The 72,089-nt window shown below is 37.2% G+C and overlaps 1 protein-coding gene across 1 annotated transcript; it reads left to right on the top strand.

Annotated features, from left to right (window-relative positions):
* The first annotated feature begins 16,116 nt into the window (after window positions 1-16,116).
* Window positions 16,117-53,780, top strand: APOB (apolipoprotein B). Its single transcript, XM_026074617.1, has 29 exons — window positions 16,117-16,249; window positions 18,002-18,037; window positions 20,418-20,533; window positions 21,378-21,523; window positions 22,590-22,743; window positions 22,929-23,084; window positions 24,518-24,642; window positions 24,825-24,910; window positions 25,312-25,531; window positions 26,594-26,821; window positions 27,012-27,129; window positions 27,252-27,398; window positions 28,524-28,735; window positions 29,132-29,369; window positions 29,922-30,098; window positions 30,411-30,602; window positions 31,412-31,579; window positions 32,754-32,965; window positions 33,532-33,714; window positions 33,928-34,049; window positions 34,664-34,874; window positions 36,076-36,251; window positions 36,390-36,577; window positions 36,894-37,039; window positions 39,532-39,908; window positions 40,860-48,440; window positions 49,255-49,369; window positions 50,209-50,392; window positions 51,483-53,780. Exons 1-29 carry the CDS (start codon window positions 16,195-16,197, stop codon window positions 53,307-53,309), a joined length of 13,896 nt encoding a protein of 4,631 aa, XP_025930402.1. The 5' UTR covers window positions 16,117-16,194; the 3' UTR covers window positions 53,310-53,780.
* The last annotated feature ends 18,309 nt before the right edge of the window (window positions 53,781-72,089 follow it).

The raw sequence follows: 72,089 nt of genomic DNA on the forward strand, positions 1-72,089 counted from the left end.
AAGCCAAAATTGACTTTAAGGATTTTGAGAGAGAAAATCTCTCTTAAAATGTGTCCAGTTGTAGGTCATTTCTTACAGGTTTCTATATTCGTGTTGCAAAAGTTTAATTGTCCTTGTATAGCCAGATTAAAAGGTACTTATTTTTATGTAATGGAAAATACCTGTATATTAGTAATCCAAACAAAAACAAAGTGGAGGCAGAATGGTTCAACGCTACCACAGTTGCTCTGGCAGAACTCCTAGATTTATTACTGTGATTATATGCATTTTGCATAATACTGGTAGCCTTATATGCCACATTAATTGCAGAGATTGTGGAATCTATTTACAGAGGTATAGTACCCCTCAGGCACCTAATTTCCATTGATTAACTAACTGTTCTTGGTACCTTTGAAAATAGTGCTTTTTGTCTTCCTCGGTATTTATACATTCCCTGACATAATCATGCATCTAATAATAAAACATACGTGCAAGACTGAGCCTGAATATTTGAATATCGTATCAATCGAATAATCTGTGTTTTTCTGCATAGCTGTCAGTCTTTGAAATTAGACACAGTTCTTATTTTAGACACAACATTCCTGAAATCTTTGGTGTAGGTTTTTAGTGGGATTTTTTGTCATTTTGTTTTTAAAGACCCATTACTGTTTGAGGAAAAATACCATGTGATGTTGCAATGAGGGGCTTCACCTTTCAGGCTAATATTTAACCTTAGTAAAGGTACACTAGTAACTAGTCAAACAGAAAGGTCTCCCTGCAAGAGCTCTGCAGAACTCATCTACTGATGTAGTCAAAGAAATAACCACTGTGTAGTATCATCAGTCTCTTAATTCATTTCTACTTAGCGAAGTTCTGCATATCTGCCCACATTTTTGGAGCATAAAACTGGAAAGGACCATTGACTTCATCAGGACCAGAGTCCTACCATCACAAGCAACTATTTTCATATGCCATTCATAAATGTATTAAACTATGCTCTAGAAGTAGTTTGGTTTTGACCCCTTAGATCCCACCATTCTTCTTCAGAGGCTAGTATTCTGATGCATAATTTTCAGTCTTCAGCCTAGATGTACCTTTGACTGCTTTATTTTGGGCCTGTAACAACATTATGCTTTAGCTTATAAGGTTCTTCTCTCTTCCTGGGAATTTAGAGGGATCAATCATAGCCCTCTCAGATTTCCCTGGGATAAAAGTGCCAGGCTGCTTTGTCCCCTGTTGAAAAAAAAAAAAGTTTTTTATTTCCTTATTGATTCRAATAGTCCTTCCATGCTTGTCTAGTTTGAACTCATGTTTGCTGAATATGACTAAAAAGAAGTGCTTATTACATTCTACGTGAGGTCTCAGCAGTACAGTGGAAAATAATTGGTCATTACAGTTATGAACTAATAATACATCCCTATCACTAGTGCAAATGCTTTCACTGATAAAGCCTAAGGTTGCAGCTACTCTCCACAGTTACGCCACAGCTGGCTGTTCACATTTAACCTACACATAACTAATATATCTAAATCCTTCTCTTCCTCTCTTTTTCCCAATATACAGTTTTCTAGCTTAAACCAGAAACTCCTCCTATCTGTTCTTAAATGAATGACCCTTCACTTTGTCCTGCAGAATTTCATGCCATTCATGCCATTGTTCTAGTTCTGAAGATCATTTAGTTCCTTCCTGGGTAATCTTCTAATCTCTTATGTGTTGACTGTAGACTAGATCCAAGGAAAGATATAGCAGGATTTAGTCAGGTTTTTAGGTCAGCGATTTTTGCTCAGTAGCTCACTAACTCTGGTGGCATTGTCATTGCTGAAGTATCTCCCTTCTTCACTAGAAAGTTCCATAAATATCTTCAGTTGTGTTCCTGTGCCTCTCCCAAGCTTGTTTATTGAGAATTGAGGTTGATGTCAAATTAATATTTAGACAAAACCTACAGTATCTTTATATCAGCCCTTTTCTTCCTACCTAGTGGCCTCACCTCTTTTTCTTTGCTTGCTTTTTTTACAGTGGTCATACTTTCCTTCTGGAGTTTTGGCAGTTCTCCCTTAACCCTTCCAAGATCTAACTTTTTTTTTGCTGATCTGCTTTTTCTTATTCATTGTTAATGTTCTGCTTATTTTAATAGTATTTTCTGACAAGGTTATTTATTCATTTAGGCTTGGAGTTCTTCCTTACAAGCTTTTTCCCCGTGTTTAATATGGAAATTCCAAAGTGGTGTTGCACTAAAGAAATTAGAGTCTTCCTCTGCATACTTAAGATCATGCTCTTGGGCTGAGTATCTCCCCTGAGAACAATTCTCTTTTCATAAATGCTTGTCAGTGGTTGAACATTTCTACATTTTCCTCACAGTACTAATCAGTAATCTACCTACTTCACTTCTCTTGTCAAATCTTCATCTTCCTTTTTGGGGAAAAAAAAAAAAAAACCTCTGAAATTCCACTGGAAGAATCACTGGAAATAACATCACTTCCTTGAGTGTTCTCCCCAAACTGACTGACCTAGATCTGTTCCAGTAGGAAAATAGCAGTATCATTGCTTCCCAGCACACCTAACAATGAGCAGAGATTTTCTCATTCTTCCTCAGATCTCTCCACATCTCATATCCTTGCTTTTGGCAAACGCTGCATCCTTCTGTTCTCTGGTTTTCCTTTGATGACAGGCTTATCACATACTTCCTGGTAAGATATTTCCCAGTTTTTTAGACCTCACTTGTCCAGGAGTTAATATGAATCCCAGGGTTTCTCCTTTGTACTTTTATTCTATTTTCAGATCTTTGCATTCTATTTAATCTTGCAGTTCTTTGTATATTATCTTCATGTCTCCTTGGACTCTAGTCTCTCAGACTATACCTATACTAGTAAACTAAACAGAGCCAGGGCAATGGACCTTACTTTTTCTTACAGCTAAAAAGCACAGTCCATGACACATTTTTAGCTCAGTCCAGTAAGCCCAGATAATGACCAGGCACAGCTTCAGACTTAGCTCAAGTCAGTAACCATTCCCAATAAGCAGTTTGAATGTTATCACCTTGTTTGGGGACATAGGAGAAATTAATCTGAGGGACAGGCCGTATACCATGCCCTTTGGCGTTAGAGCCAGAGTGTGATCCTTGGCCCATTTTAAATTATTAGTATCAACAAACCTGATTGTCTCCATCAKCCTTTTCCCCTGGAACTAATTTCCTCTGTTCTTCTTTGCCAACCATTTTCTGTCTGCTTCTCTTTCTTATTCTCCACTACAGCAAGTCTGTTTCTCAAACCAGTCTTACTCTAGTAAGGGGTTTCTTCTTTTCCTTTTTCTTGATGATAGTTGCAATCTGCATTTCTGGGCCTCTTGTTTAGGTGTCAAAATATTTGAGTTGCCTGTTCTTTCTACTGACTTCTCTCTTCCATCCCTGTCTGAAARCTGCCTTTCCTAGTCCTGAGATTTTTTTTCCATATATTCTGTTTTTTAAGTATATAGCTTCATTCAGATCCCCATCCAAAGATAATATACATTCTAGTTTTCTGGACGTACTCCTCTCTACTAATCATCATCATCTTCTGTCTCTGGACTCTAACTAAAGAAATAGGGAAAAAATCCTATCCAAAGTCTCCTGTTTATGGTCTATTTGACTGCTACCCATTTGGTGTTTCARTCTATTGCCTGATTAAACCCTCCTTCTGTGCTGTGGGTGAGTTAAATGTCCATCAGCAGTGATCAAAGGCAGAAAGCTTCCAAAACAGGCTCAGCTAAGCTCAGGTGAAAATGTTAAGCCCATGTGTAATTTCATTTCAGAATAATTTTCTACCAAACTGTAAAGTCATGGGAAAACTTCAGCAAACACTTTCCCAACATATAGCTACAATAACTACAATTCAAAATTAGGCTTAATATGAATCCCATGAAAATGCATAATTAAAATGCTAATAACTGAATTTCTAAGCACAACTGCTATTCCAAAGGATTGGAGAAGCTTTTTACATTCTCAGCTATACCTGTTTCTGACTCTATCATCCTTCACCAAAAGAGCTGATTCTACACTCTTACTGCGATGTATCAGGAATAATTTAAGATACTGGAAAACAAATATCTGTCTGGTGTAACAACGTGCCTGGTGAGAACAATTTTTATGTGAGAACATAACTGAATCACTGAAGAATATTTTGTATTTACTCCAGTAAACAAACAAGAAAACTCAAACCCTACTAGAATCATGCCTCATGAACTAGTTATTCAGACTGAAAGATATATATTAATAGAGTATAAAGCAGGTGTACAGAACAGTGATGCTCTGTCCCCACAATGCCAGATGATTCACAGAGAAATGCTGGAACCTGTCAGAAGGAGTTATAGAATTGCTTTTCTCTGAAGGAAAATACTTAGTAATGCTCGTGTGCTTAAACATGAAGGTTAGAATCATTTCAAAACTATGTTGTCTATAATGTAGGTGTTTGCAGGTAACCTAAATACTAAAGCTCCTATTACAGTCAGTGGAGATCTACAACTTTTTTCTACAACTGTGTTCAGTTGTCTAAACATGGGCATATGGTGCTTTTGAGATTCCCTATGTTACTGAAGGCCTCCCATCAGTAATGTCAGGTGTGATACCTAAGATGTTCATGCCCTTTTGGAGAGGCAACTGAAGACCAAACAAGATACTCTAGGGTATGAAGAGACATTAGATGCCATTAGACATTAGACATTAGATGCGCAATTGACATGCATTAGACATTGACATTAGATGCACAAGTATGGCAAATACAGCAATTACATCCTTCGCGTATCCTTGTACTGTCCTGTCTGCCTGATTCAGTTTCTTGGGCTTATATTAAGAGCACCAGTTCAGTGGAGGAAAGAAGTATCCTTTTTTGTATTTGTAAAATGCCTACTGTGATAAGGTCCCAGTCCAGCCAGAAGGAAATATCCAGTAGATATACTAAACCAAGGGATTGTAAATGAATAGACTTAAGACAGAGGTTTCCAAAGCTACCTGTGGATTGTGTTTAGTTGTTGATTTTATTTATTTAATTTAGGTTTTGCATTCAGATTTATTGTCAACTTTCAAATGCACTGAAAGCAAAATTAAGTGAACACGGGCATCCTGCATCATTTTTGACCCAGTGGAATCTCCTCTCTGATCTTCAGTAGCTAACCAAGAAGGCTATGAAAATCCTGTAAGGTCTATGTCATATCTCCAAGCATCATACAGATGTCCTGAATATCGTAGAGAAAATAAAATTGGATGGCTATGTTTTAGCAGCTGATTCCCCACACACACACTCACACACACTCCAAATGTCTTCTTGTACTATGAGAAAAGGAGAAACACAGTGCTTCTCCTCTTTCTTAATTGTTTTGCATGCCTTTATCTTATCTCTTCTTATCTCCTCTTCAAAGCAAACAATTACAGTCTCTTCAGTCTATTCAGAATATTTTCCAAGGCTCTCATCTACCTGTCTCTTACCCTTCTCAATTTCTGCTATATGTTCTTTGAACTGGAACCACAGGAACTAAATAATAGCTCTGCTTGCTTCTATTACTATTATTGTTCCTGTTGAGAACAAACCATTGTATATATTATTATGATACTGTTAAAATATTTTGACACTGTTTTCCATTCTCTTCCTTAGTTATGTTACTGGTTTGCTTTTTTGCCTGCCTCTACATGTTGACCACAATTCTGAACTGCTGACAGCTATGTGCATACTTTTGCCCAGAATCTGGGTAATGGAATTCTTCTCACCCAAACTTACCATCTGAACACTGTAGGCCTGAAGTCTACACTGACACTCAAAATGGTGCTAGAATAGGAAACAGTGCATATACCTGCTGGATATAATGCCATTGCACAAGCATTTCATCATAAGCTTAGGAAATGGGCAGCAGGTTATAGCAGGAAGCCACACAGTAAAACACTTTGAGGTTATGCATATTTTCATGCAAGAAAAGTAGGCATTTTAAGGAGCTGAAGTGGTATGTGATGAGAATCTGCTAGGCTGTTCTCGCAGAGGAATTCTGGATAGGGTAGTGAATTACAAGGCCTTAGTAAACAGGAAGATAAAGAGGAGATTTCAGCAATCTGATACCAAAGCAAGAGTTAGCAAAATGCAAACTACAAGGAGGGCAAAATAGAAGGGCCACTGAGATAGGGTGATGGGGTATGGGTGATGTGCTGAAACAGAGAAAAATAATAGGAAAAGAAATGAAAGAGCGTATAACATTAGAAGATAAAACTCTAATTTTAACGCAACTATGTCACTGAAAAAATCAGAGATACCAGATGGAAGGGTGAAGATGGTGAAGGGTCAAGGAATAGAAAGGTAAATTTTGGAGCTGTCAGCAGAGAAGGGCTGCTGAGACCACAGGATCAAATAAGAACAGTCRAAGAGGCAGTTTAAAAATTGAGCCAAATCCTCATATCAGATAGAGTAACGTAACTCCATCATTACCAGCCAATTCATTCCTGCAGATAAAATGACTCTTAGTGTTACATTCCTCTAAAAATCCTCTTTTTTCAAAAAATTATGTCATAATTGGTAAGACACATCCTGATTTGATTTTTTTTTCCAAAATTCAAATGCCAAAAAGCATAATTCACAAATATTCATTCTTGCCTGCTGAATAAATATTTAGATGTTTTATTTAACTTGATTAAACATGTTTTCAAAGAACTTAAAAAAAATTAACTTCTGGAAGTTTTCCTCTTGTTACTAAATAACATCTGAACTAAATAACAKCTGAACAACAGGATGTTCCCTTTTCTTTTCTGAGCCCCAGCTGCTATTGAAAGATGAACTTTAACCTATTTTTGCACTTTATCTCAGTGTTAAATAAAGATTGGTTCATTTGAATGATCAGCATAATGAATCACTATCTTGGTGATAGCAGAGAGAATTGGATAAAGTAATACACAAACATAAAACCTAATGCTACATCTTCACTGAAGCCTTTAYGTAAAGAAGTTTTAGCTTAAATGGCAACTGATTGCAATCCATTATGATCCAGAAAGGAACACATCTTCCAAAGACTTTCTGGACAGGTTTTCAAGCCCTCAGACCCCAAAACAGAAGCCAGATACAGAAAGAACTCAGTGCCCAATGTAGGAATCTGGCCACATACTTTGATCCTTAAACTGTAATCATGGTTTGTAGTCAATCTAGCCCATTAAATATGTAGTCAAAGCCAGTAGGGGACAGCCTGGTTATTGCTATCATCATTCTTTCAGACTGTATGATGGAGTTAATAAAAATAGCATGTTTTTACTAATAAGAATGTACTAATATTGGAAATAGGTTTCAAACAAAACTTCCTGTTTGGAAACCCCTCAATTTTGGTGGCAGTCTATATTCATAAGTACATGCATGTACCTACAGTCAAGTGAGAAAATAACAATTCCAGATGCAAGATGTAGAATATACACAGCAGAACACAGTAGAGCACAGCAGAATTCCAGAAATGGTTTCTATGTGAAATAGTAGGGATAAGTTTTAGTATTCTGAGTAAATATACTTTTCTTATGCTGATTTATATTCCATCAAGGCCATATTCCATACAAAACTGAATTTCAATTGCAATGATATAACTCTTACTAATGTTGATTTTAAGAGACACATTTCCTTCTTCTGCATTCCAAATAATTAAAAAAAAATTGGCTCATCTTAATTAGAAGACTGCTACTTTTTCCTTTTTTGATTCAAACTGATTCTTCCATGTATCCAGTGCAGGACGTTGAACTCATTCTTCTGAGAACAGTGAATTTGTTTTGATTATAGCCCCTGGCAAGGGTGAATTTAGGAATGTAGACTTCACTTGACCCACCACAGACCCACAACAGAAAGTGAAGATAATAAAAATAGCCTGCCTTCCTTTCTTCCTTTCTTCTTTGTTTTGCTTATTGATACTGTATTTCTATCATTACTTGTATTAGTGGCTTATTATCAAGTAGAGAAGTATCTAGTATTGAATAGCAGCATTCTTGAATGAATGAAAAGAATGRAGGAGAACTCAGAAAGAAATAAGAGCTCATGTATAAGCTGAAAGTATTCTATAAGGACTTAAAATCYTTAAGAAGAGAATATAGTAGAACTGACCATAAAGTGGCTTCAACTAGGTCTTGCTGGAAGAAAAACAATATATGAAAAGGATAACATTTGCCACCACAATTTATCTAGACATAAGACAAGTATTAAGAGATTTAAGAACAGAAAAGAGGATATTTGCTAGTAAACTGAAAGATAAATGAAGACAAATGCTTTACTTAAAAAAATACATGAAAAATGTCTAAGATTTGGCAGCACATTTTAGTTGAGTTGTCTCTGTGAAGAGTGAGTGTGCAGTAATTTCCTTCTCCACAATTTTGACCAGATAAGAAAGAATATAAATATTTTAATGTAATAATTAAATATATCTCAATATCTGTCATTAAAATATGAATGTGGTTCTTGCTGATTGTGTATTGTCTAAGTTGCTGTATCAAGTTTAGAAAAGAACCCATGCAGACCTTTCTTTTCAAAGCACTTTTTAAAAAATCAATAATTTTGGTTACCATGTGTAGAACTGTGCTCTTTAATCAGCAAAATGTTTAAGTGTGTGGGCAACCCTAAGCCATTTCCATGGTACAATACATATGTATTAAGTCTCTTTTGGGGGTAAAAGGCAGGTTTTTTTCTCAAATCTCTGTGACTCTTGGTCTGCCCCAGAGTTTAAAATCACAACCACTACAATAAGATTTCCAATTCTGAAAACATTTTTATCCTAGGAAGGAAACTGAGCCTGCTGCTCATTAAAGCTGTATTTACAAAGGTGATCAGAAAGTGAAAAGCCTTTGATGTCAGTACCAATAAGCTGAGTGACGKGTCCCCTTCCTTTCTAACTTTTCAGAGCCTCAAACCTAGCAGGCACACTTCATCATCCACTAATGAAATTTATAGCCTGGTCCATATATAGATTAAAACTCAGTCCCCACCTGGCAGCCATATCTGCTGTCATTCTCATTGTTTCATAAATTTTGTTGTCGTTTCTGGCAATATCATGCAGAAAGCACTGACTCACTTTCTCTTCTTCCTTGTAAAGCATCACCACCTTAGCAAAATGAAAAAAAGTTTTCTCATACTTCCTCAGATGAGACACTAGGTAAATCTAGCTACAATCAAGTGTGAGCTTAGTCCACAAAGCCTTCCTTGTGGACTATCTAGCCTATCTAGCAGAAAGTATGTCATAGGGTGCAACTTATGCAGTACAGGCATACCTCGCTTTATTGCGCTTTGCTTTATTGCGCTTCGCAGATACTGCTTTTGTTACAAATTGAAGGTTTGTGGCAACCCTGCGTCAAGCCAGTCTATCAGCGCCATTTTTCCAACAGCATGTGCTCACTTTGTGTCTCTGTGTCACATTTTGTACATTGGTTTTTTTTAGATATAATGCTATTGCACACTTAATAGACTACAGTATAGCATAAACATAACTTTTATATGCACTGGGAAACCAAAAAATTTGTGTGACTCGCTTTATTGCGATATTCACTTTATGGCAGTGGTCTGGAACCAAACCTGTGATCTCTCCAGGGTATGCCTGTATTAATTATCTAATGTTAGGAGAAGGCTAGTAGTTATGGCCTCCTATGCAATGCTAGGCAAGTTAGTTAGTCCCTTTGGGCTTCTATTCCCCATCTATAATGTGAAAAGAGAATTTTTTCCATACCTGAGGAGAACAGTCCCTTGAAAAGGTTCTGGAATGATCTCAGTAAAATTAAACGTGGTGTTTTGTAGAAATTCATGTTGCACAATACCAATCAGTTAAAACAGCCRAACTGATGTATCAGCTCAGACACTGAATGAAGCCAACCTGTCAGACCCTCTGACTTTGAGTGATTATTGAACTGCTCACAGAGCACAGAGAAAAGTGAACCGCTCAGAGTGGTGGAAAAATGAACTCCCAAGAGAGCAGAAACTCTCTGGAAATGTGTAAGACAACTGGAAAAGATTTAAACATTATTCCTCAGTGTATTTGTGAGCAATMGAAGCCAGTAAAAAGAAAAACAGTGAGGCAGTACTTCTATAACTGATAATTTTTACATTTGAAAACATTCATTTAATTCAAGTGCAGAAGGCTAAACATTAAGCTGTAGTGTGCATATTTGAGGGACATGAYACTCTGTGTAAAATTGACATGTGTGACAGATAAATATTTGAAAGAAAGAATAAAAAAAGTAAAGGAGCTGTTTCTATGTTGATTAACTCAACTTGTAATTTTGGAGAATGAATTGAGTCTCTGAGAAGCGGCCAGATGAAGAGTTGAGAAAAAGCTTCATAGAAGGCACTGTGATGGTGTGAATTCATTTTGGGAAAACAGAATTTTGAAAGCAGAGACGTCTTCCTGTCTACATAAAAGCCTGTGGAGACAGCATGAACTCTGACAATATGAATATGATGGAGGACTGAGACCATGAGAGAGATGAAGCAAAAAGGTACACAGAACTTCAGGTTGGAGTTCTCAGAAAACCCTGGTTGCCTGAACCACGCATGTCATGACACAGCAGTGGAATATCACATTTTGGCAGAGCTGGCAATACTGGAATATTACAACCTGGACAAAAAGGATGAAAATAGTGCTACTGGTTGAAAGAAGTTATTACAACACCAGTATGTAATTTTGCTACAGGAGATCCCTGGATTGTCATACTAAAAGTAAATGGGTTATTTCCTAGTTTTAACTTTTTTGCAGATGCACTAACAAGTTGTACCAGAAACACTATTAATACTAAAATATACAGTAGATCAGACTTCCAGTGGTGAGATTGGAAGGAAACATTTGAATGGAAATTATAGATAGAGAAAAAATTGGGGAAAAACTGTAATAAAACTGTGGAAAAAATGCTGTTTTAGAAATCCATTAAACACTTTACCATGTCACCTTGTTGGTGAGACAGAATAAAGTAGAGGTTTGCAACATCTTTCAAGGCATCTGTCAGCAGAATTCATAACTGAATTTAGAGAGCCAAACCAACACACAGTTCAAAAGTACATTTCTTTGCCTATGGAAAAAAAACAAAATGAAGGAACTGGGAAGCTTTAATACTTTGAAAGGAAAGTGTGAATAAGAGGTTCAACAGAATTGGTACATTTTCTTGTTAGTGCAAAAAGAAGACAGACCCTTTGCTGAGGAATATACTCAAAAGAACTAAATAAATATGTAAAACGGAAACATTTTCCACTACCTACAAGGAGAGAAATTCTGAAGGAGATGGCTTATGCCAAATATTTTTCTACTCTTGATGCCTCAGCAGGCTTCTGGCAGCTATTCTTAGACAAACAGAGTAGATGTTTATGCACCTCCAACACCTCCTTTGGGAGACAGGGTTTCCTCCAATTGCCATTGGGTTATAGTTAGCACCATAGGTGTTTTGCCAGAAAATACAATTTTTCTGTGATGAGGGACATGCTAAGACCTGAACAGATGACACTGTGATTTGGGAAATGCAGTAGAAGAGTAAGGCCAATGTTTCCAAGGAGCTCCCAAAGAACCAGAAGTACTGGCCTTGACCTGAATGAATAAAAAAAAATGTGAACACCATGTAGTGGGTACTTCTCAGAAAAAGAAGTTTGCACATAAAGGTACACAGAAGGATCTCAGTAAGAGTGAGACAATTACCAGCATATTTGTTCTGGAAGAAAAGAAGAGGAAGGCAAGGCAAGGCAAGACAAGGCAAGGAAGGAGGAGGGAGGAGAAAGAGAAAGAAAAAAAGAAAGAGACAGAAAGAAAGAGAGACAGACAGAAAGAAGAAGGAAGGAAAGAAGGAAGGAAGAGAAGGGAGGAATGTAAAGGAAGGTCCACAAGGATTCTTTGGAATATAAGAAATTCAGTACTTAGTCTAATTGCTTTCATAAGCGGTCTATATTGCTACCTGGCAAAAGACATGGAGTGAAAAGGAGATGCAAAATTCGATAAAGAATCTGAATGAGTTGATTAAAGAGTCTCTTGTCCTGAAACAGTGCAACAATAAGCACCAGACTAAATTGCTGGTAGATGTGTCCAGTGAAGGTGTTATCACATCCCTYTCTTAACAGTACTGTGGAAACATTTGACCAGTCTCCAGTGACAGAAAAAGGAAATGTCAATATCATCAAAGGCCATGGTATTAATACGTAATTAAAGAAAGCTTAATGATTTTTTTTTATTTGTATTTGTATCACCATTAGCAAAACTGAATATAAGCCATTGTTGGCATTGCCAAAACAGGCCCGATAAAACCAGTACCCTCTCTGGAAGTGAACAGTATAGGAAGGAGGGGGTTCAGTTTCAAGTGTGTGATTTAGTATTGCAGACTTCCTACATGGGGCATTGGACAAAAGTAGAGTGAAACAAAGTCTGAAGACAGATTACAGATTGATAAAATAACTTGTTCCTAGACTGTGAAAGCTGTTAAGAATAAGCCCTTACAAAAAATAATGTGTTAATGCACGATATGGCTAACAAACAAATGCCAAGCCTAAATCCTTTTATCGGTTTAAGAGGCTCACTTTAATTTTCAGTGTTAGGTGGTTTTTCTGTTTAAAGGTACTCAAATGACCATCCCTAAATACAACAGAAAAAACATTACACACAAAAAACACACAAAGGAGATATATACTGAAAAGAAAAAGGGATCAATAAGTATTAATACTATGGAGGCCATCAAGACCTGCCATATACACCATTAATACAGGCCAYGTTAAACAAGATAGCCAGTGTTATGGAATAGGACTTACAACTTTTGTTCATGCATGTGTGAGGAAGCTGTATCCTGTTAATACTGCAGCTAGACTGAAGTCCATGAAGGACAGAATATCAAAGGCTCGTGCCTTCAGCATTTGGTTGGACTCCACTGGACAAGGTCCTGAGTGACCTGATCTAATTAGATCTGTTCCGAGCACAGGGTTGGACAAGATGACCTCTGGAGGTCCCTTCTAACCTAAATTATTCCGTGATTCTATGATTTTATGATTGCTTAGGCTTCCACATCATGTCAAGGATTTTCCATATTCATGACACCTATGCCCAAATCTGTCCATACAAAATTAATTCAGCATATCTGAAGCATTCTCATACTTTCTACATTTCATAAGACCATTGATTCAGTCCATACACAGTATTTCTGATGAATGCAGGAAGTACTGGACCCTGTGAGTATCTGATCCATGCATGTGCATGTGACACCTTCAGTTTATCAGTCTTTCTTTATGTATATGAACTGCACTTACTCTTTGTACTAAACAAGGAGTCTGTAAGTGTCCTATGTCCTACATTTTTAGATGGTCCCAAAGTATGGACATGCAGAACTTCCTAAACTGATGACAAGATTTTCAAGAAAAAAGGCTGACAGCTGTGAAAATGCATTATATATATATGACAGGTCCAGAAAGCACTAACTGGATTTTTTTCTTATTTCATCAGCATTAATAAATGCCCTTCATGTTCCACAGTGAGCCATGAAACTTCATTTCAATAACAGTTAATTACCAGATGCTGATGACTTTTTTACTTCCTTTAGGGAATTCTCCCCTTACTGGGTTCTCCTAAGAAAAAAGAAGGGAAATGTCCAGGACCACTTCCTTTCTAAATATAATGTCATCATTTTTTTGGATCGTTTTTAACRTTAATAGTTAAGCTTTTTGAAGGGAATGGTGAACAAACTTACTGGTATCTAGCAGTACCTAGTGCTTCAGTATTGCTACCTTACTGTAGTGGGCACCAAGGCCTAAACTGGCCCTCTTTCCAAGTCTTGTGGACTAAAGAAAAAAAGATATTTTCTTAATGGAAAAGAATCAGTGAGTGCAGCACTCACTTCAGATGGCTTGATCCAAAGGCAGTTGGAGAAACCCCACTGAGGTAAATGGATTTTAGATCAGATCTGTACAGAGTAGAGACATACAGTATATATTCAAGACTGAAACTAGTCTCAGTGTAGGGCACCAGGGAATAGTTTCCATTTTGAGGATGATGTAACATCTATGTTGTCATCAAACTCTTTTTTCTTAAGTTTGATGTGTCTGTCGTCCTTTCTCTTTTCAGATCTGCATGAATATCCATCCGCCTTTCTTTGTCATATAGAGTACAAAAGATGCAAGTAGAGGAGAAAAGATAAAAGGTGTGGCACCCAGTCACTAGCTTTCAGAATGGCTCCACTGCCAAACTCTTGTTTCATTTGCAAAAGATGAACTCAGAGGATGGTGTGACTTGGCCAAAAAGTAAGTGGAGAAACACAAAGAATGACACTGAGATATGATTTAAAACATACTGATCTGGAAGATGAATTGTGTTCTGAGGTCAATACTGACAATTTCACAGAAATAGCTGAAATACAAACTTTATATTGTCTAGCTCCATGATGACATGTTCCAGTGAACTGAGAGAATGAGAATTCCTTGGTGATTGAATAGATAAAGCAGCGTGTGGCATTTTGTGGCACCTGTTGTGAAGAAAACTACTGGCCCTTGACTAGGTAATACAGCGATAGAAATCTGTCACAATAATATAATGCACCCCTGTTACTTGTATGCTTTTGGCCTGAGTCATGATTTCTATAATCTATTTATGTCTATGCAATGCCATATTAATGCAGAGTCAGCCTCAGCTTGAGCCTGGATAATCACCTGAAGGAAGTGAGGGAACACAGGCAAAATTTAGAAATAACTAACAAAACTCTGAATGCTGGGCACTCCAGAGCTTTATATATCTGCAGTGCATAAATAAATAAATAAATAGATTTTAAATAATAGTCAAAACCTCTTGATATCTGAATGCAGAGAGAGTTCAAATGCCATGAGCAAAAATAGGACATTATTGTACTGTCTTTTATTGGGTAGAATCACATTACAAAGTAAGATCACTATTACATATCACAACACATATTGAGGCAGTTGTGGACATAAATGTTAAAAACTATATTGCTTTTTGAAAGTAAAAAATAATAATCTCCTATTAATTGATTTATCATATCTGCGATTGGTGTCAGCCAAGGACAGAAACAGAAATGGAAAAATGTAAGAAATGCTTTTTTCACGGTGCCCCCAATGTTGATGCATCCAGGAAAGAGAAAAAAAATTCTATAAGAAATCTCTCTGAAGTGGAATACTCTTATTAATGCCATCAGACAAGATCTTAACTACAGTGAAGGAGATATGTCCCATGCTACACCAATGCTTTCCATTTGGTTGAACTGATGCTGTACTACTTAGAAGTTACATGGTCGTAGTGCATCCTGGGAAGTGTAACCTGGCCATGAAATCCAAGAGAGAAAGGGTAATGAAGAAATAAGATACTTTAAAGATAGCTCCAAGGATGCATGCTGACATCTCAAAGGAACACAAATTACTGCTTAGCTATGCCAAAATTTAATGTTTGGTTCAATAAGCTAAGCAGAAGTGCTTTGATTTGGGAATGTCATAACATTTCATTTTGATCAGATATGTGAAAATTAAATTTATTGAAAAAAAGTTCTTAACTATTTCCATAGTCAATATTTGTACTGCAATTACCATTGATAGATATGAGTTGAGAGAGAATTCAAACTACTGGAATTTTTCATGACATAAAATCAGCCTTTTTTACCAATTTACATATTCATAAAAAGATTTTTCATTTGTTCATTAAGTTTGTCTTCATTTCTTCAGATAAATTTTATCATCTCACTTTCATTATTTCTGCTGTTATTAACAAGCAAGAAAATGGAATCTAAAAATATCATTTTCTCAGGTATTTATACCCTTCAAGCCTCTCAACCTCTAAACTGTCAGCATGCTGCAATGATAATTTCTTCCAGTCATAATTTATAATTTATACATTGTAAATTTTCCTATGGAAGCGTGGGAAATTTATTTGAATAGATTGTTAGACTCTAACTGAGGCATTTTGTTTTTAAAAACTCTGTTAAATTTTAAAAAATGAACTGGAAGAATAACTTATCTTTGGTATATGATGTTCAGTCTTTTGCCTTCAGGGACTCCCAGCAACCAAAGCAGAGCACAGTCTGGAACACAGTGAGGATCTGGGACTCTCACCTTTGGACCTTTGGCAATTTGCTCTGAGCTTTCTAAACCGTTTGCCTCAGCTGCTTGCTATAGACTATATAAGTGGAGGTCCAAGTCAGAAGGTTCATTCTGCCTCTGAGGCATTAGCAAAGAGGTGAATAAGGGAGGGAAGGAAAAGCAGAGGAGAGGAGAGCAGCAAGAGGGTTCGGGGCTCACCATGGGCCCTGTGCAGCTCTTGCTGCTCTTGCTGCTGCTCAGCAGTGTTCTCACACGTAAGTACCAGCTTTTATGTCAGTGCTTGTTGATGCTTTGTTTACTGAACCCATTAAAACAATAAGAATGCAAAAATGAGCAGGACAATGGACTATACAATCAGAGAGGATAAATGTGAGAAAGATGTCATCTCTTCTCTTTATAGGACTGGGCAATCATAGGAGGATCCCAATGCAGGAAAAGTCGCAAGTGTTGTCTGGTGTCTTTGGGTTAGATTTAATGTATTTTGCAATTTATAAGGCATTCTCATGATTTATTTTTGCCTGATTGTTTTTCCATAATGTTATCCTTTTCACCTCCATGAAGATATTGTGGCTTACAAGTCAGACTTACCTCAGCTGTTGCCAATCTATTTTGTTGCAACTGTAAAAAAATGGAAGTGGTAAAATAAAAATTATTTGGCAGGTGGTACTGACATTTGAAATACAACCGTGTATTAAAGGGAGATAGTCATCAGTAGTAGTAGAAGTAGTAGGCCAGTAGAGATTTTTTTTTAAGATCAGAAAAGATGTAGCCTGGATCAATATGATTTAGTGGATTGTGAGCTATCTTCTTGCTTTCCAGGAAGTGTCTTTTTAGAATACAACATTACAGTGTTATGTAAGGAACCTTAAGGGGGAAAGTTGTTCTAGGGCCAATTATGCAGGTTTGAATCAATGTCTGGTTTTATATGCAGATCAAATTCATCATAAATACACCTTTGTTGAACTAATGTACTTTTATTGAGTGAACTGACATTACACTATTTTATGGCATGCATTTATTTCTAACCTTTTTTATTAGTGTTGTTATATTGAGGGTCAGCCTTAAAATTCCTAGTATGGAAACTTAGAAAGTCTGCAGGGAACAGTTTGAAAAGTGCTGGCATTCATGTATGATGTTCCAAGGAATGACATACCATCAGATGAGTGCAACATATTGACTAGATTATTATTATATTTTATTTAAAATAGAAAATCACGTGGGACCTAAGACCTGTTGGAGCAAATGATTCCTCTTAACTGGAATGAGCTTCCAAACAGTGTTCTTTTCCTCAAGAGTATAACTTCTCAGTATTCAAACTGATTGCCAGAAATAGCATATTGATTATTTTAAACAAAAGATTCAACAAATAAATATTTGTCTTGATGAATGTTTTTTATCTGTCTCTTGCCAATTCCCATTTCTTCTATTTTGTCTACCTGAAAAAAGTCTCAGAGAAGATTTAATAGCAGAGAACTGTCTTATTACTCATCAAAGATGTCATTTTACCAATGCACAGAAAGCAAAATATAGCCATTCATCCATTATGCAGTATTTCTGTGTTTTCAAATAGATTAAAACTTTTAAAGTAAGCCAGCTGTGTTGTACAGTGTATTCCATCTGTCTACCCCTACATTTTGTGCCCATCATTTATAAACTTTCTATTTCACACATCACAGGGTTTTTRAAAATATTTGTTAACCCAGAAACTGATCCTTCTCAATTTGAATCAAAGTAGTTTAATTCCATGATCTCAAGATCCTATTCTGAGCTGTTAGTTCACAATATCAAGGCAATTACAGTAACTCCCTTTAGTCTTGACTCTGTACCATCAATGTTAATAGGAGCTTCATCATTTACGTCAGTGTGACAAACTGCATCRAAAGCTGGTACGAATTAGCAAGGGCTTACACTGAAAATGTAGTATTCACATTTGTATTTTCTTAGTCCTTGCTTTATAGCTATAAACTGCTTATCCAGTTTTTAATTCTTGTTTTTATTCTTTACAGAAGAAATACCTGAAAGTGGAAGCCTAGGCTGTTCAAGTAAGTGATTTGTTGCATATGCTTTTGCTATCTATGTTTATATATTAACTGAATACATGTTTCAAAGCTTGATTTTTCCTATTCCATAAACCTCTTCCTCTAAAATAGCCAAAACAAAAGTGATGACAGTATTCTGAAGTCTTTATTGCCATTTATTTCAGATATTTAATAATATATAAGGCATGGCATAGAATTTCAGGAACTTCTTCAGATTTGAAAAGTTGAGATTGTGTTGGAAACTTCTAAAAAGCTCCCTTTAAGAAACTTTGCATTTTATTGTTTTATTGATTTCTTTATGTGCTCTCTCAGGTGCAAATTCCTTACTGCAGAAATCCCTATTTATCAGATATGAAGCTTGAGCAATGAGGTTATGTACATTTCACTTTACCTTGGGCTGAGTCTCACTTTTGTTTTAGCCTTTACAGTGGCTGCTGAACCCACAGAATTGCACTTGGATATCTAAATATCTGTAGAATAAATGATCAACTCAACAGCAATTTATTAAAACAAGTCGAGACTCGGGAAATGCTGACATTATACCCTGCCTTTATAATAAACTGCCCCTGACTTGCTTGGTTAGACACATAATGTTCTACATAAGGGTCAAAGTATTGGATGAGTTGTTTTGTTCTTTGGCCCTTAAGATCTTCAGAGTTTTTTTCCTTGTTGGATACTTTAGCACCATCTCCAGGCAATCAAGTTTATTTCAACTGTCTGAACCAACTCAGAAGACTTTTCTGGGTTTCTCTGCCAATTTCTTGTGTATTTTTAATATAATAAATTCTTTGGTATTTGCATTTCTAATTTTACCATTTCCCTATTCCTTTTCCATTGATTTCTGCTAAAAAGCAAGAAATCAATCAATAATTAACCTTTTAGTTTTAGTATAGTAGATACTGGTGTTGCAAAAATTTCTGAGAATGTGCAGTTAAATAATGGTATAGTCCAGGATAGCAGAAAGTTAAGAGGACGAGTAAGCTGCATTCATGGCAGGTATAGGCAAACAAAACTTTACAGATTTGATGGTAGCCACGTTGGTTTACACCAAGATGATTTTACCTTTGTTTTCTGTAAAAGTGGATCAGGATTCAAATATGTTCAGACAGTCACAAATAACTGCACAGGAGCAACTTAAGAAAGTGATTGTTCACTCAGCATCACAGTAGCATCACAATCCCAGAGAGTTGCCCAGTCTGGACAGAGAGGGCAGTAACTTCCAGTTGCAAAACAGCTAAACTGCTCTAACACAATCACCTAAAATGCCTGATCTTGTTTTTAGTTTAAAATGATGCCTGCAAATATAATGGGAGTGAATTGTACCTGAGAACATTGTTTGCTCTACATTATACGTTCCAGACACCAAAAGAAGATCTTACATTCCTGTATTTGATATTGAGCCAAAATATTTTTCTTTGTGTCTCTGTTACCACATTCATTCATGCTTGTATGATTTACTATTATAGCTGAATTGCCTCTGAAGGCAACAGAAACAGATTAAGCATAGGTGAAATTCATTCCTTTGAGAACACCCATTTTGGGTTTTGAAGCTTCCTTTGATCTTAAGAGAGACACCTCCACAAATACCTCCTCCTGGCTCATTCTTACTCTAGAACTTAGTGATTTTACCTTGTTCTGGATGCTCTTTGTATATGTAAAATTTCTCTCCACTAAAAAGTCAGCTCTAGTGAAATTCACTGATGTAATGAGTGAATTAATTAGAGTAGATGATATTTCAGGAAAGTCAGGAGCAGGTTGATATTCTGTAGATTTGGGTGACATGGTAAAGAGGAATGCTAGTTTTGATGTTCTGTCCCTTTCTGTGCTTATTTGCTTTCAGTTTTAGCCATGTGACTTAGATAAATCATCTCCTTGCATTTTGTTTGAATTATGATGCAATAGTGTGAATGGAAGTGAATCATTTTATTTGCAATTTAAAAACTAACATTTGCTTGGCTTAATTGAGAAGCAATGTGGTCATTTTGAACACAGTTCTACTGATTATCCACATCTTATGTTTCCTCATTTATGTTTTTGTCACTGATTTTAATGAGGCATGATTTTAAGGCCAGATGGGGTCATATTGTCAGATCTTCTCCTAATACAGAGCACCGAACCCAAAAATTTCTGTTTCAGCCCACAAACTTCTGTCTGAGCTATAACTTACACTTCAGAAAGTATCCAGTGGACATGAAGACATTACTTCTTTGTCTGAAAATTCTTTTATAGCAAATATAAAAAGAAACAGTTGAATAGTCCTCACACTTCCTTTATATGTGGCATTCATTTTAATCTCACAACACTAGCTAAGTATGTATTGTGAGGATCTACACAGGCATATCCTACAGAAGTCATTAAAACACACTTGTTTTTCTAATCGCAGAAGATGCAACCAGGTTTAAACACCTCAAGAAATATATTTACTTATATGAAGCAGAAACATCAAATGGAATCACTGGAACAGCAGATTCTCGAAGTGGTTCAAAGATCACCTGCAAGGTAAGGAAAGAGGAGTAAATACAACCCATTGGGATTGTTTACCTAATAATGTTGGAGCTGGCAAGTGGGGAGCATTCTTCAGTTTTTTCCCCAACAGGGCCATTCTTTGGAATTTTGAGAAGCCTGAAGACTAAGTCCTTCCTTTTGTAAACAGGAGACRCTGAAGATGGCAGAAGTCCTTCATACCACTGCATGAATAAATGCATTTAATACTTATCTGGCTTTTAAGGGAGAGAGAGAGGGAAGACCTGGTGTTTCAGCTTCACTTGGCTCCCAGACTGAGTCTACCAAATAGCAATGTCCATCAAACAATTCTAGAGATTGAACTGAGACAGCTCATTGATTCCATGAAGACCTCTTGATAGGCTGTTGGTGATGACAGTCAAGCCAGGATCAGGGCTGTCTGTTGCATACCTATCACAATCTCCTTCCAACTTCCCCAAAACTTTCCTTTCACCATTTTTTTTCTGAAATGGAGTAACTAGGGAAATTATTTTTTTATTTAGCACACACTATTCTGACAGAGTCTAAACATCAATCAGCATAATAACTTAAGTTTTCATACAGGGTTTGTAGCACTATGAAGATCCAGAACCTAGGTTCCTTGTTTGCAGTGTATATAGTATACTCCATACCCTTAGCCAAGCAAATAACTGTTTTCCTGCTGTCTCCCTCAAGTTACCTTAAGCTGCTTAGAGAACTTTGGAATCTTTCCCAAGAGCTGGTGTCAGCATGGCTCTGACACTTAACAAACTCAGGGAAGACTGTTTTTAAGACAGGAACTGAATGATCCTGGAAACATGATAATGAGAAAAGAATAAACACATCATATTTCTGTTTTCAGGTTGAACTGGAGGTACCACAGCTATGCCACTTCATCCTGAGGACAATACATTGCTCCCTAAGGGAGACATTTGGTGTTGACACTGAGGGAAGGACCATGCTAAAAAAGTCAAAGAACTCTGAGGACTTTGCAAATGCCATGTCCAAGTAAGCAACACAGCCTTCATCGATACCTGTAGCCTTAACTTTAAGCAGGTTGTAATGTTGCATTCTACCCTGCCTATGTTGTCCCAGACTTAGAACACATTTTGATGTTAACATGGCAGGTTTATAAGCCGGTTCCACAGCAGAGCTCTCCCTAATATATTTTAGGCCTGACATGGCACTGCTATCAATTACTACCAAGGAAATTTTTTTCCATCCAGACTTTTCACCTGTTAAATTTCTTTGTCATTTATATCATTTATATCAGGAGACTGTTGTATAGTCCCCTGAAAGACTATTGCATATAGAATGTTCCTTCATGTAAGCAAATTCTCAAATGACTATCTGTGGCCATTTTAAGATTATTTTCCATTGCTGACATGGTACAAAGACTGTGCAATAGAAAGGCATTTGAGACTGAAGTCCAGATTTCCTATCATGATCTTTAATGACCTATACAACTTATCTTTTCCTTACTTATCTGCTTTCGTAACTTACTGCCACTACTCCCTCCACCCAACTAGTCCCCCACCTTGTCTGTGCATGTTTTACTCATGCACCTTTATACTTGTTTCAGTGCCTCCCTATCCACTCCCTCTTGTGTTTCACAAGCCATAAAATCTCAAAATAATTTGAGACAGTATTAATATATGTTTTTCAGAAAACAATCAAGGTTTTATTTAAAGATTTCCACCAGACAAGAATCTTCCCATCCTTTTGTAGTCTATTGCAGTAGTTAATAATTACCTCTTTCTAAAAATTTACTTATCTTCTCTCTGAATTTGTGCAACTCCAACTTCCAGCCATTGCTCTTGATATTTACTTGCCCTAGATGACATAGTCCGGTGGTATCAGAATGTCCTTGGCTAGGATTTTGCAGGACCTACTTTATAGAAGAACTACTCGATAGTAGTGATACTTAATAATAGTAATAACAATGAATAGTAAATAATGACAGACCAAGATAAACATGATGCTTTAGCTATAGCCCAGCAGTTTATTGATATCATGTTCTTCACTGGTGACTTTAACATGGTTTCATACTAATGCTGGGGCTTTTTTTGGACAGGCATGAGCTAAAATTTAGCATTCAGGATGGAACCAAAGTCAAGCTGTATCCTGAAAAGGATGAACCTCTGAATGTCCTGAATCTCAAGAGAGGGATCATTTCAGCTCTCCTTGTGCCAACAGAAACAGTAGAAAATGTAAAAACAATATCCATGGTAAGTGTTTTTAAAAGCATTCACCTTCTTTCATTAGCAAATGGAACAAACCTTACCTAGTAGACCTACTCCCAAACATCATATTCAAAAGACTTAGAAATTCAAATGAGAGAGGGTGCATTTCAGCTAGATCAGAAAATGCTTGACAGCATGAACAAAGATACTAATTTCTTCCTCCTTTCCAGGACACTGTATATGGAAAGTGCGATAGTGAGGTTGAATTCAAATCTAGAAAAGGAAATGTTGCAGAAGATATTTCAATTAACAGGGACCTAAAAGCCTGTGACAACTTCAGTCCCATCAGAGACTATGTCAGTCCCATCGCCATTGTAAAGGGACTAGTAAGTATACCTGTAAAAATTCTATGATATAACATTCTTTACAGCATCCACTTAAAATGATAAACAATTACTAATTTTGTGTTTATCTTGTAAAAGCTTCAATAGGTTTTCTGCACCCTTATGTAAGAACGGAATGTAGTCTTGATGCCAGTCAATAGAGAAAAACAGATGCAGAGAAAAAGAGTATACCTTCTTTCATGTTCTTTTCATGGATTTCAATAAGTTATTTTTGGAGGAGAGCTTTTCATAGACAGTTTTCTATATCAGAGTTGGTACTATTGATTGTGCAATACTGTATTAGATTACGTACAATTTTTTTGTTTTATGGGTCAAAATTTTCAACATTCCCATTTTATGTAAACCATTTAGTCCACCAGAACCCTGATATGTATGCAATGTACAGGAAGGGGCTCTAAATGCCCTGAAATAAATGGTTTGACAAGTCCCAGTTTCTGAGGCATGTTCAGGCTACCTGTGCATCTACACTGATCACATGCAGTTGCTTGCATGGATGTTTGTAGATTTGTTCCTGGTATCATGGCATCTGCGCTTTTGAGTGTTTTCCCTGGAAAAAAAAAAATCAAGATTTTGAATCATGCTGTAGTTATGTGCCCATGCCTGTAGGTGGACTGTTGTGAGTGATGTGTGAGATTCACCTCCACTCTGCAACTTTTGAGTGCACACATCTTTTTTGGCCACATTTCTAGAAGTCTAATAGAAGAATATTTATTTGATGCAAGTTTTATGAAAATAGGCAGATAAATGGAGGGCTGAGGCAATGTGCTTCACATTTATTGGACACCAAAGAACTCACAGAGAAGAACCTTGATTCCATGGATCAATAGATCTCTGGCATCTAGTAAGCTGTAGATTTCAAATGATGCTTTTGCTACAGTTAAGGCATGTGCATCTTCCATGTGGATCTCTAATATCGAGTAAGAGCTAAGCACAAGCTGCAGCCTTAGTTTACCCCAGTTCAAAGTCAATGAATCACAAGACACAAATCCATTGGAAACCACACTTTGTAATTTCTTCTGCTTTTACAGCTTGTTGTAGAAATATTTAGAATGTCTGTAATCAGAGTGAAACTATAAAGAACATCAGCTATTATGAGGGGCCTGAACTACTAAAAATTACAGATTAGTTTAAATGACTGAATTCTTTCCTGTAGACAGCAAGGGATCAATCATGAAGTAACTACTAAGGCAAACACCTCACTGAAGACAGGGAAAGTTTCAGCGGGATTTTTGCCTCTGAAGAGAGTTAAGAATAAAGATTGGCACAATTTTATTTGGATATGAGAATGATTCCAGTTGTGCACTATCATTTTCAACATGCTATAATTGTTAATATTAAAGTAAAACTATGACAGTCTTTAGAAATGTTTGTTTCGTGTACTCAGCAAAATGACTGCCAAACTATTTATTTCATAGAACATCCCACTATCTACCCTTCTGAGGAGCACTCAGTTCTGTCATTACAATATTGATGCAAAGAGGAGGCATATAAGAGATGCCGTCTGCAGTGAAAAACACCTGTTTTTGCCTTCCTCATACAAGTAGGTTGCATGCTACTTAGCATTACCCTTTCTTTGTACATATTCATTTTGAATAGTGATATGTCAAATTCTGACTTAATTCCCAAATATTCCCTTTGTTCTTAAGGAGGCAACAGGCATGACGAGATCCCTCAAAACTATTTAGACTCAACTAAAGCATTGTATTTTTCTTTGTTTACTAGAAATCGCTATGGAGTGATGACAGAAGTCAACCAGACACTGAAGCTTGAAGATACCCCCAAGATCAATAACAGAAATTTTGATGGAGGTACATCTGCAGTTCTGAATAAATGTCAAATGAAAATACAGGGACAACATTTTTTTGAACAATTAATCCATTAAAAATGTATATGAGGGGAACAAAAAAATTCACATTTTTAAGGAAATTTGATAACTATAGTCAGAAGATATTGGGGGGAAATTGGGAAAAAAATTAAAAGTTTTGTAATACTTCATTTTTAATTAAATTAGTCTTTTCATGTTATTTTTTCATTTAATCTTTATAATTAAAATATTTTATATATCTTGAAAATTAACTTTAATCTGTTTGGAAGTGGGTTTGTTAAAACAAACAATGGGTTTATATTTATAGTAAGTGTATGTCAGAAAGTAAACATAAGCATACCTCCTTGATAAAGAGATATCAAATGTAATTTTTCTAATTGCTAGATGAACTGGAAGAGAAAGGACTTGCGCTGGAAAGTACAGATGCAAAATTTCCCAGGCAGGAGGATGCTGTTCTGAAAATTCTTCAGGAATTGCAAAAACTTTCAGCCTCCCAGCAGAACCAGCAGAGAGCAAGACTCTTTTACAGATTTGTTTCTGGACTTAGAAGTTTACACAATGCCACTCTTGGGTCTCTTGTACCAAAGATGATGGAAACTTCAAGGTATGCTACAACAGTGCATTGTGCAAATCCAGCATGTCCGTGTCATAGCAAATCAATTCTGAAGCTGATGATTTGCTGCAAATGGTTTTAAAATATAGGCTAATTAGGTGTAAACATTGGCTTTTCAGAAAGGTAAAAATCATACTAATTTTCTAAAGAGAAACAAGGAAAGGACGAGAAAAAAACCTTGAATTTAATATTTTTCTGTCAGAAATGCTCAGATGGTAATAACAACATGAACATTAAATATATGTAAATAATATAAGAATTTAAATAGGTCTGAAAGTTCTAGACTTCTATGAAGAGCTAGTCTTTTTTGATCATTAGTTGCTTAAATCTTTCTATTTAATTGGAGAAGCTGAACAACATAAGTAAATGTAGTTGAATATAGCACAGGCTTAAAACCCAAGACAGTAGTGGATTTTTCTTCCCCCACCCCAACTGAGGGTGTATGCCTGATACAATCCTGAAAAGATGTTAGTACAACCAAATGCCTGCAGAAAATTCATCGTTTTGTTGAAGGACAACGATGTTAATTCCAAACTCCAAGTCTGACTTATACTGAAGAATGCAGCTGTGAAAGTGAGATTTCTGGAGATACGGGAGGGCATATTTCTTTCATCTTCCCCCGTCCTCCACCTCCCAGTGCTTGCTGTTCCTGTCCTAGCTGGGCTTAATTCAGTTTACACATAATTTGTGTCTTCAGTCTGTAGAGACACTAAAGCCTCAGTCTGGTTCATTATGTTATAATAGTTAAGGGTGTGGGAAAGTGTGAGGTGGCTGGAGAAAAAAGATGTCTGTGTAGTGATAGTACTGTTAATACTTTCTTATTGTCCATAGCTAGTCACGTTATTAGCATWACTTGTAAAACTAAGAAGCTTCTTTTTGATAAACAGTTGTGTGATTTGCTTCCAAGCATACATAAACATACATCACTTACATTAACACACCTTAATAAATGCATTGAATRCTTCTTTCAAACATTCAGCTTCTTTCAGATGTGCAGCACGTAGGGATAACTGCAAACAGGGAATTGATCTAAGCCATCTCTTTTCTTTTCAGTTCCCTCACAGTCCAGGCCCTGACTCAGTGCGGGACTCCAGAGTGCTATAGTGCAGTCCTTCAGATACTGAGAACTGGAGATGTGAATCCCCTTGTGGTAGACTTGGTCACATATACCCTTGGACTACTGCCTTCTCCAACTGCTGAAAGAATACGGGAAATTCTCAACATGGCCCAGTATCAGCCAAGCAGAGCTTCTTTTTATGGCTTGAGTCATTCTGTTACTAAGTGAGTAAAGAGAGCACCTAATTTTACAAAATAATCTCAACAAGGTACTAAAATCCCCAGAATAAGCACTAAGAGTAGTTGCTTTTGGAGATTTTTTGTCATTCTTATGAGTTTGCTCTTTTGGAATTAAAAAAAAAAAAAAATTGTTTCCAAAGCACTTTGTTTCCAAATTGTTTCTCTCTTTGCTTAGATTTTACAATGAGAAGATGACTGTGACAGAGGAAATAACAGATGTTGCAGACTTCATGGTATCACTGCTTGGCACTGATTGCTCTGGGGATGACGAGCTCACATACCTCACACTTAGGGTATTTTTATTTGTTTCTTTCCTTATGCATGCTATTATTATAGATTATTGCTCATATATTACTGTGTTCCTGTTGGTGGAGAAAAAATGTTTATCACCTTTTTGTGTTTTCCTCACTGACAGGCTATTGGAAACATGGGCACAGTAATGGAGAAAGCTAAACCCAACCTGAAATCTTTCCTTAAGACATGTATCAGAAATGAAGCTGCATCACCTTCAGTTCAGAAAGCAGCCATCCAGGCATTCAGGAAAATGACTATTACTGAAGAGGTAAATTAGATCACAAAAATTGGCAGAAACTGTTTACAATTCACTTTAACTTAACTGTTCACCTAAATAAGTGAATAAATATGAAATAAATATGAATAAATATGAAAATAATGTTCCCATTAATTCTTATTTTTGCTATCTCCTGTTTAGCTATCCCCAGCTTTTCTAGAATGCCTTTAATAAGTTTATTTAATTTCCATCCATACATCTGAGAAGTTCTACAGGCTTGTGACTTAGTGGATACTGCTCCTTTGAGATGTAGCTGCTTTACATAGCTTCAGTTTAAATGGGAAGTTTGGATCTGTTCTTGTCAAGGAGTGTCTTAAATGGAGTTCTGCCTGTTTAAAGGTGTTTTTAACTAAGGAATTACTCCAGATTTATATGGATTTAATTAAATAGAGAGAAAAAAAAATCAGTTCCCTATTTTAGATTGGCAGTTGATTGTTGTTATTGTACTACTTAGATTTAGGTTTACATTACAGTAACATAAAAATACTTTGTAGAGAATGAGTGTCATTACACAGAACACTTCAGCTTTAGTATAGTAAATGGCAGTTTCAACATCAACAAGTTCCTACTTTAAAAGACAAGGGAGACTTGGGGAACCTGGGAGCCTTCAAACACTTGGAGTTCAGGTCATCAGATTCAGTTTCATTCAAAAGCCTTTTAAAATTAAATATTTTTATCATTTTCACACTGTGTTTTTCATTTTTCTTCAGCAGAAAATTTTGATCTATTTATTTCCATAAATTGAATGATATTTTTTCCAAAATTTGAGAATTTTTCTGCAGACCAGAACACTTCTTATTCCCAACAATCAAAATGCAGCTTTTTTAAAAAAAAAATTAACCTGCAGATACAGGACGTAGATACAGGATGAAAAAATCAGTTTCAATAAAACCATAATTTCTATGAAAATTCGTCTCAAAAAAAGCTTTATCAAAATAGAATCAACAAAACACTTTTAGTCAGTTACAGAAATAAAGGCCTGTGGTTATGCAATCCTGAAAATTTTGCATGAATATCATTCTGGAAATTATTCCAATATAATCCAAAAAGATTTTGGCAATATCATCTACTAGCCAGCTCATCAGTGCAAAATGTACCTTCCTCTGTTTAATATAGGACCGTTCAGCACTTCTGAAAGCATTCAATGAAGGGGATGCACCTGCTGACAAACGTCTGGCAGCTTATCTCATACTGATGAAAAATCCTTCTCAAAGTGATCTCACCAAGATTGTAAGAGTCCTCACGAAGGAGAAGAATGAACAAGTGAAAAGCTTTGTCGCCTCACACATTGCCAACATCCTAGACTCTGAAGAAGTAGGCATTGAAGAGTAAGTAAAATTAAATGATATACTGGTCACATAGGAAGAACAAAATTCTGATCCTAATTGCAGTGGTAGTGCATTTTTTTGTCTAGCAGTGCATTTTTTTTCTTTTTTATGTTTGTTTCCATGCTTATTTTCATTGTTTGAACAAAGATTAACAGAAGTAACCTGACTAAAAAAAAAACCATCAGTTGGGTAAATCTGTGACTTTGTCAGAGCAGTGAACACTTACAGTCTTGCCTTTACTCTTATTTTTACTGTCAGGATGTGTAGAGAGCTAGCCATTTGTGATCATCTCAGTTGTATGAATATCTACAAGTGACACAAGATATCTCAGAACTAGGGCTAAATGTTTTTTGGCATGTATACTAATCCTATTTGCTTTACCRCCTTCTTTCATAGTCTGAAAAGCAGAGTAGAAGAAGCCCTGAAAGGAAACCAGGTTCCAACAGCCAAAGATTTCAGAAAATTCTCACAAAATTATCAGATTTCCAAAAAAGTTTCTGTACCTGGACTTGATCCCATCTCTGCCAAAGTAGAAGGAAATGTGATATTTGATCCAAACACTTATGTTCCTAAGGAGACCATGCTAAAAACCACCCTGAATGTGTATGGATTTCACCCAAGTGATATCTTTGAGGTATAACAAAAACTTTTGCTATTATTCATCTGTTGCCTTTCTCATTTCTGTTCACTTATAACAACTTTTTCTAAATAACATATTATTTTTGCAAGATTTGGAGAAAAATCTAATGATCACTATGCTTACAAGGATACTTTCATTTGATCTTCAATGGGATTTAGAGCAAGCCATCCATTATGTGATGTCGGTTGCTGCTGGATGGATGGACCACCTTGTTGGAGTCACTAAAGACCTCAGCTAGGGTAGGGCTGAACCCACCTGTAACAAATCGACTTCATGCTAATGAATCATTACTGGCCCACTGAAGTACTCATAGTAGATTCTAAGTGAGATCCAGCTTATATTTAGGTTTTATGTTGGACATCTCCAGAGAGATAAAATTAATCATAAAACCTAGCATTCTGTTCTGTTGCATATCTTCCATCAAGAATCATAGAACCGTAGTATATGCTTTAAATGCATTGTTTGTTCCCAGCAAGTCTTTTTGTTGTAAAGTCCTAAAGAAGTGGAGAAGCTGTCTGAGTTACGATATTGCTTTATACATTTCAGCTTGGCTTGGATGGAAAGGGTTTTGAACCAACACTGGAAGCTTTATTCGGAGAGAAGGGATTTTTCCCAGACACCGCAAGCAAGGCTTTGTACTGGGTTGACGGCAGAGTTCCAGAACAGGTTTCCAAGGCACTCTTTGACTATTTTGGTTATTCTCAGGATGGCAAACAGGATCAGGTACAGCTTGAAAATATTCTCTGCACAGCACTGCATTATTGTCTGTACACACTAATTACAGCACTTGCAATGTTTATTGTATCTGAACCTTCTCCTCTTCTAGTAAGTTAAAMCAGAAGTTCTTAATGATTTTTAACCATACAATGATTTGTAACCATATTTGGGAAGGGCCTTTGTCTGAGGGAGTCAAGTCTGCAAGAAGTGCATGTGTGGATTAGCTTACATTCTCTAAGTAACAGTTCTTGATGTATGATCACACAAATTTCTCATAAATCTGTTTCATTTTATGCTACTTTTTGACTGAATTTTCAGGATATCGTGAAAGGAATAATGCTTAACCTTGAAAAACTGATAAAAGAATTGAGCAACAAGGAAGTTCCTGAAGGAAGAGCATATCTGAGAATCCTGGGAGAAGAACTTGGATACATGAAACTCAATGATTTCAAATTGCTGGGAAGCATGATTTTGAAGAGCATTAAAACTGTTCAGGGTATTCCAGAAATGGTATGTTTCTGATGTACCAATGAATATTTTGTTTTGTTTTGTTTTCTATCAGACTTTTTTAAAGTTTAGGTTGCATTTATCTACTATTTAAAGAGCAGATATTTGATGGTGGTGCTGGTCACATGAAAATAAAATTATTTAAAATGAAAAATCAAAATTTAGTCTGAGGGACTCTAAGAAACCCATTGAGACCCCTGCATAATCAAAATGGAATTCTTCCAGAACATGGGTGAGGGGAAGGGAAAAGGAAAGGTTTGGATCCTCTTGCATGATTGAGATATCTACTATAACAATGCCCAAAATCTCAGTTTTTGTTAGTGTGCTATATTACTATAATTTTAAATATGAAAATATCATATATTAATGTTAAGCAATAACTTATCATGTTAAAAAGAAAAGGAGATGTAGTACATTTTAGGAGCGTTTAGAAAAACTCTGCTTCCACTGAAGTCAAAAAGTGTTTTGCCATTGACTTTGGGAAAGCCAGAAGGTCACATGTCATCTAATCCAATTCACTTTGGTATGTTATTATATGTGTGTATCAAGGTAGATGATAAAGTGTAGTATTCATTTAATGCTGAGATTTTGATAGTCTTTAATAACTTGCTTTTTCTGTATTTTTGAAGTAAAAAATCTGTAGAAATTAACTTCTGTACTCTGTATAAAATTAATTATTGGATTATACAGTTACAACTGAAAGAAAATTTCCAAAAAAAGATTCTTCATATCAAGATCAATTTTTAAAGTACAAAATGTACATATTTCAATGTGTAGATTTGTTAATGTCCATTTCCTTTTTTGATTCACAGATTGCACAAGCCATCTCAAAAGGTGCTGACAGGGACTTATTTGTCCACTACATGTTTATGGACAATGAGTTTGAGCTCCCAACTGGAGCAGGTTTGCAACTGAAGTTTGCTTTGTCTGGAATAGTGACACCTGGGGCCAAATTAGCTGTGAAGCTTCATCAAAAAAGCGTAAGTCTCAATAGTGCTCCTGCTAATAATCTACAAACTTATTTAGGAACAAAACTGTAACACCAGCAGAATTTTAAAGACTGTGAAATACTCCTGAAATGAAAAAAAAAAAACACTTATTAAACATCACCAGATAATTTGTGGATGACATTCACATTAAAGTAAGAAGTAATGCATGTATTAAGTATRAGATTATTAAATTTATGAAATAAATGTAACAATGATTTTTTAAAAATAATCTTTGTGTATTTCTCACTCTCACTATTCTCAAATGAGAATAGTGCAAGAGCTACAGCATGTGAATTTGCCATTCAAACCAGTTAATAAAAAATATTGATGTGGTCAACTCAAAATGAAAATACTAATTTTCAGTTAAAAGAAACATTGAAAATTAAATTAAATGAAAATATTTTGCATCTGAAATGAAACATCTTTATTTTAAAACTCAAAAAATTAAAGAGTATGTGAAATTAAATGAATTCTCAGGTTAAAATGAACATTTATAAATAAAATATTTTCATTTGTTTTTAAATTATTAATGACTATTTTGAGCTAATTTATTCAATATTTAACATAAATTTCTCAATAGTTTCAGCTGACCTAACCTTTTCTTTTCCAGTAAAAATTAAAAAAAAAATGTGCACAGATTTAGTTTTGGCTGCCTTTTAATTATTTTGGATTCTTTTCCAGAATTTAGCATTCTGTCCCCTCTTTCTATAATGTCCAAACCAAAAGCTTGAAAATAAGCTGTTTTCTGTTTAGGGAAATTCAAATCTTGGATCTGTTTCTATTTTGTCAAATAGTTTAGTCATTGTTTTTGAATATTACTATCATTTTTCTACAATGGAAAACTGGCTCTTGTCTTCAGCTTTAAAAATAGATGCAAATAGTTCCATGTACAAAATCTTTCTGCAGTAGAAGTACTTCTACAATAAAGTAGGTAAGATTTCTCAGGGTTATCAGCTTGCTGTATTTGCTACATTACAGTTATCGCTTTTGTGTCCCCTCAATTTATATAGTGTGACTTAGGAATCAAATATATTGAATAGCAATATCAATTACACAAAACCCAGCTCTAGGTGAAGAAGAATGAAAACATTGCTTTTATATTTGTTATAAAATTAATAGAAAAGTACAGGGCAAATAAATTTATCATTTTGTTTTTACCAAACAGATGCAAGCAGAACTCATTGCTAAACCTTCAGTAGCAATAGAGTTTGTAACGCACCTGGGAATAAACATGCCTGAATTTGCTAAAAGTGGCGTGGAGATGAATTCCAATATATTCCATGAGTCTGGAATTGAAGCACATGTTAGTATGAAAGCTGGACAGCTGAAGTTCAGCATTCCTGCTCCAAAGACTCCAACAAAGCTCCTCAGTATCAGGTAATGCATCTGAAAGAGAACTTCCAAGCCTCTGTCCTCCCCTTCTCCTCTTGATTCTTATTGTGATGGAATTGAGGGATGGGGGCAGGCATAGAGAGATTTTCAGTTCAGAAAAATCCCAGACATTGTAAAACAAAGATAGCTTCTTTTGTAGGATAAGTGAATGGCCCAATAGGGGTGACTGAGAGTCAGGGTTTACAGATTATTTAATTTATCATTCATTCCTGTAAATTTCATCAAGACATTTACCATTTCTGCATCTTTATTTTCTCTCGCATAAAACGATTGTCATAGCAATAGATATTTTGAATTTAAATGAACTGCTTACATTAATTTCAGAGAGGATGAATGTCTCAATACACAGAATTATAATTTTCTATCTATAATAGTACTTATAATAATAATACACAATTTGATCATTTAAGCCCTAAAGGTTATTTTATTAAGCCCCTACCAGAGTAAATTTTTTTTTTTTCAGAAAGTAACCTCATTAATAGGACTTACCAAGTTATGTGTAGTATCTAAATACCTGTCCTGGGAATAATAGGTTCACTTTCCTATTCCAGCAACACACTACATTTGGTGTCTCCAACAAAAACTGAAGAGATTCCACCTCTGATTGAGAACAGAGAGTCATGGACTTCTTGCAAGCCTTTCATTACTGGTCTAAGTTTCTGCACCAGCTTATTGTACTCTAATGCCAGTGCCACAGAGTCAGCTCCATATTATCCCCTGACCGGAGAAACCAGGTAAGTCATACCAGCTTCGACCATGTCTATTTTGTGTTAAGAAACCTACTATGCCCTTTAAGGCTTAGTATCTACAGTACCCTCTCACATACTCTAGTAATAGATTAGCAGGAGCAGCTCAGAAAGAGAACTAGTGAGAACTGTATGATTTCTCCTGTTTGTAGTCATAACCAAATTAATTATTTACATGAGATCTCTTTATTCCTTCTCTAGATTTGAAGTTGAAATAGTTTCCACAGGGGAAGTGAAGGAATACTCTGCAAGTGCTAACTATGACCTGCAGAGAGAGGGAAATGACCTGATAGACACCTTAAAGCTTGCTCTCCAGGCAGAAGGTAAGAATCTGAAAAAGCAATATGGTTTAGCTCAGTTTTGAATTATGACATTGAAGTGGAAAAAGTTTTTTTTAATGAATAAATCATAATAGAATTATTTATAATATAAAATAGAATACCATTTCACCCAAATCTGCCAACACTTTCACTCATTTCATATATGCAATTCCAGTGCAAGGTCTTCATGACCAGATGCAGATTTTATATCCCAAAAATGCTTTCCCATGTTTTAAACAAAACAGTGATATCAGTGAATGAAATCAATAAAGAGGAGAAATTAATGGGTTCTGTATAAGCAAGAGAAAAATGGTGTTTCTGATGAAATATGGTAATACTGTATACCAACAGAGAAGAATGACATCAACAGCAAGATTTTCAAAGGGAGAATCTGTGGGAGAGCAAGTTTATATAACAAAAGTAGTGAGGGAATTGGTGGATCAGTCCATGATGATTTAGAAAATGAAGAGAGAAAAGATAAGCCAGCTTGTGATTCAGACTCATCACAGGCTGCTTGATATCTTCAGGATGATATTGATTTGGTTTTTTTAGTTTCTTTTTTAGAAAAGTCCAAAAAGACACCATAGTTGTGAATAAAATTTTTTTTTTTTTTCCAGGTGTGAAGCAGCATGAGGCCACATTGACCTTCAGGTACAACAGAGTCAGGAAAATTTTGACCAGTGATGTCCGTATTCCAGATATTGATGTTGACTTTGGTGCAAACTTCAGAATTACTGATGAATCTGTTTCTGGGAAGAAAGCATATACCTTAATCTTAGACTTTAACAACAAGAAGATTTCTGAAGTTACTCTTACTGGCCAAATAAGGTAACCCAGAAAACCACTTAATATACATACACATATAAACTTGTCATTCAAATCCTCTTTCAAAAACACTTGAAGCATTCTATTTGTAATCTGCCAAGGATACATATAATGATTAATTCTAAAGTAAATATATGTAATATATAACAATTGAGCCTCCCTACTATATGTGTATGTATAATTTGTATTACAAGTTCCTTTAGGTAGCTCTTCCATGTTTGTACATAGATAACTGCAAGAATTACATTGTAGTAGTGTTATTGCAGGTGTGATATTCCAAGGATATAAACAAAGCATGGTTTATTCAGAGAGGCATTATCTTTTATTGGATATATTCAGCTCTAAAAAAGTTATTACATCTCCCCATGAAGAAATCTAGTGACACTCAGTAAACAACAAAACAAAAAAAATAACTGAGAGCTTCCTGTAAAAGTTCCCACGCTTCATGATGAGAATATTTCCGGGAACATCTACAGGGGAGCTAACAAAAATGTTCAGCCTGCCAGGGTTTCTAAAACTGTCTGCCTCACAAGCCCATGGTGAAATGAGCTGATCACATTCTTTAATAAACCTCAATCTTCCATGGAATTCTGTGATCCTGATGGTGCCCCAGGGAGTCTTTGTCTTTGCTGTTCATGCAGAATTGCCTCTGATATCAGTGGGAGCTTTTGGACAGATGTCAGGGACCTCGATTCCCTTTCATTTACACTAACATAATATTAGAATTTTGCTCAAGTCAACAAAGTTAGAGATATAAAATAAATGTGAATAAAGGAAAATGAGGCCCAATGGCATAGTATGTTTTGTCAAGTGTTTTGTTTCTATTTGATTCGTGGTCGTGCTTTGTATTCTTAGTAGAGAATGCGGTTCGAGTAAGGAGATCAGGATTTGATTCAGGTACAACTGTACTAAGACAGGTAGATATTTCCATCTGTTTAAGTGTTATAGAATTAATACTGGATTATTCCTGTATTATTCTGCACAGCAGCATTATAATAATTTACCTTAGATTTCCCAAAGTAACCAGCAGGATCTGAAAGCATTCACTGAATCAGAAGGAATCCTATAAGTTTGATTAATTCCATTTTTTTATACCGCCTATTATGCCCTTACTTTGGATTTAAATGTTGAAATTACTCCTGAAACATAAATAAAAGGGTAAAATGAAATGCTTTATATGCACATTGACTTTTCACATTCACAGATATGCTGGAATGGAAGAGGCAATGCTAAGAGGCACCATTTCTATTCCTCGCCTGCAAACTGAACTTAGAACTGAAGCACTGGTTGATTATTCACCAACCAAAGGATATCTTCAGATGAGCTCAGCTGCCACGTCTCATGGGAACTCAGTTTCAGGAAGGGTTATTTTCAGATACGGTAGGGGCAAAAACATGATCCATGTGTAAAACCTATAAATTTAAACAGCTTGTTACATTAGTTTATGTTATATCTCTAAGTAGAACAAGAATATTTCTAATTTTTACCATTTTCTTCTTTTAAATTCATGATTTTCAGATTCTGAGAAAGTTGAGCTAGAGTGGAATTCAGGAACAAGTGCTGCCGTGAAAAAAATGTCTTCTGGCTTCACAGTTGATTTTTCAGACTACCCCAAAACTTTAGAGAAGCATGCCAATGAACTGCTGGATCGGAAAGTAGCTCATACAGATATGACACTGCGACATATTGTATCACAATTTATCRTGGTATGTTTCAACTTACAGTAGATATTACAGCTTGACCACATAGCCCTGATGAATTCTTTTCTCCCCCAAAGGATGCCAAAATGAACTTTATGGGGTTGATGTGTGAAAGCAGTGAGATTTAATATGGTTTATATTTTCAACTTTGATGCAGCCAGCCACTTTACCAGATGCCTAGTGTTCTGTATATGGATAGTTGAACTAGCTTTCAGATAACTGCTACATAACTGAAAAACTGTTGGAAAGTCCTAAAACTTGTCATTTAACTTTTGCTTGTTATTTGTCCTTTCGCTTTGAAAAACTTACCTCTTCATTGCAGGCAACCAACACCTGGCTGCAAAAGGCATCAAAAGATGTCCCCTATGCTCAGACTCTACAAGACAAACTAAGTGGACTACAGGAACTGAACATTCAGAAAATGAACCTGCCTGTTATCACCATTCCCGAAGAACTTTTCCTGAAAAGGTAGGGAGAGAAATGAGCATAGTCACACAGGGAACTGAAAATAGATATACATTCATGTGCTTGTATTATTTTATTTGACTTTGGTTTATAAAATAGCCTAAAATTGTTGTAAACAGTTCCATAAAATTAGAATCATAGCAAAGAATTTTAAGAGCAGAGAGAGGAATTATGTAGTGGAAATTACGTATGATACTAGATAAGAACTGATTCTACAGAAATCACTCCTGAAGCATATGAATGTATCTTGAAGTACTGCATTATACAATGAGAAGTGAAGAAAAATACAGCATTCAACAATCTTTCCATGAGCTACAGAACTAATGAAGCTTAATTTCCTGTAGATTTGAGTCCTGCATCCATACAGACCCCTTTTTATTTGGCCATAACCCTAACCGCTTTTCCACTTTTTCTTGTACCATGCTACTGGACAGTTCTTCCCGTTCCTCTCCACACACTGGTTAACCTCCATCAATACAGCAGACTTTCAGTACTCCATTCTCTTCCTTCTCCAGCTGTCATTTGGTCAGAGGCATCACATGTCATGCTTGGCTCACAAGTTGTATGCATATGGACCAGACACTTGCATTAGTTTGAGTCAATCTCCTCTAACCTCTACAAAGTTTCACAGAACTTGTATGAATGTAATTACCTTTGAGACTCTTACCCTTCTGTCAAATTTGGTAGAAATCATCCAATATGTTAAAAATATATAAGGAATAAGGTTTGACCAAGAAAAAGAGAAACAGAGGCAGATAAATAGTATATTCCTTCTGTCTCCAGGAAATTAAACTATAAATGAGCCAAAGTGGATCTATACTTTAAAATGCTCTAGCACCTGCCTAGAAGTTGCTCTTGTTACAGGTCCTAGCTTAGTGCTCTTGCTAACTAGTGTTCTTATCACATTGCTGCTCTGCCTAAGCATACGGATTCAAGAAAAGCTATTGCTCAGTAATATCTTTAGAGTACACCCCCAGCTACCATGGTAGTATACAGAAACATGTTTGTATAGTTTTCCCATGAACTAGGGGAATATTGATGACTGAAATAAATGTAAATGAAAGGAGTAAAGAAGCTTGTAAAGATTGGATTATAAAAACAGATGGAAAAGAGTCTGGTATTTTTTCTCTCCTAGCACTGTTTTTCCATGTACTGCCTTTCACTGTGGTAATATGAAACAGTATGTTAATGACACACATCTCCTTTACTTTTGTCATGTTCTTGAGCTAAGTATAAGCAGGGAAACAACTGTTTCTTTCTCCTGTGTTCTTATCAACAGTGCACATTAGAATAATAATAATAACTTCTACTATTCTGGGTTTTTTTAAACCATTTGATGGAATGGAACAGATTTTTTAAATCTATTTACTTAATTTTCATCTTAAAATGTAACTCTAAGTGTAAAAAAGATTTTGTATTATACAGACCAGTTAGGCAAACAACAAAAGCATCTTGCCAGCGTATTGTTCTTGCACAAATTAAGACAGAGTTTCCTCCTGTTTTGTCTTTTCATAATTACACTTTTTCCAAGCAAACTTTTCAGTTGGCAATCCATTTTTTCCAGTCCTAGCTTCTGGTTGAATGGTTAGATTTTTTTTTTTTTTTACTGAGAATAAATTAAGTGCTGAATATTTGCATGAAACTTTTGAAATGCTTATACCTCATCAGAAATTCTTGATAATTTAGGTTCTTACAGCATCTAATATTAATGAGACTTTTCATGCATTTCTGTAAAAATACATCACTTTTTAAGAAGAACATTAAGATATTAATATTTAAAATAATTATATTGTATTTTATACATATTATTTATTATAGGTCACACATATATTATATTGTATAATAATATTAATATTTTATCTTAATACTAATATTAAGAAGAATTGCCTTTCTCTGGTATTCAGTATAACACATTGCAGAATTGTGGCAGTGCTTTCAGAGGAATTATTCTTTCCTATATGTCAGCTATTTTCATTTAATTTCCTTAATTTAGAGGACTACTTTCATGCCAGTACATCTCTTCATGAGTGTTCATAAAGCAGATTTGTATTCTCAGGGTAGAAAAAACAAGTGCAAGATTCATGAGAGTCCTGTGTTTAGCCCCTTGCAGAAAAATGATGACGGCTCTCTCTCCACTAGTTATGGTTAGTAACTCTAGGCAAAGAATTGAGAAGCTTTGAATTCTAATACAAGGTCTAACTGTAATAGTCCATTTTTGGATTATTTGCTCTCTCAGTCTTCCTGACTATGAAATAAGGGGAAAAACCATTGACAGTATTCACCAGTATTCGCTTTCAGTAAATTCTGATAGATGAATGCTTCAAAAATGCTGGGATAAAAATAAATCATCTTTACATTTCTCTCTATACCTAAAGTCAGGACATTGGTATAAGTCTGTAAATAAATCAGCTTAGTATCTTGGGAATAGTAGGAATTTCTTTGTATGCATTATAGACTTCTATAGGCTGTTTAATGGAGTCACTTTTGTTTTCTAGTGATGGCCGGATCAGATACACTTGGAATAAAAGCAGTTTTCTAATAAATGTCCCATTACCATTTGGTGGAAGATCATCCCATGACATAAAGGTGCCACAAAGTGTTAAAACACCTCCTCTGGTAATGGAGTCAATGGGAATAAATATACCATCACAGGAATACAGAATCCCTCCATTTACTGTTCCAGAATCCTATCCACTTCATGTGCCTTTACTTGGCACTTTAGAGGTCTCTACTAATATGTACAGCAACTATTACAACTGGACAGCAGCATACACTTTGGCTAACAGCAACACAGAGAAAGCATCCGGCATAAGAACTACTTATACCATGAATGCTGATTCAGTTTTCGAGCTGCTTTCTTACAATGTAAAAGGTAAAAATGTGTGTTGTTATTGTAATGCTGGCAAAACTATTTTAATGATTTTATTTTACATGTATCAGATACAGCACATCTATTTTCATATTGCTTATTTAAAGAACAAGTTTTATAATCTGAAGTCGCTCTCTCTTTTTAAAGATAGTTTGTGAATCTGTTTATTTAGGCACTAAAGATGAAATCAGATAATTCAGTAAAAACTTTTAAGGTCCATATTCCAAAATACTCCCTACTGGGGACAAGGTCCTTCAGGACTGAAGGCCCAATCCTATAAACAGTTGTGTACCTGACAAGTCAAGTGTTTTCAAAATCAGGTGTGGGTGGGTGTGTGCGCCTGCAATTTATTTCTCTCTCTCTCTCTGTATATATAAATATCTATTTGTTTATAATTTGTAAATGGCCATATACTGCCATAACTACATAGTAGTTATCACAGACTCAGACTGGGTAGGTCTTAAAATGGGTATTTTTAAGGTAGTTCCTCTCAAATTTCAATGAGAAAGGACAAGCAAACTCATTTAGTCTCTTTTAAACTCCACACCATAAATGGAGTTAACAAAGACTGGAGTTAACAAAGACATATAATAAAGACAAGAGTTAAATATAGGAATGTTAGTCATGCTTTAGTTTGGGTAGTTCTTGAGCATCCATCTTGTTAACTTAAGTTTAAATAATGGCATAATGTTGCATCATCTCACATAATTATACTTAATACAGAAATGTAGAGATTTAATTTATTGATATTTTGAAAATTTAGCCCCAAATATCAAAATGATAACAGTTTTTATAGAAATATTCTGGATTTACCGAGATATTTTTCACCCTTAAAGCAAAATGGTGTAGTAACAGTAATAAAATTCAAGCAGTAAAATAAAAGCTTAGTGGCATCTGACAGTCTTAAAGACAAAATGTATATATTTATCGTCTTTCTCCTTTTTCCTATTTCAGGTTCTGGAGAAGCTTCTTATAGCAGGAATGGCTTTATCTATGCATATGAAAATCATCTGAAACACAGACTCTTAACATCAGTTTTTAAGTTGGCCAGGACAAAGAGTTATGAACCTAGTCCCACTGCAAACTACACGGTATCGCTTATGGCATCCAGTACTCTGGGTCCTCAGCTTTCATTTTCCACTGATATTGTTTCTGAGAAGACAAATAATGTGAATATCAATAATGTCAAGATGGAAGGCCAACTGGAAGTGGCTTCTGTCTTTGCAAGAAGTATTTACACTTTATCAAGCTCATACAATGAAAAAAGACGGGTTTTAGAAGGGAAATCAAATCTGAAGTTGGATTCTTCTTACCTTCAGGCTACCAATCAGATATCTGGCAGATACAGTGATGATGTATTTTCCATTACTTCAGTCTCTGATGTACAGAGCGGACTATTAAAGAACACAGCTTCACTGAGATATGAAAACAGCCAGCTGAAAATGACATCTGAAACAAATGGGAGATATCGACACCTTGCAGGTGTCAATAAGCTTGAGTTAATTTTGTCAAAGAAGACAGCTGCTCTTCGCTCTGAGTACCAAGCCACTTACAAGCAAACCCAGTATTATGCCTTGTTTGCAGGTTCTCTCAATTCCCAGGATCTTGTTTTCAACACCGATATTTCTGTGACTGATCAAAGGAATCGAGCTGCCCATAAGTCATCGCTGAATGTTAATCAGTATGGTCTAGCCAGTAGTGCAACCACAAATGTACAATTTAGTCCACTGACAATGCAGAGTGAAATGAATGCCAAACTTGATACTTCTGGAGGCTCCATGTCACTATCTTCTTCTGGACGCTATGGTAAAAACAACGCAAAATTCAATCTAGGTGGAAGAGTGAGCTTAATGGAAATAACACTGGGAAGTGAGTATCAGAGTACAATTCTGGGTATGGACAACAAACATGTTTTAAACTTCAGAGTTAATAAAGAAGGACTCAAGTTTTCAAATAACTTGCAAGGATCATTCAAAGAAATTAAGCTGGAGTACACAAATGACTTGAATATTCCTGGTTTATCCTTAACATTTGCTTCAAAATTAGACAACAGCTTCAGCTTTGACAAGTTCCACAAGCATGTTTTTGACCTACAGCTGCAGCCTAGATCACTTACAGCTAAGCTGAGCAATAATATTAAATACACTAGAACTGAAGTTACCAACAAAGCAGAATTACTCCTTGAGCCTCTGAAGCTGAATTTGGGTGGCAATGTGAGGGGAGCCTATGGAGCAGATGAAATAAGGCATACCTACACCATTACGTATGCTGATCTAGCTGCAAACTTTAAAACAGATACAGTTGCAAATGTTCAAGGTGCAGCAGTGAGTCACAGAGTTAATCTGAATGTGGCAGGACTTGCTTCCTCAATTACTATCAACACAAACTGTGATTCCAAATCTCTCCGTTTCAGCAATGTTGTACGTTCCACCATGGCCCCATTTACTATCACTGCTGATGTACATACCAATGGTAATGGAAAGCTGACTGCTATGGGTGAACACACTGGAGACCTTTACAGCAAATTCCTGTTCAAAGCAGAGCCTCTTGCTTTCACTTTCTCCCATGATTACAGAGGATCTACCAGTCATACCCTGAAGTCTAGAGAAAGGTATACTACACTGCTTGATAATAAAGTCCATATGCTTTTTACTCCATCAGAGCAGTCAAGTGCTTGGAAATTGAAAAGTCAGCTGAACAATAATGTATATTCACAAGATCTCAGTGCTTACAACAATGCGGAAAAGACCGGTGTGGAACTTAGTGGAAGAGCTTTGGCAGATCTCTCTGTAATGGATTCATCAATCACAGTACCATTCACATCTGAAACAATTAATTTAGTTGATGTGTTAGGCCTCCGGGGCAGTTTGTCGGAGCCTCAAGAATTCAGTATCTCTGGCTCTGTGAAGTATGACAAAAATAAAGACATGCATGTTATCAACCTGCCGTTCTTGGAACACTTGCCAGTTTACTTTGAACATATCAGAGGCACAATTCTATCCACACTGCAGGCCATACAAAGTTACTTGAAAAACATTAACATAGATCAACATATTAGTAAATACAAGGCAACTTTGGATAAGCTCCCACAGCACATTAATGACTACATGGACAAACTGGATATGAAGGGCAGAGTTAGCAGCATGAAAAATAATTTGATTGCTTTCACAAGGGACTATAGCATAACATCTGATGATCTCCAAATTACACTAGAAAAAGCCATGGTCAATATTCAAGAAATACTGTCTCAACTGCAGGCCTATCTGATACAACTTGAGCAATACATCAAAGATAATTATGAGCAGTATGACATTAAAGCACTTATTGCACAGCTTCTTGACCAAATAGTTGAAAAAGTGACAGCTCTAGATAACAAGTATAAGATAAGAATGACTGTAGTTGATACTATTCAGAAATTACAATTTTTTTTTCACCAGTATTACCCTAGTGAAATTGGAAGCAGCACTCTGACATGGATTAAGAATGTAGATGATAAGTACAAGATCACCGCTTGGATACAGGAGAACCTAGAACAACTGAAGATTCAAATTCAGAATATTGATGTCAGACGTAGTGTAGAAAATTTGAAACAGCAGATTAAAACGATTGATGTTAAAGAAGTTTTACAAAAATTGAAGCGTTCATTACCAATTAAAAAACTGAATGAAGTTCTTGAACAAATCAAAGACTTTATTCTAAACTGGATGGAGGAGTATGAAGTGTCTGAGAAGATCAGTGCTTTCCGAGGTCACATGCACAAACTGATTGTAAAATATGAAATTGATAAGCAAGTATATTTTTTAATGGACAGGATGATAGAACTGTTTAACCAGTACAAAATAAAAGAAACTGTCCAGAAACTAACCTCCTACCTGAAAAAAATTGATGTGAAATCATGCTTTGATAAAATTGTTACTTTCATTGATAATGCTGTCAAGAAAGTGCAAACATTTGATTATGAAATGATGATAAATGAAATCAACACGATCCTTGACATGCTTATAAAAAGTCTCAAGTCTTTTGACTATAACCAGTTTGTCGATGACACAAATAACAAAATCCGAGAACTAACCCAGAAAATAAATGAGGAACTCAGAAATCTAGAACTTCCACAGAAAGCCGAAGCACTGAAACAGTATATGAGAGATGTTAGTGCTGTGATTTCAAAATATGTAGAACAACTCAGGGACACCAAGCTTGCTGCAATAATTAACTGGTTCAAGGACCTCATAAACTCAACAACATTTGCTAATCTAAAAGCCAAGATAAATGAACACCTGGAAGATCTGCGAGAGAGGATTTCTGAAATGGATATTTCCAAGGAATTCCAGTGGTATCTTCAGAAGATAAGCCAGTTCTACAATTCTGTTGTCATATACATTTCTGACCAGTGGAACATTGCTTTTAAGAAGATTGTTGCTTTGGCTGAAGAGTATGATATCAAAAATTGGGCTGAAAATTTAAACCAGTTTATTGAATTAGGATTTAAAGTCCCTGAAATCAGAACTGCTATAGTCACTATACCGGCCTTTGAGGTTAGTCTCCGAGCTCTGCGGGAGGGAACATTTCAAACACCAGATTTCATTGTCCCACTGACTGATCTGCATATCCCCTCCTATGAGATCAATATTAAGAAACTAAAGGACATAAAAATCCCAATGAAATTTGCTACCCCAAAATTTACTGTTCTAAATACCATTGAAGTTCCTTCCTATACAATTGACATGAATGAGATTAAACTTCAGATTATGCAAATAATAGACCAACTCATGTCTGGTGAATTTCAGCTGCCAGCAACTGATGTGTATTTTAAAGATCTGAAGATGAGAGATATGCCTTTTCCTGACATTTCTTTCCCAGAACTACAAATGCCTCAGTTTGAAATACCAGAATTATTGGTTCCTAAGCTAAATCTAAATGAGCTCCAGTTTCCTAACTTGAAGATACCAGAGTTCCAACTTCCACGTATCCCACATACTGCAACTGTCCCTACATTTGGCAAATTGTCTGGTGCTTTCAGGGTTGCATCTCCATTCTTTACGCTGTCTACACAAGCTGAATTTCATAACACTACAACTTCTGCAAACAGTCCAGAATTTGTGACGTCTGTTTCAGCTCAAACAACATCCAAATTAGATTTCCTAGTTTTTAGTGTTATTGCAGATTCACGTCTCTCAGCCCCTAAAATGAAGCAGCTGAACCTTAAAAATTCCATGAAGGTCAACCACAGATTCCTTAAAGTTGATCACACCAATGAAGTGATATTTTTTGGGACTTCCGTAGAAGGTGAAGCTGAAACAAGAGCAAACTTATATACAACAAAAAATTCAATTGAAGTACAGAATAATTTAATAGTCAAGCTGCAAAGAAAAATTTGGATGCAGAGTGGAACAACATATTCCCACAGACTGAATATTCCACAAGCTGCCTTCTCCAGTCAAGCTAATCTGATCAATAACATGACAACAGAGCTAGAAGCCGGACACATATCATTTACCTCCACTGGTAAAGGAAACTGGAAATGGGCTTATCCTAATTTCTCTGATGAAGGAACTCATGATTCACATGTCACTTTCAGGGTTGAGGGCCCCATTATTATTTTTTCTGCTGACAACAGAATAAATGATAAGTACTTGAAAGTCAACCAAGCTATGAAATATGAATGTGGTTTCCTAAATTATGCAACACTTCAGATTCAGTCTGAAATTGAGTCACAGCCTGTGGGACGTAGCGTTCTAAACGTAAAAGGCACAGGTCAGCTTGGAGGCATGAAAGTAGAATTAACAGGCTCTCACAATGCTCGGCTTAATGGACAGATTACTGGAACTGTGAATAATGAGATTTCCTTTTTGGCCCACCCTTTTGAAGTTCGTCTATTAACAAACAATGATGGAAATTTGAAAATCAGCTTCCCAATGAAACTGACCGGCAAAATTGACTTCCTGAATAACTATGGTCTTGTGCTCAGTTCCTCTATTCAGCAGGTCAGCTGGCAAGCTACTGGCAGATTCAATCAGTACAGATATTCCCATAACATGTCTGCTGGCAATAATGATGACAGAATTGAAGCCCACATTGAAATGAGTGGAGATGCCAACCTAGACTTCCTAAATATTCCTCTAAGCATTCCTCAGCTTCATGTTCCGTATACTGGAATCAGTACTCCTCAACTAAAAGATTATTCCCTGTGGGAACAGGTAGGTCTGAAGGATTTATTGAAGACTACAAGACAATCATTTGATTTAAATTTGAATGCTCAGTATGAAAAAAACAAAGACATGCACTTGATCCCACTTCCTTTGGCAACAGTGCATGAAGTACTTAATAAATATATCATTTTCTTCAACAAGTATTTTGAGAAAGGAAGAAACGCTGCTTTAGATTTTCTCACAAAATCATATAACGAAGCCAAAACAAAATTTGACAAATACAAAGTACAGACATCACTGAACAAACTACCTCGGGTCTTCAGAGTTCCAGGATACACCATTCCCATTGTGAATATTGAGGTTTCTCCTTTTACTGCTGAGATGCCAGCCTTTGGTTACATGCTTCCCAAAGAAATAAGCACAACAGGATTCACAGTCCCATTTATTGGCTTTTCAGTACCATCTTACACACTAGTCTTACCTTCTCTGGAGCTTCCAGTTCTTCATGTCCCACAGGATCTACGCACTCTTAAGCTTCCTAGATTCAGAATCAACAGCCCATCAAATCACATATTAATTCCTGCCATGGGGAACATTACTTACGACTTCTCATTTAAATCCAGTGTGATCACTTTGACTGCAAATGCTGGGCTGTTCAATCAGTCAGATATTGCTGGGCGACTCAGTGTCTCATCTTCTTCTGTCATTGATGCACTGCAATTTAAGCTGGATGGTTCAACAAGTTTGACAAGAAAAAGAGGTTTGAAGCTGGCCACAGCATTGTCGCTAAGTAATAACAAATTTCTAGGAGGAAACCATGACAGCACTATTAGTCTCACAAAGAGGAACATGGAAGCTTCATTGACAACAAATGCAGATATCAACACACCCATTTTAAAAATGAATTTTAGTCAAGAGCTTTCTGGAAATACTAAATCCAAACCCACTCTTTCATCAGGGCTAAAATTAATGTATGATTTTAATACTCCTAAATATGGCACTGGTGCTAAGGGAGGAATTGCTCACAAATTTGCTTTAGAAAGCCTTACATCTTACATATCAGTAGAAACATCAACAAAAGGGAATATTGATGGAGTATTCTACACTGGAAATTCATTTTCTGGAAATGTAGACCATGAAGCAAACACCTATCTGAATGCTAATGGAGCTCGGTCATTTCTCAAGCTTGTGACCAACTCCAAAGCAGATGGACTCTGGAACAATGAAATGAAAGAAATACTTGCAGTTGAAGCATCTACCCGTCGTGTTTATGCAGTCTGGGAGCACAGTGGGAAAAACTATGCACGATATACACCTCTTTTCACAACTACAGGGACTCAGAAATGCAAAGCAACCTTAGAATTGACTCCTTGGAGTATGTCAGCAGATCTTCAGATACAAGCTACTCAGCCAAATTCCTTCCTGGACACAGCTTCAGTTAATCAAGTTGTCTTAATGAAAATCAATACTGAAAACCAGAAAGTTGGCTGGAAGGGTGAAGGCCAAATTCAGTCATTATCTCTCAGTCATGATATGCAATTATCAAATGAAAAATCAAAAGCAAAGTTTGATGTTTCTGGGTCTTTGGAAGGATACATAGACTTCCTCAAAAACTTGAAGTGTCCCATTTCTGAGAAGAGCTTATGGGATATCTTGAAGTTGGATGTCACTACCAGCGCTGACAGAAAACAGTACTTAAATGCTTCAGCATCCCTGGTGTACACAAAGAGTGAAGATGGTTACTTTATCCCCATACCTGTGAATAAGCTGACAGATGGCATTGTTTTCAGTATTCCTGAGTTAAACCTAAAGTCACTAAGTCCTGTTCTCAGCACTCCAGAATTCAGAGTACCTTTCACTACCCTCCAGGTCCCATCATATACTATTGACTTGCGCAACATAAAAATTCCACAGACACTAAACACAATGCCATTTGATGTGAGTTTACCCACGCTGCCAAGACTAAGATTCCCCAAAGTGAATGTAGGAGCCAATTATATTACAGTAGAAGAATATAAAATCCCATATTTTGAGGTGACAGTACCTGAATACCAAATAACTGTGTCTCAATTCACTCTTCCAAAGAGTATTTCTCTTGGCAATCTACATATAAATCTGGATGAAATAGCTAATAAGATTGCAGATTTTGATCTGCCTACAATTACAATTCCTGAACAGAAAATTGAGATCCCCCCTCTCAAAATGTCCTTGCCTGCTGGAATTTACATCCCATCATTTGGTGCCTTAAGTGGATCTTTCAAAGTTGCTTCACCGTTGTACAATGCCACCTGGAGAACAGACTTAACAAATAAAAAGGACTCCTTTCAGCAGTCCATTGACTCTACCTGCAGCTCAACATTACAGTTCCTGGAATATGACTTGAGTGGTAAGACAACTTAAATTCTGTATGACACAGTTTTAGAGGAAATACTGTATGGGGTTTTGTTCAGAATTTTTTTCTAGGACTTACTTTGCTTATGAAGATGCTGCTCCCTATTTAGCACTGACATTAGATTGAACTTCTCCTTTTATCATCAAAAGCATTGTTTTGAAAGTTATAATCAGAGTCTCAGTCAGTCACCCTGAAGGTTAATAGCGAGATATATGTATAGTTAATGGCATACTCTTAAAAAAAAATGGAAGAAATCCCTTTTCTGTTTACCTGTTTCTTTCTTTAAATTGCACAGAAATCATAGTATTCCCTCATTACTTATGATGATACATGTGAGGGAGAGAAAAGAGACTGACTGGCAATAGATTCAGTTTAGAGGTAAAGAAATACCCATCTTTTTCCGTATAAACTAAGTATATTTCATTTTGAAAATTATTTCAACACAGAAAACTCAGGAGTCCCACACCAGCATATGGTATTGAGTTCTAGACTTTAGAAGTATAGTAAAAGTATATGTCAAGTATAAACTCTCAAGAAATCAGAATCTCCGTTTATGGTCTGCATGCAAAATGTTATATCCATGTTATTCTAAATATAGTGCAAAACTGAATACTAAAATACTGTGACTGAGCAAACATTTCCATGTCTTTTTATTTTGTGCATTATGGGCAGCTAGTTTCTTGATGCATAATTTCATATACTACTGAAATACCTCACAACTGGCCAGCTAACATAAAGCTGGACATGTATTTAATACTGTTTGCTGATAAATTCTGTAAATATACACAGCTGAAATCTTTTTTTATAGTTGTTTCAAACTACAAATATGAAGGAGGCATGTTTGTTGTGAAGACAGTTGGCAGCTTTTCACATCGTGACATGAGTGTAAACTACAAGGAAGATCTTACAGCTCGGGGAATTAGGTAAAGATTTGTCATTATAATATCATTTATCACTGACAAAATTGCAAATGCTGTATTGTTTATTTGAACTCTAATGCCCCAGACTACTTTGCTGTAATTAAAAAGAACCTATGTAGCTACCCTGTCATTATTAGCTGGGACTTTTTCTCTCCCCAAATAGCTGGAAAACCATTTACCCTCATCATTTCCAGAATAACTTTTCTCAGAAGCCTTATTTCATAAAACTGCTGAGATATAAACAAAGAATTTTATAATCAGAGTGGTTCTAGATTTGACCATCAACATAGTTTTCACTGGAGCTCTCTATCAACACAGGTCATTAAGGAATAATTTTTTTTCACAGATGCTGGTACTACGGGTTACAGAGATGGGCATCTAACTGGCTGTTTTGATCTGCAAGTGTTGCGTTACCATATCCAAGGGACGGAAGTCAGTGAAAGGAAGGGCAAATGCAGATACAAATTACTGCCCATACTTCTGTTCGTGGAAGAAATGGAAGTCAGCTTGTAGAAATCCATAGAAAGCTGACAGTGATGCAGCTACAGACTTTGTTTTGATATCCTAATTTAATGCAAATTCTCAATAGGTCTCAATATAGTTTTACCTAAAAAAGGAAAATTGGATTGACCTGAAGTTTTGAATGTGATAGGCTAGATCTTCAGAAATGTGAATAGTAAAACCCTGCATTTTCTTTTGATGACTAAGGCGTTATTTGCTTACATATATATATTAAAAACCATAAGTTGTCTTATATTTAGGCATATTGCATTGTATACTTCTTTAGGACTTGTGCTATCTTTGTGCATTCCTTAATAGCTGTTTATTCGTTGTTACTTTAGAATTGTGGACAACACTGCATCACTAGACATCACCAGCCCAACATTTACTGATGTTCATGTGCATTATAAAGGCACTGACAGCAGGATATCCTCCTCAGTATCTTCACCCTCTGCTGGGACCTTGGGCTATCTCATTGAAATGGACACTGACATTCTGAAGGCAAAATTTTACTACCGAACTCGGGTGAGTTTGATATGAGCAATAAAAAGCAAAAAGGTTGGGAGTGGGCAGAGGATAGGTTCCCTTTTAAAATGTGTATATGTTTATTTTATGAAATAATTTAAGCACCTATTGTCCAAAGAAAAAATATATTATGGGTAACTGCAGTTTTTGTTTCCTAAACTGGCCTTGCCAGTACTAAAAGTAGCATCTCCGTGAAGAGGCTATTTCATCTTCTCTACACAGTTAATTTTGCCCTCTCCTATGATAAAGAAAACACACCCACTGAAAGTGAAGAAACAGTACAAAACTAGTTTTAGATAAGCCACTATACACCCATCAGAATAATTACAGTTACTGCAAAAATGGCCCTTATAGGAATCAAGCCACTGGAAGAGATCAGACCATCTACAGAGTGCCTTTTTTTGACCCATTAATATATCACAGTACATTATGAGAGGAAAAACCTTTATTAGATTTGCTATTCTTATTATTGGCAACTATATTGTTACTGGCATACTACAATAACTTCAGAATTAAAAGCTTAACTTCCAAGATGGTATACTAATTTAGGTGTCACAAATAACTCATAATCCATTGTTTACAACTGAAAACTGGAAAATTCATTTATGTAAATAGGTTCTAATTTGAGGAACCTTAATTACTGTAACTCTCACACTAAATTCTCATTGATTTAAATTATTACTAAGTGAAATCTTCTAATGTTTTCATATTAAGAAATGCTTATTAAATTCACATTAAACAATGTCACAAATGAAAGGAGAAGGGTCATTTTCCCAAGTAATTCACATGCCTTATCAGACATCATAGACCTTTAATGCAAAGTAGGAAAAAATCTTTGCATTCAAATAAAAAAAGACCAGACTAAGTTAGGTACCAATCCTGCTGTTCAAAGAGGCACAAAGTAGCTTGATACAATAGCATTTGTTCCAAAATAAACTTTCAGTATGGGAGCAAATATACAGTAGACAAAAATGATTCATAGTGTATGTGTCTGAGTGTATAATAAAATTAAGGGAGTGTGAAATGCAAATATTGAAATACACTCATTATAAATAATGCTGAATTTGATTATCCCATTTTATATTTTCAGTCTGCCCCTCAAAAGGACATTGACATATTAAAAAGTGAGATATCCTTCAAGAAACCTGACCTGATTCAAATGAAATTCAACTGGAAAGAGGATGCTGCCAAAGATTTGCTCTTGGGTCTAAAAGAAAAGGTACCTAGAATGACAAGTGCAGTCTATAGCTGTGTTAATCGGTATCATAAGGAGCATATGGGACTGGAAATCAGTGCTGCCACCTTAAAGATGAAGAATGTCATGCAGAACAATGCTGACAAAGCATATACATTTGCTGTAAAACAAATAGATGCAATAGATGCTCAGCTTCGCACAGCTGCCAATGAGGCCTCTGGCAAATATCAAGAGATGAAGGTCAAAGCTAAACAGTTATATCGAAAAGCAGCAGATCAAGCTGAGCAGTTTGACTATCAAAGAATAAAAGCAAAGCTTTTGGATGCTACAATTGACATAATAGAAGAATACCACAAAAGGATAAAACACATAATTGACTCAGCCATTGAATTCCTGAAAATCACAAAATTCCAGGTCCCTGGGCTGTCTGAAAAGTATACTGGTGAAGAATTGTACCTTATGACTACAGAGAAGGTGGCAAAAACTGCTGATTTATGCCTTTCAAAACTTCAGGAGTACTTTGATGCTTTGATTGCAGCTATCAATGAGCTGGAAGTCAAAGTTCCTTCTTCTGAAACAATTCTCAAAGGCCGTATTGTACTTGATCAAATTAAAGAAATGCTGAAACATCTGCAGGAAAAAATCAGGCAGACGTTTGCTACTCTCCAGGAAGCTGACTTTGCAGGAAAGCTTAAGCAACTGAAACAAAGAGTGCAACAAATTTTCCAGAAGGCAGAAGAAGTGATTAGAAGCTTGCAGTCCAAAAATTTTGAAGACATCAAAGTCCAAACACAACAGCTGTACAAAGATGCAATGGCTTCAGACTATGCACAAAAACTGAGATCGCTGGCTGAAGATGTTAAAAAGTACATTTCTCAGTTGAAAGTTTTAAGCCAGAAGACATTCCAGGAGCTTTCAGAAAAGTTGCACCAGCTGCTCCTCTACGTAAAGGCATTGCGGGAGGAATATTTTGATCCAACTACACTTGGATGGTCAGTTAAATACTATGAAGTGGAAGACAAAGTACTAGGATGGCTGAAGAATCTAATAGATACAGTGGTAGACTGGCACAAGAAGTATGTTGGAGATCTTGCTGACTCAGCTACACGCCTGACAGAACAAGTAAGAGAAATAATGGAAAACTACAGTAAGGAATATTACGACTTTATTACTGATGTCGAAGGAAAAGGAAAACAGAAGGTCATGGAGCTCTCATCTGCTGCCCAGGAAAAAATCCGATATTGGTCTACAGCTGCTAAAAGGAAAATTGATGAACATAACAGGAAAGTCAAGGCAAAACTTGAGGAGATCTATGGGCAACTTAGTCATTCCCAAGAAAAGCTAATTAGTGAGGCCAAAAAATTAATTGATCTAACTATAGAAAATTATTCTGCATTCCTGCAATATATCTCAGAGCTTCTTCATTGGCTTGAGCAAATAACAGCCAACAGCATAAAACCATATGTAGCTGTTCGTCAAGGAGAGCTTAGAATAGATGTGCCAAAACCATTTGATTTGGAGTCCATTTACCAAGTGCCCCAAAAAAGCAAAGAGGAACTCAGAAAAAAAGTGGAACTAACACRCACACTGATTCAGCAAGGCATTGAGCAAGGCTCCAGGAAATGGGAAGAAATGCAAAGATTTATTGATGAACAGCTTGCCACTGAGCAACTGAGTCTTCAGCAGATTGTGGAAAAAATACAGAAGCACATGAAGACCTGAATGGACATGCAAAAGAGGAAAAATAATGAGTTTGTACCACAATGTATTTAAAGATAACAGCAATCAGCATACTGGAACTTCAGGTAGATACTGTTGAATCTGAATTTGTAAATGAAAACTGAATAATCTACAGTAGGTTATTTTAATAAGCTTAATAAGCCAATAAATGAATTCTTTATTACATTTTTGTGTCATTTATTACAGGTAGTTTTACTTGGACCATACAGCTTAATCCAACAATTGTTAAGGTCAATGGAAGTCTTTGCATTGATTTCAGTGTGTGTTGGATCAAGTGAATAACGTGCAATACATATTGTAAATAGTCACAAAAGCTATGGAATACACAGTATAAACAGGTTCTAAGATAAAGGTCACATTCCTAAGCCAGGTGAAGAACTTGGAAACACAGCTATTTCCCGGGATAGAAGTACCTTCATAGATAAGTTTGGGAGAGAAAGAAGAGAAGAACGTGCAAAAAAAAAAGGAAGAAAAAAGAAAGAATTCTGGAAATAATATCAAAAAGTGAAAAAGAATATCACTATATGGAAATCCAACTCCTGGAAAATTACAGATAATACCAATGTTCTGTTAAAAATAGATAAATCTATACATGTATCTGTTTTCAGAATACTGTGCCAAGAACTTTAGATGGACTCTTTGTTTCCTCCTGGCTAATTTGTGATTCTGAAATACAGGATTTTCTCTACTGTTTTCCAGTGGTATTTCTGGTTTCACATCAAATTGTCTAGCTTTTAATTATCATAGGTTTAGTTAATTGTCAAAGTTTCGCTGACATCATTGAATATGATGGGAGTCAAAAAGAGTTTTCCCCTCGGTCCTCTGGGCTACAGCCTCGACCTCATTTAAATGAATTCTCAAATTTAAAGCTTAATTTAAATAATGTTTCAGAATTCACTCACAAAATAGGACTTCTTTTGAGTGGAAAATCTGGGGAGCTGTTCACGTTTATTTTCAGCTGCTGAATATAGATATTCATTGAAAAAGGCCTGGTGAGGCTGAAATAATGTTGCCTCTTTTACAATAAACTCTTTAACAAACAAAATGAGAAATTTTCTGTACATGTTTGTTTTGATACAATCAGTGCACTCTGAAATATGATTTTTGCTTTTTTGTTAATGGGAAAACAGTGATTATCTCATCTGTTTGTGTGCAACCATGATCTTTTGGAGTCTAGTTTCATCTCATGGTATGATTAGCTAAGTACATGAAGCAATGGAGCATGAGTTTACAAATACCTGAGTAAGTTTTGTGGGAGCAGATACCTATTCAAGCACAGAGCAGCACCATGCAAAGACGCTAGCTCAGCTCCTGGAAACAGGAGACCCCAGTGCTGCATTAAGCTTGTGCAGCAATAATGCTCCCTGTTCCCGAGCTAACTTGTTTGATTCTAGCAAGATCTTGGCACAAGTTGGGCTATGCAACTTTGACATGCCTGTTGTCAGATAGTATTATTACTGGAGAAAGTCCACCATGAGTGATTTTTTTTTCTGATGAGCTAAATTAACCTCAAAACCCAGAATCAGTCAAGCCCAGTAATATTCCCACACCTACCTAGCTGTCAGGAGGGAGCAGGCATCTCTTAGAAAGTACAGTAACATCAGTTCTCTCTTTAGATCCAGAGTTCTCAGGGCTTTCAGTAAAGCAATAGTTCTCAGATAAAGAGATGGGTTAGTCCCCTGTGAACTGTAAAAAAGAGAGGGTTTTTTTTTTTTTCATTCTGAATAGAACTAGTCTGCATGTGTCACCCTGCCCAGGAACCAGAGATATAAAAATCCCTTTTTACATGTTCTGCCGAGTATCTGAGTAAATAAAGACGTTGGCTGCAGAGCCCTTTCACCTTCATTCACAAGGAGACTCAGGCCTATGGGTCATCTGATCTTTATTTGATGTCAGATTACACAACCCTTTTCCACGAATTTCACAAATGTTTAAGCATAACCAGATTTCTCAGACACAGTCAGCTCTTGCTTCTCTCCATCATGACAAATAGTCCTGTGAAACAAAGGATGATGGAAAAAATTATAGTTATGGGAGAAGAGAAAGAGATTTAAAGTTTTGTTTTCTTTTGTTTTCCCCCTCATGGCTATTTACTTCTGTCCATCATCCTTAGCTCTTGGGAGGGTTATAAATTCTGAAGAAGGATTTATAAGAAATGGGTTAACTGAATAATAAATGTGCCAAACGGCATAAATACTGGCTCTCCCTGGCAAAAGTGAAGCTCCCCAAGAGTGAACACAATAGTTTATGCGCTGAACCGTGTTTAGAGGTTAGAGGAGATTTCCAAGTCTCAGAGCAGCATTGCCGCCAATTGGATTAAAGCTCACAATTATGTAATCGCTGTGACAGCCATTTGCAGTCATTCCGCAGTTGGTTTTGGGAGTGCCTGGAAGCACAACATTGCTCTCAAAAAACTAAATTCGCTGTAACTTAACTGCTGTTAAATCTCCATGCCAGAGATGTCATCTCAAGCACCCTTTAGAAACTCTTGTAATGTTTTGACATAGAAACGGGTGTATTTTGCATGTGTACCATATGTGTGTGCCACAAGAGTGTACAACTAAGTGTAACTTTAAATTCCATGGTTTTCTCCTGATTTTTCTTTAAGAATCCATCAAATTTTAACCAATTTGTCCATGTAATGTGTTACAGAAATGTAGATTAAACCACAATTATTCAAATTGTAGTGCAATTCATGCCACTTATGAAACTTTAGAGACATAATCATTTAAAATATTGGTAGTTCAATTTTGGCTTCTTTTTCAGTCTAGTTTATATAATAAGAAATAATATATTTCATTAAATCGAATTGTGTGGGAGATAATGGGGAATGAGCAGCTATCTGGGACTCAGTGACATTGCTTCATTTTTTTTGCTATAGTCTTCATCATCTGAATTCTCATAAATGCCAGAGGGGCTTTTCTTTATAATTTACAGCAAGTATCAGACATAGAGCAGAACTGGTTGTAAAAGTTTAATTAAGTGAAACATTTTAACAAGAAATTCAGAGAACAATATGCCCTGCTCTCAGCTAAGTGATTGTAGAAATAACATTGACAAGAAACGTGTGTGTTCCTAAATGAAAAACTTTTGCAGACATAGGACAGCAAAAATGTTCCAGAATTTTAGATTATGCAGCTAACTAGAGCTGACCTTCTGTTAAGTGATTTAAAAATATATGTATACATTTGCTGTGTGTACATGGATTATACATACACATTCACACCCCCACACACCATATAGTGCGTTATCCATCTCCAGCTCTAAATTATGCTATTGATATTTGTACAGCAACTGTCACTATGCCTACTGATATCTTATGAAGTTTAAATTGAAACTTTTAGTTGTTCAGTAAGTGACACCAAAGTTTGTACTCCTCTCCTGCTGGCAGATTTATTGCTCAAGTGGGAAACCAGAATTTATTAAAGGCCTACGGACGGACGGAATTGCTTGTATTTCTACACAGCCGAATCCTAGCCCAGATGAAATCAGTGGCAAAATGTCTATTGGCCTCAACAGGAGCAGGCTTTGGCCAGTTATATGTATAACTTGAGAAGCACCTTGGGATCCTGTAGGACAAAAAGATGTATTATTATAAAAAAAAAAAAATACAGACTGGAAAATTAAGCCTTAACAAATTTAAGAAATACCAGAATGAAGGCTGCCTGTGCAGCATTAACTGGAGCCTCTCTATACATACATACTGTTATCCAGTTTACCTAGGATCACAGAGAAAGTGTGTCAGAGCCAAGAATCCTGCTTTCTGGTCCCATGCCTCAAATACAGAAACATCCTTATTCCTCTCACCACCCCTCCCTCATTTCACTATCCATCCAAGGCCCTGAATGAAACTGGGATCTTGTAGAACAAAAGCCTACRTAAGCATGTTAGAGGTTTGTAAGACCCGACTGGGCAAAGCCCTGAGCAACCTGGTCTGAGTTGAAGGCTGCCCCTGCTTCGGGCAGGAAGTGGGACAAGAGACCGCCTGAGGTCCCTTCCAACCTGAATTACTCTGTGATTCTATGTAAGTAAAGTGGCATGGCTTTAGAACACCAAACTTAACACTATACTTACCCTTTGGTAAATGGGTTATGAGAAATTGAGTTCACCATAATTCTAGTATATAGTTATAAAAAGAAAGAGAATTTGTACCATATGTGTAAATGCATTGTCATTCTAAATGCAACTATGAGGCATAGGCCCCAATACCACATTTAGACRCTACCACCAATCTGAACATTTTCTGTCACTAGCATACCACTGTTTGTCCTCATCCAGCAACACACATACACACAGGAGTGTACTTCTGATAAAAATCTTTATACCCACCACTCACCAAGCAAGTCAAAGGACTGCCAGAACTTCTGAAGACTACTGAACTAGTACGATTAAGGCATATTTCACTACCAAACTATTGAAACAGTATGATTAAGGCACACAGGCTCATGTCCATTCATCCTTATTTTTCCAGTTCAAACAACCTGCTACCCAGTCATGGCTAAAAAAAATTGGAGGTGGGTTTCATCTCAAGTTTCCAAGGAGGCTGGAACTTCTGTTTYTCGACTGACAGTAAACTATTTTAATGGCTCTTCCACCATGTTTCTATTCAAACAGTCTTCTCTCCAGGGAATAGCTTCATCTTTGTAAAACACACAAAACTCCTAGGAATCTGCACAGTTCTTAGGGTATCACCTGAGAGCTAGACAATATTTTTCTTTGGTATGCTATGTCATCTCCTTTGACCCTCAGTGTCTGTGATACTTGCTTGTGTCAACCTGGACCAACTTTTGCCAAGATGCTCCTTAATTTTTTCTTTAGTATTTCTGGGTTCGAGGCCCACCAGAATTTGTGAGTCCAGGTAATTTCAGCCATGCTTTAGCGTACAGTGCTGGAAACCTTTTCTTTCACCTGCTCTCACATATGAAGCAAGAGAGAACGCCTCCATGTTTCTCTTCCTGGTGAGCAGATGTCTACAACATGGTTGGACCAGGCCTGCCATTGTCTTTAGCTTCCATAAAGTATATCAGGTTTGCCATGTACGTCGATATGTAAGTGTGTCCATAACCAGTCACTCCTGTAAAACTGGATGTTTACCTACAGGATAAGCTTGAAAAATCAACCTAGTAGTATGGGCGATGATGTGGGACAAATTATTCATGGCTACTCCTATCATTCCCTGCAACCGTATCTTCAAATCTTTACCTAGCATATACTCACTTTGCAAGCATCCTGTCTGTATGCCCCTGAAGCATTCTAGCAATTTAAATCTTCTCACTCAATACAGTATCTTTCCATACACCTACTAGTTATTTTGCAGTAGTACCTTTTTCCAGTATTTACCATGATTACAGGACTCTATTTCTAACATGCTTGAGTGTTTGAATTTTTATTCTGAACCACTTTCTGTAGAAAGTGTTGTACAGATGTCCTTCTATTCAACTATGCCATTGCTCTGAAAGCACTGGTAATTATAGCTCTATCAGCAATTTTAATGTACAAAAGTTTTCTATGCTGGGACTTCCAGAAGTCCCTCCATCCCCTGAGCTTCTTGTTATGTCTGTTCAATAGGAGACAAGTCAGAGAAAAGGACTGACTCACATTGGATATCATACTCTCAAAATCTTAATCATAAGATATAGAAAACAAATTGCACCTGTATCATAGGGTTAAAAAGTCTTGGGAGTATAAGACCATGGTACATTGATTAGTAAAATCTCTAGGCTTCAGATTTTGGACTAATTGTCCTGCTCAGACAATGCAAAGGGAGAGATTCAAAAAATAAGGGGCACGCTGCAATTATCACTCATCCATTGCCTAGTTCAGTGTCTTATCAATGTTCTCCCTAACTTTCTACAGTGAAAAGGAATGTTTTCAGTCAAACTAGATAAACTACATCCTCTGTAAACCCTCCTAGTCCTCAACTTTGCTTTTTTTCTCTCTGTTAATATGCTGTTCTGTCACCAGGCTCCTAAACATCATCCCCATGGAACTCAGCAGTGACTCTGAAATGCCATTTCATTTTTATCTTCTGAAGCCTTTAATACTCTTAAGTTTTCAGCTGGCAGCCAGCCTGAAAGGCAGTTAAAATCCAAAGCCAGTAACAAGAGGCTATTAGACCCTTATGTTTAGGCAACTGAATCAAGCTTCTGCATGTAGCCTGAAAATTCCCACTCCTCGTATGCATGCTCACAGCCCCCTGCACTTAACACTCTCGTTGTAAAAATGGAAAAAAAAGTGGCGATTTGGTAATCCCGGTCTCTGAGGCTGAATATGGGTGGTAATTATGTTTTCCTGCATCTAGTTTACTTCAGGATCACTACCTTTGAATGTTCTCAAAGAGTCATTAATAAAAAAAAAAAATCATCTCACAAACAGCTACCACATTTGTGTTCTGCGACACTTCAGACATTTCACATTGTTAACAGGCTGTTTGTCTGTCCAAAATGTTCTTTCTCTGTTTTCATTATATTTGTTTCTTTAATAAGCTTTTGTTTTGCTGTGTGGTAATGACTGGCTTATGACTACTTACAAACAATATGGAAAGTTATGCAAAAGTGTTTCGTTTTAAGGTTGCAGAACAGAAAACGAGCCAAGTCTGAAAGAACACACATCCCTCACACAAAGTCCATCTACACAGAGCTGTGAAATCAAATGTGTTACAGCAGTACAAACCCCACCTTGTGTCTCTCTCAGACACCTCTGTCTATATGTGTATACATTCATGCAAACACACACACACACGTGCAGAGTGCACATTAATGTCAAATTAAAAGCCTAAAGCTAATCCTTAATCCTTAGGCCATCCCCTTCATTTCAGCACACGGAGCCAGCCAAGTCTTCCAAACATGACTGTCAACAGATAGCTGAGGTAACTCTTCCCACTCAGTTCCCATTAGTTCAGTAGCTTCATTGATGGTGTTCCACCAAGTTCATCATCTTCAATTTTTGTTTAAACAAAAAAACAGGAGGTTTCATTTAAAAAATGCTACAGTGAAACAGCTTGACTTAATTTTTTTCTCCTCTTTTAGCTCAAACCTGATGAATTTGATGTACGGTTTTTTGAAATGATATGGTTGATCTGATTCAATGTTTGCCAGTTCCTCCTCCAAAAGATTTGAAATGAAAGTTTTCCAACCCTCTTAGAAACATACTTTTGTTTTAAAATGAGCACTGATATTTTATTGGTAGGGGATGATCTCAGGAGCCAGAGACTTCTTTGTGGTCATGTGTACATGTGTCATCTGGATCTCTGTGTCCTTCCTCTTAAGGTTCCACTGAATGTCACCATCTTTCTGGTTTTTGCAAATCTTCTTAAAGCACACCCCATCTCTGACTACCCTTACAACATATTACCCAGGGCAGAGACAGGATCTAGTTTCATTAGCTAACATTCTGGATTGGGAGTCAGTTCTCAGGCCAGCTTTGGATCCACTGCATGATTTGGTCACATCATTTTACTTCTCATGTATTAGTTTCCCAACAGTAAAACAGGAGTTATACTTCTCTACTTTTCAATGGAGTTGTCAGGATAAAATGAATTCATGACTKGTAGATAATCTAATAACTCCAGTGGTGCTGAAGGCCATGAAGTAGGTAGATCCATTATAAAGGCAACAAGAAATCAAGAAACATGTATTGATTTCTTCTCCCATCATTATGTTTATTGTTTTAGAAACTTGGAGTACATTTCATGTGCTAAATCACTCAGAAACACTCTAGTCCACCCCAAAACCATCATACATACCAGGCATCAAACATATAACACTCTCATACAGATAAATGATCCGAGGAATGGACTCAACGGCTGCTAGCAGTTAATTTATATCGTGGTTTCGCCATAAACTTTTAACTTTGGAAATAATCTGCCACCCGTTTCAGTTTTTGGCTGCCACATAATGCACCTTTGTGAAGYCACTTTTCTGTCTAATAGAGATGTTTCTTTTTACGGGTGAACATTTGTTTTAAAAATAACAAATAGTTATCTCATTTACAGTTCACAAAAAGCATACCACTTAACTGTATGTAACCAAGCCCCATTTCATCTGGTTTAATGTTTAGCAAGACATGCAAACTAGTAGATATTACAGGGAGAAGATGATTTATTTAATAAAATTACATTACTTTTCTCCATTAAAAAACAAAATGCTTGCAACAAAAAATGTTTAAAGTGGAAAAGCATAGCCTGCAATGATTGACACCAAAAAGTGTGTATACACTGGAAAGTCTGATGCTAAACTCAGCTGCTTCTTCACCCCTGTCTCCACTTTGGTTTTGTATGTGGTGTGCAGCCAGTCTATATTTCTGAAGTCAAGTACTCCCATAGCGATTACTGATGTCCACATAATGTAGTTAGCAGATAGCACCATTTCTTTCGTTGTGGATAAGGTTGCATTAGAACTTTTTCAAAAACACTTTTTCCATTGGGGAAGATAAAAGTATGGATATACATAGATATAATATGTAGTATGCAATATATAATATATAATTTTTATATATCCACCTCTCTCTATTGTCCTGGCAGACAAGAAGTTGAACACGAATCAGCAGTGTGCTCTTTTGCCCAGGAAGGCAGACTGCACCTGAGGCTGTGTTAGCAGTCATAGCTAGAAGTCAAAGTGATCCTTCCCCTCTATTTGGCATTTGTGAGACCACATCTTGCTTTTTGTGTCCAGGCTGGGACTCCCAGGCACAAGAGACATTTGGACATACTGGAGTGAGTGCAGCAGAGGCCACCAAGCTGGTGAGGGGGCTGGAGCACAGGGTGTACGAACAAGAGGGAAATGGGTCTGCTCAGTCTTAAGAAGGGAAGACTGAGGAGGGGACATGCTCTCTTCTGCTATGTACTCAGTGGTTATAGAGAGGACAGAAACAAACTCTTCTCAGAGGTTGCCAGTGAAAAGACAAGAAGTATTGGATAAAAATTGCAGAAATTCAATATTAAGAAAAAACATCACAATGTGGGTGGTCAAACACTGGGACAGGAGCCCAAAGAGGTTGTGGAATCTCTCTCCTTGGAGATATTCAGAACCCAAGCGGACATGGCCCTGAGGAACCTGATCTAACTTCAGAGCTGAAGTTAGATCAGGTTCAAAATCAGCCCTACTTTGAGTAGACGATTGGACCAGATGACCTCCAGAGGTCCTTCCTCCCTGAATTTCTTGAGTCTGTGATAAGACCTAGACCCTGTAAGCACCCCCCAAAAAAGTGAAAGACTGTGAGTTCACACTTACATAATGCAAGAGATTCCCCAAAGGAAAGCATATGAATGCCCCAGACACACAAAAATCTTCTAGTGGAACTCATAATCAACCAAGCAACACAAATCTGTATGGAACCTGGCTTCACTGCTTCCTGTGCTCCTAAAACTATTTAGCATTAAAGAAGCGGAGGAAGCTCGTGTGTTCCCCCCTCACATCGGAAGTCACAGAAAATGACCCTAGATGACATTTTRTGGTCGTAGACTGGCTGCTTTGCTGCTGTTGTTTATCTTCAACACATGTAAAAACTGTTTTCGCGAAAAGATAGGCCAATAAATGTGATCTTTTGTTTTGACGTAATGCATTCCTCTTACTCATTAGATGCCTTTTTGAGATTAATCTAAGAATGTTGCTCTTGCAGTCAACCAGATAAGGCATCTTTTTTTCTTTTGGGGAAGGGAAGGGTGGGATGTCTACAGTTTTTTTGGCTAGAGCAACACTGATACTTTATGCAATTGGGCCTTTGTTCTTAAAATAAACACACAAACTTGGCTTAAAATAAGAAGTAGTAGAATTTGTTTGTTATTAGAATGCACTTGTGATTAGCAGAACCATTAACCAGCAGCTGTCTTTTGCTCTGTCTGTGATGACCACACTTTCCCCGCATATACTGAAGGACAAGAATGGCATGTGCTATGATGCTAAGGATGTTGGAAATGTTGAGAATGCCTTTTAAATTACATTTACTGCTTTGTGTTTCTCCAACCAAACAGGCACTGTAAGAAAGCAAAGAAACTCTGAGCAAGACAAACAACCTATGTCCGATTGATTTTATCTCTGAGTTTGTCTTCTAAGACCAGGATATGAAACAAAGTTTGCTTTGGATAGTGCCCTTTGGGAAAAAAACACATAGAAAGAGAGCATTCATGCATTCCTGCACCTTTTTCAAGGCGTGTCTATAGAACTGCACTAGGCACCCCTACTGCAGTACACATACCACTGTTTGGGAATCTTTTACATCTGAAGCTGGCTGTGTCCTCTCCACATCCCTCCAGACACTGCCCTTGAAGTCTCTGTTACAAAGCCAGTGGGAATTTTTCCATCTTCTACCCTTTGCCTAGGCCACTGATCTGGCTGCCAAAAGGTGCAGGGAGTGACTGTCCAACCATGCCCTTGTTTGTTAAATACTTTCTCCAAGTGTGTTCTTCTGAATGCTGTGGTTTGGTTTTTTTTGTTTTGTTTTCACAGGTCTAGTGTCTTCTTTTCGGCATGTAACTCTGCTGCTCTGCTAGGTGACCCTGGGTTGGATGCAATTAGGAGATGCACATTTCATTGATTCCATAGGCTGATCTTACGGCAAGCCCCCCTTTTTAAGACTTCTTTTTCCATTCCTTCCTATCAGAGGTCATATATATATATATATATATATACACACACACACACACATATATATACATACATACATATATATATAAAACAAAGTATGTCCTTTGTTCCACTCTGTTTCTAGAGTACCACCATATATCCCTAACGCTAGGCGATCTCTGTGTCTTACATCCACCTTGCCTAAGCTGGGAGCCCTTGTCGTATTAGGGCTATAGTCAGTCAACTTCAAAAATTAGGCATCTTAAAGTGGAGGTTTATCCCGCAGAGGAGAAGGCTTTTGACACTAAGTTGTTTCCATAGTGTTTCTAAGTGCACTGTGTCCCAGCAGTCTCTCTCCCAGCCCCCAAAGTCCTCCTACAAACCTACCAACCGGTTGTACCTGTTGCATGAGGCTCCCAAGCATGGGAGAGAGGCTGGGCAAGAGGGCATTAGGTGCAGGTTAAAAAAATGCACATTTCATACATCATGTGTGACACCTGACAGATTTCCTGTCACTAGAAAGGCCCACTGTAAGTGGCACACACAACTTAACCTTCAGAAAGAAATGGTTCATTCTGTATTGGAGCCTGACTGTGAAACCTGCCCCAAAACTTTACCTGGGGATGACAATGAGGCAGGAAGAGAAAGAGGCTGAGGAAACAAGTTCAGGTTTGCACAATGATCAGTGGGAGAGCTAGAAACAGAGAGCCAGTCTCCTTTGCTTTATCAGCCGGAACAAACTTTAGTCTGCACATCCAACCTTTGGCTGTTAACTTGGGAAGAAAAAAGAAATTACTTTTTTAACATTTTGAATGTTCCTAGTAGGTTTCCACAGCAAAAAGTTCAGACAAAAAAAGATAGTTTTACAATAAATATCTGGAATTGGCTAAAATATTCAGACCAGTCAGGAATGACTTAGAAATCTACTGAAAGCCAGTGGAATTTAGACTTGTAGATGACCTGAGTTCTTTTGGTAACAGGAATAAGAGCTTAAAATTAGGCATGCTGGCAGGTTATCAGTAGAACCTGACATACTGCTAAGACTTCATGCCTTCTATCATTAAACAACAGCTGAACAGAATTTTTTTTGTTTTTTTTTCTTTAAATCTCTGTGATAGTTAAATTTTGGACTTAGGCACCTAAAGAACTGAGTGTGCCATGGAATTGTTTTGTGTATTTAGCCTTAAGGCTCTTTTAGCAATAAATCTGCCTGGCATAATTGAACAGACACTGAACTGTTTAAAGCTAACTTGTGTCTAAAAGCAACTGTGACTGCAGTTAGGGAAAATATTAGCATTATATAGATTTTAGGATGCAAAACTTTTATGGAATACAGATAGTCAGAAAAGCACAGATAAAAGAAAAAGCAATGCAGTCCATGAAAGCCAAATAGTAGCTTTGAGAAAGGAGTATTATCCAAAAGGTCACTCACCATCAAGGACATTCTATGTTAAAGAAAGAGATAGCTACGGCTCCAGTGAATGCCCTAGCCTTAGCTAAGGCCTTATGAATGCATGGATGTAATGGGAGGAGGAAGCATTTTCTTAAACCTGTCTTTTCCCCATATTCAGGAAATGCACAGACCTCACATCATGGCTTGACCTTCACTGGTCTAAAACACTTGAAGTACATTACTTTTGGCAGCTCTACAGTGGGGTCAGCAACCTCCAGCAAGAGCCAGTAACAAAGAGCTCAGGTGCAATAACATCTTAAATCACTGCAGCTGCTTGTTTGGCATATGCGAGTCACAGGTCCAAGTGGATGAGTATAAAAAAACATAAAGGTTACATGTATATTAGTAAACTAAACAGTGTCAGGGCCATCAAGCCATCTGGAACAATCTGATCACATCCATAATATTAAACTCTCTTAACCTCTAGAACAGGGCAGCTGCCTGCATGTTGCCTACTGGCAATGATCCCTGGCCTGTACTAACTCACAAATGATACCTAGGAATTGTTTGGGAGATTACTAGTTGATCTGGGCCAAAACCACTCCAAGGACTGTTCTAACAATTGAATAGTGTAGACAAATAAGTTCCAGTGTCTGTGCCCATGCCTTGACACTGTTTAATTTACTAGGATAGATGTACCCATAATTTTCTGAATGTGTCGCTAATCTATTTGCTGTCCCTGCATATCTGGATCTCTGAATTTAGATATTTAAAACATATGCAGCCTGACAGTACCTCTTTACTATATGCACTCCTAATCGGTGTGTTGGCATGCTGCACCCAAGCTTTCCTCCATAAATATACATTTTTTGATGACTGCAAATGAATACATCTCTACTTGGAATAAAAACCCCCACGTCTGGTCAAGCCAAGCATACTTTCAGAACTTGAGTAGTCTGGAATGCACATTTGGAATGTGCAATGGTGTAAAGAGAGCCTGAATACTAGAAGAGCAACAAGTTGGGCTTTTGAAGCACGACACTTACTATATTTGTTGCCCAGGCTTTGATTTTGTCTGCTTAACAGTCCTCTGTGGTCACTACTCTGATGTGATGTCTGGTTGCTTTTAACCCATCAAGTCTTGGTAGAATTCAGTAACGATGTCTGTAGTTCTGGTCCCACAAATATATACCAAAGACTTCTTGTACCACACCTCTCCTGGAAAAGTGAGGTCTTTTCTTCAGCCASCCTGCATGCAGAGTCATTCCTAGAGACCTCCTAAAATGTGTTCCCCAAGTAGGTTGTATTCGCACAGTCCTACTCAGACACCAGTCAGACATTTCAGCCAGCTACCGTAGCTCTTTAATAGCACACAAGGTCATATTCACCACAGCCCCTACTGTAACTGCAGCTGTTGTCCAGGCAAAAACAGCAATAGGTGCCCACATCCTCTCCCACACCCAGCATGTTTCTCATGCTCCCTGCCCGAGCCAGTGGCATGCCCATGTTCCTCCTTGCCAGCAAGTGACAGAACTGGGAACTTTGAGTCAGATGTAGGGTGGGAGGGGGACAGTTTCGATTGCATGCCAGGGAGGGTCCTGAGCACTGGAAAATTTTGTGGTTATCAAAATTCCTCCTTCCCAGCCTGAACACCAGAAGTATTGAGGGAGGGAGTACCAGGATTAAGTCTTTTCAGGACTCAAGGGAGCTCTTGGTGGCCTTGAAAATCACGTATGATCACAGAAAAGAAAATTCATCCTCAAATCCTCAAAGTTTGCCAAATAATCAAAATAACGCAGAAGAAATGTTTTGCTCAAAGATTTTTACATTTACTACCAAAACCAGCATTGGTTTGACCACTGCTTTTACAACACTGATGGTTCTACAGTTCAGTGCTTTGATCTTTCCTGAGAAGAGCGAGGGACTTCTAACTTAAGGGCAGTAAATGTGGAAACCTGAGAATTTACAGAATAAGCCTAAAGCGTAACTTTCTCCCTTTAAGTTGTTGGCTTCTTCTTTTCTTTAACCCACTTTCTTTCCAAATACAACATGTTTTTCTGGAACATCAGCATACAACATATTTTGTTATCATCTGTCCAGTTCATTCTTATTACAGATCCTTGAACAGATCCATTCTTTATATATGAAAAAAAATCACCATTTGTAGAAAAGCCACAAGCTAGCGATGGCTCCTTACCCTTCCTATATACAAGTTCCAGAAGCAGGAAGATTCTACCATTTTCAAAAATTTTCTTCCCAGTTGTTTTGACAGTGATTATTTTTAATCTGTTGTCAATAAACCCTTTCAGAGCAATGTTGGCTGGGATGAACAAGAAAAAATTTAAATATAACTTACTTTCTATATATGTTCCAAGAAACAGGGTTATGTTATACTCAATAGTCATTATGAGGTGACCCTATAAATATTGTCCAGTGATTCATGTTATTCTATAGACTTTAGGTCATACACTTTATTTAGAGCTGAAAGTGCTGCAAAGGATATATTAAGCTCTAGAGGAAGCAGGGAAAGAATACAGTGTACTCTCCATATTGTTATCATGGGTAACCTGGCTGTGATAAAGCACTTTCCAGCAAAATATACTGAAATTGCTGCAATGAACCGGAGCTGAAGAAGCAACTAGAGTGTCTGTTTCCTTACCGATTTGGGAAAGAGAGGTCCTTAGGGACCTTGGGGGTTGACCTGCTGGAAAGCAGCTCTGCGGAGAAGGACCTGGGAGTGCTGGTGGACACCAAGTTAAGCATGAGGCAGCAATGTGCCCTTGTGGCCAAGAAGGCCAATGGTATCCTGGGSTGCRTCAGGAAGAGTGTTGCCAGCAGGTCGAGGGAGGTGATYCTSYCCCTCTACTCAGYCCTGGTGAGGCCACATCTGGAGTACTGCATCCAGTTCTGGGCTCCCCAGTACAAGAGGGATGTGGCACTACTGGAGCARGTCCAGCGAAGGGCCACAAAGATGATKAGGGGACTGGAGCATCTCTCTTATGAGGAAAGGCTGAGAGAGCTGGGCCTGTTTAGCTTGGAGAAGAGAAGGCTGAGAGGAGATCTTATCAACGTGTACAAGTATCTGAAGGGAGGGTGTCGAGAGGATGGGACCAGACTCTTTTCAGTGGTGCCGAGCGACAGGACGCGAGGCAACGGGCACAAACTGAAACACAGACACTTCCATCTKAACATGAGGAAAAACTTTTTCACTGTGAGGGTGACRGAGCACTGGAACAGGTGGTGGAGTCTCCTTCTCTGGAGATATTCAAAACGCGCCTGGATGCAATCCTGTGCAACGTGCTCTAGGTGACCCTGCTTGAGCAGGGGGGTTGGACTAGATGATCTCCAGAGGTCCCTTCCAACCTCAGTGATTCTGTGATTCTGTGATTAGCTTGTCAGCATAAGCAATGACTAGAATTAAATCTTCACAAGTTCTTTGACTATTCAGTGCTAGACAGAAGATTAAGGACAGTAACAGATATTAACATAAACTTGCTTGACACAATTTCTGATGATGTAACACCCTATAATAAAAAATGACACATAATGTTTTCTTCCATCCCTCTCAAGACACTTTATGAAGGAGACACATAGAGCTTAATTTTAGAGGTAGAAAACTCAGGCATGAACAGGTGAAAATGAACTAAGTGGCCCAAAACCACTCAGAAGCTGAGAAACCCAACTGGGAATATGTGGTCCAAGGCACATACTATGTCCTTTTAATTTCAGTTTCCTGAGCCAATTTTTTGACACCCAAATACATCTCTTGGGGAAATCAGCGTATTGCTGTCAGCTCCTAGAACCTAGGTGGACTATCTCTGCTCAGTTGTCTCTGCCAAAAATCAGGTTACCTCCATGAGAGACAGAAAAAGCTGATGGGCAGGTGGGGGAGGGGGAAGAAAGCCCCTTGTCTAAAGACCTGGGAAATATAGTTTGTCTGTCTTGACTTGTTTCATTTTGGAGCTTACTGATTCTGTGCTTTGCCTTTACTTTTTCTAACAGCAAAGAGAAGTGTGTTCTTCCAGGAAAATATATCTTTATTACTAAAGATGGATATGCCTCTCCACAACTGATACTCTCTCCGCAAACACTGAGCAAACCCAACCTTCCCATTGCCTCCTAAACTCATCATCTTGAAAAAATGAGGGTTTTTTTCCCACCAACAAGTATCTACAGACCTCTTTTCATCACATCATACTCAAACTTTCTATCTAAAATCAGGGACGCAGCTAGATCAGGGATGGTCTCAAATACAATAATTTTCAGTTGCAAAAAAAGTGACATATCACAAGCGATGTGTTTCTCCCTAAAGGAAAACTTGCACAAAGCTACAATACTATAGAAATTTTTTATTCACTTGAGCTCATCTCTGCTGTTTAGAGGCAAAAATCTCTACTATCTTGTGAGACAGTCTTTTCTTAGTTGTTGCACCTCAACTAGGGAACTTCAGCCAGGGCTGAATGACTGACCTGCAACTGACACCATCTGTCTGCACTAATGGTATCAGACTCTCTTGAACTCTGAAATAAGATAATCACAGCCCTAAACTGCTTATTGGGAATGGTTCTTGGTCTACATTAAATTTAGAACTGTACCCAGAAATTGTTTGGGAGAGCGCTCATTGACGGAGGCCAAAAACATGCCATAGAATATTCTAAAAATGTAATGTTAGAGACAATTGAGTCCCAGTGCCTGCGTTTTTTCTCTGGCTCCATTTTATTTGCCAGTATAGACATAACCGGGAAAACCACATGATTAGTGATTGTACCAAAATCCTGCAGGCTTGCCATACTGTGAACAGCAGCCAATTCAAACAGTGCTGTCTTGCTAACGGATTTCCAGTTGTCAAAAGCCAATTTTATCTTCTAGGGAGCATTCCTGCTAGTGTGGTTACTTGTTTTTTGACTTTATTTGATTTTTACTTTTGTGTTAGAGAGACTATATTCCAGTAATGTCTGAGCTATGACTTTAGGCCATGTCCATCCTATTTGGCCAGTCCTGCCCATGGGCTGTCCCCAGCCACCCTTTTTCCTTAGTGCTCCCCAGACATTTTTGCAAGGAATTGGCTGCTAACCAGGTCAATGGCTCTGGCACTATCCATCCACTCCCACCTGGTATCTTCCTGGCTGTCTCATACCTCATAGCACATCACTGGAATGCTGGTATCCAACACATGGCAGTCGAAGGGCTAACAAGCCCCCATAAAGACGGCAACTGAAGCAGGCTACCCCAGCCAGAGCTTTTCATCCTGTCTGCACCCTGCTTCCCATCCACATAACTTAAAGAGCTCAGGGGAGAGGAGCAGCCTGGATTTTCCTTGCAACAACATCCTGTTTTCAGAGTTTTCCTAGACACTGCCGGAGGTTTACCTGATAGGAAGGTGCATGTGCTTTACAGTTCATATACCTAAAGGGCAATACATCCCCATTAGCTTGGGTTAACTGCACAAACTCAGATCAACTTCGGCTTCATTGCACATGTGCATATATCCCTAGCTGCATGATGACAGAGGGAGGGACGTGGATCATCTCCAAGTACTTCCAGAGGAGTCAGTGGAGCCACCAGAACAAGAGCTTTAGGCACCAGTGCCCTACAGCTCTTGCAATCTGGAACATTAGCCTTTTCCCTCTGTAGTTTCAGCGACATTTTCTACCTCTCTCCTTACCAGACTACCTGAGATTTGTTTTGTGTGCTCATCCCCACTGTGCATGCAGCACGCAATGAACAGAGGATTGCTGCCTGTACTGCTGCGTAGTCGCGGAGCACTCAGTAGGCTGCAGGATGCATCGGGGCTCATTGTAGCTTTCTGAAGAGTCCGCACTTGCCATAAGTTTCTCTCCAGAAACAAGCTGCCACGTTACTACAATATTATTGCTCACATCCCAGCATTATAGTGTTGAATACAAGGTGAAGAGAAACATGAAGTAATAACCTGATAATGAGGACTGTCCTTTACTGTGTAAAATGATTCATCACTTCCAGACAGATTTACTTTTCCCTCTTCAAAAGGTCAAGGAGTTTAGGGCAGGTGTGAGAGCTGTTGGACAAACTAACCAAAGGGCAAGTTATATACTGCACCTTTTAGTGGGTGGTCCCACCAAATATTTTTGCATGGAGCCTTCATGTTGGCCCTMAAATGGTTTCCAAAACAAGGTCAAATTAATGTGTTGGAAACTACTGCTGCCRTCATTCAGGGAGTGAGCAGCATCAAAACATTAAAACTGTGGAATAAAATGTACCATATGTTACTGCTATAACTATATCCAGCTTTACCTCTGTGGCTTTACTAGTGCAAAAGATCCAGCCAGCAYGTAAAACATCTCGGCCGAAATGCGTCAGTCAGTCAGATGATGGCACTACAGACACAGCTCCACCAGCACTGTTCTGCGCTCATTAAAATGTCTGTTAGGCTGTTCATTATTCTGGTTTCATTCTCAATCCTGACTTTCCCCTGGTTACCTGGTTGGAAACTGTACCCCCCGATAATTCATACACTCACACAGACAGCCTGTAACAAATGTTGCTAAGAGAGAGACTGCCACCTGTTAAGAATCCATGGTTTGGGGATGCAGTGAAGTGTGCTCTTTTCCCACACTAGTATTTTAAAAGGTTATAGATCATGTGTGCATAATAGGCAGAACATTAGGTCACTTGTCTCACTTACAACAATAATCCATTTTGATATGGGTCAGGTTGACACAAAGGGTCCACCCATACCAGATCTATTGACGAAACTGATCCCTTTCCCCCAAACTAATGAAATTTTCAACTAATGGGTACTTAAGTTAATAAAGTGTGCCACACATC

This window comes from Apteryx rowi, unplaced genomic scaffold (genome assembly GCF_003343035.1).
Source record: "Apteryx rowi isolate R43461 unplaced genomic scaffold, aptRow1 scaffold_392, whole genome shotgun sequence".
Taxonomy (NCBI): Eukaryota; Metazoa; Chordata; class Aves; order Apterygiformes; family Apterygidae; genus Apteryx; species Apteryx rowi.